Consider the following 62,674-nt stretch of genomic DNA (forward strand, 5'->3'; position numbering starts at 1 on the left):
CCTCCTCTTCCTCCTTCCTCCCCCGGCTGCCCGCATCCTGCTGCTGGGGAAGCCCAGGCTGGGAGGAGGACGGAGGTTCTGCCAGTTGTCAGCAGCTCCCGTGGGGTTGGGGATGGAGGGGATGAAGTCTGGCTCCCGGTGGGGTTTTGGGGGGTAGGGGGCAGGCAGCATCCTCTAGAGCAGTGCCATCTCTGCTCTCCCTTGGGGCCAATGGTCGGATTCTGAGTGCCAGCCACCTCAGCCCGCGTGTTTCCACCTTTCCCTTGTTGACGACCGCCTCTCTCCCCCTCCCTGCTCAGCCTCAGAGGGCCGTGAAGGCGACGCCGCGGGGTGAGGCTGAAGGCGAGGATCGGGGCCGTGCAGAAAGCGGCACCCGGAGGAGACGGGGACGGAGGCGTGACGTCAAAAGCAGAGCTTAAAATCCACCCACAGGGGCAAAATCGCACCGCAGCCGCGCGGTGGAAGCTCTGCGCTCTGCTTTGCCCACTGCCCGGCTCCCCCCGTGCCCTGGGGGTGGGGGGGGGATGGAAGGGGGGCTGTGCCAGGCTGGGGGCGGCGGGGAGGAGCGGCCGTGGGGCTGCAGGCGGGGCTGCGGGCGGTCTGCTCGCTCCCAGCTGCTCCCCATCAACCTCCGTGTCGTGTCCCGGGTGTCACTTCTGGTGGCAGCGGCTGCTGGCGGGGACCGGCTGGGTGGCACCGGGCTGCCGCTCGTTAGCTGAGCGCCGCCTGCCAAGCCGCTGGGGTTGTTTATCCAATGGGGGGATGGGGCCCAGCTGGGCGGTGTTGGCACAGGGCGATGCTTTTCCTCCCCGCCCCTCCAGGGGACGATGCTCATTGGGGTGCGGACCCTGCTGGTTTGGGCACTCGGAGCCTGGAAGGCAGGGATGAGCACAGGAGCAATGAGCCACGTCCTAATTTTTGCAGTGTGAGGCGATGCGGGAGCAAATGCCCTCCCTGCTGGGCTGTGTTCTCCTGCAGCAGCATCCTTTGGGATCTGGGGGCACATCCCCCTCCAAGGAGACACGGGGTCTGCGCTCCCCCAGGAACAACCCCCCGCCACCGGCAGCTCTGAAAGCCCTTTGAAGGGATTTGTTTCCATTTCCAAGGACAAACTGATGGAGGATCCCGTGGGGCCGGGAACTGCAGGCGCTGCTGAGGCCATCCCACACCCCCTGGACCAGATCCGGGTCTGTGCCTCAGTGATGGGCACCTACGTGTGGGGCTGCCCCACCGCAAACCCCTCACCCCAAACCCCTCACAGGGACACAGAGCTGGGAGTGTGGGGGGTGAGTGGACAAGCAGAGCTCCAGGAGGAGCCCCCCAGACCCCCCCAGCCCCAGCTGGTATCGCTCCAAGCCCCAATCCACAGTCCGACCCCCCTCCCCACAACCCCCCTCACATCGAGGGGATGGGAAACACAGCCCCGCTGCCTGCAGCCTCCTCCCATTGCACAACACAACCCCGGGTGCTTGGGATCCGATGGCAGCTCGGCATGCAGAGAAAATTAAGACCAGAAGACGGGAGCAGCAGCAGCTTTCATGCGCGTCGTCCCGCTGCTCGGAGCCCTCGCCCAGGGGCAGCAAGACATGGTTCTCATTCCTGTGCCTGTGCTGGTGTTTATTATTTTTCCTTCCATTGTGCAGGGTCCCCTTTCTTCCCTGCATGCTCGTCCCCCAGGGCTGAATGAATCAGCGCCCTTTGCTTCTGCCACTCAGACGTGGATTATTGCCGCAACCCCTCTCCGACTTTTTTGGCTATCGGTCCAACTCCGAGGCAATCTGCAGGAAAAAGGGATGGGATGGGAGCACGGAGGGGTTTTGTCCCTTTGTCCCTTTGTCCCTTCTGAAGTTCTCTGCCCTCGCGTTGCTGGGGGAGTCCCTGGAAAGGGGGAGACTGCGCTCCGTGGGGTCACCGCTGTGCTCTGGGGTTGAGGAGCACAAGGGCTGCGTGCAGGAGCTCTGGAGGTGGCCCTTGTGCTTGTGCTGGCCTTGGCCACCTCGTGTGTCCCCTCCCCTCGGGCGGGGATGTCCCTGTGAGGACGGGCAGTGCCACCTGCAGCCACTGGGATGGCGCCTGGGGCGGCGGTGGCTGTGCCTGAATTGCCTCCTCTCGTGGCTCCACGTCCCTGATTCCAGCCAGAGAGGAGTGCGCGGCTCTGCGGGAGGAGCAGCAAAGTGAAGCGGCAGGAGGACGGATCCCTCGGCCTCCAGGATGCTCGGCTGGGAAACGCAACGGCAGAGCTCAAACCCCTCTGCTCAGAGCCAGCGCGGCCGCTGCTCTCACGGGCTCCATCCCTTCCCTCTGTGTTAGCAGCTCTGGGCCGTGGATGAGCCGTGACAGCCCAAGGCTTTGCAGGGAAATGCATATTTAGAAACCAGAGGGCATTATCCCCTTAGATTATTATCACTTGAATGTAGGTCGGCACGACAGCTTAGGTGGAAAAACCGTCTTCCTCACCGCGCTTCCTCGCACCGTTTAATCCCCTCCACCCTCACCCTGCTTTGGCCAAAGGCGTCTCCCCGTGCTGCCAGCATCCTTGCAATGCTCTGCCTGCATCGGGGGGTTCTCTCACCCCCGTGCTCCCCCCACCTCTTTGCCTGCACCGCTCTGCAGGTGAGATTCAGCACCTGCATCCCCGCAGCATCACCCGCTCCCATTCAACCTCCCTCTGCGTTTTCCTTCCCTTCCATCCGCAATTTGCCATCCTTGAAATGCCTCCCCGAGCGCTGGGACCTCGGATGACTGGCGGGGGGGGGGGGGAGGGAAGATGGAGGGGTTGGTGGCCCCCGCCGTTCCATCGCTATGGTGACAGATGGCAGCCGAAAACGCGGGGATCGGGGTCAGATGAGAGCAGCAGCGGTGGATGCGGGCGGATATTTATAGGCTGCTGCCCCAACGCTGCTGGGAACGCGCTGCTCTCGGAGCACGGGATGAGCCCTCCGCCGGATCTGCGGGGCGCTGCTCCTCCACGAGAGGCATTACTCATGCACACGTTCTGCTTTAATCCAGGCTGCTCCCCGCGGAAAAGTACAGGGCTGAGAGAGCTGGGGAGGAAGGGGGGGGGGCTCAGATGGGAGGATGGATCGCTCTGCGATCGTGGGCTGCGAAGGGAAACGGCCCGGAGGGTTGGGGAGGTGAGCAGACACCGGGAGCTGGAGCTCTGCGCCTTGGGGCAGCGGGTCTGAATCCTCCGTAGGATTCCTCTTCTGAAGGTGTTTTTCCTCCTGCTGGGGTTTCTCGTGGGCACCAGGAGCTGGATAGGGGTATCAGTGCCCCCCTGCACCTCGGATACAGGTTCCAGTGCCCCCCCTGCACCAGCGATGCGTCGGCTGGAGAAGCTGCACTGCTGAAGACGGGCTGAATTTGTGTCTCTGGGACCGTTCGTGAATCACTTCCATCAGGCCCTGAACCGACCACGAACCCCTTTGAAAAGTCCTTCTTGCCCATAATCAGCCCCACGGGTCCTGGCTTTCCTGGCGAACCCAATTAGCTGCTTCCCGAGGGCAGGGCCGACCCCTTCAGGTGTGCCGGGTTTTCTGCTCGACTCCCCGCAGCATCAAAGCAGCTTAAGTGGTTGCGGTTAATTAAACCTACGACGGAAGCTGGGTGTGATGTTTGCATGCCCCGAAGAGGCGGTCGTGCCCGTATCTTTCCTTCCTCCCAATAAACCACGCGGTGCCTCCCCGTGACTCCAAAACACCAAATCCCCCCCGCGGTGGGGGCATAGGGACCACGGAAGCCCACCTGGAAAGGCAAAACGAGGAGAGGAGGGGGGCGGGAGGGCACCTTTGAGGCCGCTCCTTTCATTCAGGGCTCCTGATGCGGACACCGAGGTGGGCAGAAGGAAACCCGCCCCTTCTCTTTTATTCCGCTGTTATTTTTAATACAAGGGCCCCCTCGGAGAGCCTGGGGGGGGGGGGGGGCAGGGTAGGTTGCCCCCCCAGCTTTGACGTGCAGCCGTGACGATGAGTCAACCTGCGTCAGGGGCTGCGCGTCCGCTGTCATTTATTTATTTGAGCGAGCGTGCGGTGGTTGGGGGGAGTATTTAAATATATAGATATAGAGAGGGATTTTATTACCCGGGAGCGGAGAGAGGAGTTGCCTCCCCTCGGGCGCAGCGCCGAACCCAACGCGCATCCGCGGATCACAAGGAGGGAAGGAAGAGGGGGGGTGGAAGGACCGACAGGCGGCGGCCGCGCAGCGTCACCGCGGGGCGCGGAGGCAGCGGCGGTACCGGCGGCGGCGGTTTCCCCGGTGGCCCCGCAGGTACCCGGTTCCGCCGCCGCCCGGGGGTGTAGGGGGGGGGTGGGATCCGATCCGTTCCTCCCGGCCATTCGCTCCGTTCCACCCGCGGCGCAGAGGTAAGGCTGCTTTCTTCTCCCCCCTCCCCGCTTCGTTTTTTCCCCCTCCCCATCCATCGGAGCTTCTTCTTTTGGGGGTTGTTGGGGGGGGAAGGTGCTCGGGGGGCTGCGGCAGCGGGTGCGGCCCTGGAGCTGAGGAGTTGGGGGAAGGGGGGGGGGGGGGGTGCGATCATCCCGGGACCCCCGGGTGGGGGGGGCTGAAGTAATGGAGGGGGTTGGTTGGGGGTCCGTCCCCTCCAGCTGCTGCCTGGGGGGGGGGGGTTGAAGGGTTATAAATAGAGCCTCCAGGCTGACCTTGACAATAACATTGGGAGAGGAGAAAGCATTGGGCTGCGATGAATGTTTCACAGCCGGCCCCCGAAGTGAAGGGATTTTTCCCTTTTTCTTTTGAATCCTCGGAACGCGGCCGGCTTCTTTCGAGGCAGTAAAATGAGGGTTGGGGTTTTGGTTTCACGCCGTTCTGTGTCGAGTTGTGGGGAGTCCTTGCCCCCATCAGTGCATTTCTTGCATCGTGGCTGTGCCGGAGGTGTGTATGGGGCTGCGTTTGGGGCTGACATCTTGGCCAGGTGCAGCTTTGCATCGCTTTGGGGACGATTTGCGTCATTCCGGAGATGTGGGGCTGGAAAAAAAAACCAAAAACCACAAAAAACCACCAACCCTCTCCCAGCTCTTTGCAAAGGACCCAGAAGGTGAAATCGTTCCGCTTCTGGCGTCAGAGGCACCTGAGGTTGAGATCCATCGTGAGCTGATGCAACTATTTCTGGGCTCGGAAGGAACAAACCTGAAATGCCGCGTGTGGAGCTGAGCCATTCCGGGCAGGGTGCGCAGTTCAGTGCCAGAATCTCCCCGGAGGAGTCGGGATTGGGTCAGGAAGGGAAATAAAATGCGGGTCTGTCCGTCCTCCAGGTCGAATCGGAGGCGGTCGGGGTGACACCGATAGGGGATAAAAGAAAGGGTTTGGTTGCTATGGGGAAGCGAGGTGAGAGCCTGGAATGGCAGAGAGGTTGGGGTCAGCGCGGATGCGATGGAACCGGGTCGGTGCTGAGGTGAAATGTCCTGGGGTCGTGTTTTGGGGTCGGTTGGTTTGTGAACCACAGCGGGGTCTGCGTGCTGCTGATCGGGGCGAAGCTGGGTTCGGTGGGGCAGCAGCTCCAGCTGGAACTGAAGGTGGGGGGGTTTTGGGGGGGGAAGGATCACCCCGTGAGCAGGAACCACGTGACGGCAGCTCCGTGTCACGCCGCTGCAGATGATGGATGTCATCCGATCCCAAATGAGACGTGAAGGGAGACGGAATGCGGAGAATCAATGGGTTCCTACGCTCCCGACGGCGCCGAGGTTCCCCTCCTCCGGGGTTGTTGTGACTGCCTCGTGACCCACCCGCAAAACTGCCCTTTCTGTTTTGGTTTTTTGTGTTTTTTTCTGAATCCATTGATAAAAATTCGCTCTAAATCCTTCAGTGATACGAAAGCAGAGCTGGGGCTGCGGGAATTGCGCCCACCTCCGGGGTGGAGCAGGTGGCAAACGGCGGCAGGGCTGCCATAAGCACGCGTCTGCTCGCCCGTAGGGGGCCGGGGGCTGTTTGGACCACCTGGATGCTGGGGGGGGGGTGTAAGGCAGAAGCGGAGGCAGCTCTGATTCATCCTCGAACGCGAACTGCTCCTGTGTCACGACGCTAAAACGAGCCTGAATGAGGAGCGCAGCTCTGAGCATCTCCCCCCTCCTCCCCTCCTGCAATAAATGCCGGCTGAGCGCCGCGGAGCTGCACGCAAACTGCTTGCTAAGCTGGGAGCCCGAGGTCCAGCGCGTCTCCCTGCGGCGTTTCCCCTCGGCCTGCTCTGCTGACCCCTGGCTGCGTGTTCCCTTCGCGCTGTGTGAGTTTGGGGGTCTGGGGGGGGGGGACCTCGTGATGTGAGACCGCTGCCACCGAGTCACCGCGCGTCACCTCTGGAGGGTGGCGGAGCCTGGAGCTAATTAGCAGGGTTCGCTTAAAGAAAGGGAGCGACCCTAATGAGCTCGGATGGCAAAAGCCTTCCCCCGTGGAGCTGGAGAGGATGAGGAGGGTGAGGAAGAGCCGAGAGGGAGCTCTGAGTCTCCTGGTTTGGGAGCGAGGAGCGGCGTTAAGATGGAGGCAGGTCTGTGTGCGATGGGAGCTGTGCTTGGAGGGGGCTGTGGGAGAGCCGAGCTGCTTATCTGTGGGGCAGAAGCGTCTCCTCGGGGCTCTGCCATGCTGTCGGGATGCCGCTCCGAGCGCTCTGCCTTTGATTTGCCGGGGCTGAAGGGCTCTGTGTGCTCTCGCTGTGATGCAGAGCGATGCTGTTCCCAGCAGGTCCCCCACTGCTCTCCTCTTGGCTTTGCTGTTTGGCCTTGCTGGGTGCAAAAGGGAGATGGCAGAGGTGCCTGCTCTGTGCCTCCACCTCTCTGCGAGCTCCCCAGGTCCCGTGGGTGACCTTGGGTCTGTCCCCTCCTCGTCTGCAGCATAAAGCTCAGCCCTCGGTGTGGTGTCCCAGGATGGGGATGCTTGGATCCCTCAGATCCATCCCTGGCATCCCTCTGTGCCTGGATCCATTCCTCTCCTTTCCTGCTCTGTGACCTTGGTGGAGGGAGCAGGGTTTGAAGATTATTTTGAATTCATTGCATCCCAGCCTGGCTTTTCTTTTTGTTGTTGCCTCAATTTCCCCCAAAAACATAAGTGCAGAATTCGGATGCAGGAGCTGCTCTGTCCCTGGGAGAGGAGAGAGCTTCCCTGTGCCCGCACACCCTGGGCCCTGAGCTCCACTGCTGCTGACTGATTCCAGCCTCTCCAATCACCTTTTCAGCAAGTGGAAAAACCATGGCAGGAGCGTGGGGAGGTGGGTTATCCCAGGGCAGTGGTGCTCTTTCCTGCTCCTCGCCCTATTGCTCCCCATGGGTGCTGGCAGCTGCTCCCATCTCACAGGCACTGTTGCTGTCCCAGCCCTCCCAGTTTGTACTGGTGCCTTCCTGGCCCCCTCTATGATCGCCGTGGGGAGGCACCCAGACCCACTGGTGGGCTGTGATCTGCCTTCAGAAGAGCAAGAAAACCTCCCATGTGAGAAGGTGAAGGTCATCAACAAGCTGAATCTCCATCTGTCCGCTACAAGGGGGTTCTGTCTTTCTGCAGCCAAGAAGCTCCTGGTTGTCAGCTGACCTTCCTTGCAGCGTTGTTGTTGTTGTTGTTCTGGGAGATGAATTCCTTGATTAAATTCCCCTTCCAATCAAACACATGGGCAGAAGTACTTTTTGCAGGTGGATTTGAGCTGCACTTTGGCTGGGAGCATCGTGGCAGACCCCTCTCCATAGGCAGGGTCTCCTCCAGTGGGCACTGCTGCCATCAGGCTGGGAAGCAGCAGGATGTCCCCAAGCAAGCAGTGGGGACACAGGGACAGCAACACTGGTGAAGATTATCCTTATAGCACAGCTTTCCCATACGACTTGACACAGGGGGAGAGCTTTCAGCTCCTTACCCCTTTCTCCTCCTCCAGTGCTGCCTCAGCCCCTTATCCCAGCCCTAGCAGAGCAGCTCAGCACACTCTTTCACCCCCAAATCCTCTCATCTCTGCAGAGCCCAACCCAAACTCGGTGGGAATCTCTGTGATTTCCTGCCTTGGGATCCCCCCACCCTCCATGCTGGGGATGCTCTGGCTGTGGGCAGCCCTGTGCTGGTAATCGCTGCTGTTGAACTGCGAACGGTTCGTACGAATGGTCCTCGTTAGGAAATGAAACACTGCTGGGCCAGGCTTGAAGGAATAATTCAAACAGCTTCTTTGGAGGAGCCTGATCCAGCCAAGGCTGTGAGGCGATGCAGTTGCCTGGCAACAGATGCAGCTTTTGACTGAAAATAGCTTTTCTATTAGGAACAGGGCCTGGCACACGGGGAACTTTCTTTGGGGCGAGGTGAGGGCGAGGAGGGTGAGCTGTCCTGCTGCTTTGCCTCCCTCCAGCACTGGGATGGATGCTTGGGAATGAGAAGGGCTGCCTGGCTGAGCTCTGGAAGGGCCCAGGGTTGTGAGCTGTGCTCAGGGCTGGGGTTGATGGGTGTCTGTGTAAATGGAGAAGCTCGGGAGAAACACGGGGGGCCTTTGGGACCCTGGGCATGGCCCCAGTGCTTCTATGGGGACTGGTGGTCACACTGATGTCCCTGAAAAGGGAGGATGGAAGACAGAAGCAAACACGGCCCTTGGGGAGAGAGTCATTTTTCCATGACTTGGAGTTTCTATGGTTGTCCTCCAGCTGGGGCACAAGCCAGTGTGGCCCCAGTTCTCCCAGTATGGCCAAAGATCCCTGGTGTCAGTGCTCAGACTGCACAGATCTTGTGGCTTGGGTTCCCAGGCCAAGGCTGGGAAGGCAGCAGGGACGATGGATGACTTTGTGTCACCGTGGCTGTTTTGCAGATGTTATCTGCTATAGAGCTGCCTGCGGTGATTTAGCTGCTGGCTCTCACCCACCTTGTGCCTGATACCATCCAAGGAGGATGGAGAGCCCTCTGTCACTGTCACCTAAGTGCTTTCGAGCCCTGTAGCCCTTCAGGACTGAGCCGGGGGGCTGTGCAGGGCTGAGGGGACTGCTCTGTCGCCATCTCCCTGCACCCATGGGTGCTGCCCCCTGGGTACTCTCCCCAGCGAGGAAGCAGCAGGGTGTTTCTTCCACTTAGCATCCCCCAGCCCAACGGATGTCCCCGAAACACAGGGGGTGATGGTGACGTCTCCCCACCATCTCTGCTGCTCCCAACAGCATCGGGATGAGGCGAAACCAACCCCACCATGCTGCTGAATCCTTCTCACACAGGTCCTGCTGATGACGAGGAGGTGAGCCCCGAGCAGCTCACGTGGGACGTTCCTCTTCTCCCTTCACCCCATCCCAGCCCCTGGGGTGGCACGGAGCCGTCCCGATGCCGAAGAACAGCAAAGTGACACAGCGGGAGCACAGCAGTGAGCATGTCACCGAGTCAGTGGCCGACCTGCTGGCTCATGAGGAGCCCGTGGACTACAAACGCAGCGTCCTCAACGTGACAGGGGAGGCTTGGGATAAGCAGAAGGACGGGGAGGAGGAGCTGGATGCAGAGAACAGGCCGGCGTGGAATAGCAAGCTGCAGTACATCCTGGCCCAGATTGGCTACTCTGTGGGGCTGGGAAATGTCTGGCGATTCCCCTACCTGTGCCAAAAGAATGGAGGAGGTGAGAGATGGGATTCCAGGGGGGGTCTGTGGGCTGATCTTACCTCTGCTGGGGGTGGAGGGAGCAGTGGGGGTGGGTTGGGAGGTGAGGGGCAGCTGGGAGCTGCTGGCTGTGCTGTGGTGCAGAGCTGCAGGAACCTCCAGGGCAGCCTCTTCCTGAAGGATGCTCGCCTGCCTGCCCTGAGAACAAAGTGAAGCCTACTGGTACGTTCAGGGCTGCAATGAAACCCTGATTCCTTTGGTAGGGAGCTCTCTGCATCTGTGATTTCCTGCTCATCCCAGATAGATGGAATTAGGAGCCAGCTCTGAGCGGGAGGTCAGATGCCAGGCTTCTCTGAAGCCACCCTGCCTCAATTTCCCCATATAAGAGAATGGAACCCTCAGCAGCCACGAGACTCACTGTAATGGGGTCAAGTTGGGTTTGACAGCCCCCCAACACACAGTCATCTATCTCATCCCTGGGATGCAGGGGCACGAAGGGGCACTGCTGCGATGAGCAGATGCTGTGAGAAGCCCCTTGCTGCCATACGACAGCTTCCTGCAGCAGGTTTCCAGGTACCAAGGCACGGAGCTGGGAGCTGGCTGGCACAGCAGTAAGCTGCTCGGAGCAGGGTGGGATGGCTGCTTCCTTCCTGCTCTCCAAGCAGACATCTGTGGGGGAGAACAGCCTCGTGCTGGCAGTGAGATGGGCCTGAGCCAAATCCCCAGCACTCGGTGTGCCGGGAGCCGCGTGTGCTGGCGATGACGCATGGGCATGAGCTGGTGGCCGTCCTCCCAGGGGTCAGGGGAGGAAAATCTCTGATGCTGGAGAAGTTTGCATCCAAACGGATCCATCTGTCTCATCGTCTGGAGGTCGAGATGCCCGTGAGGGTGTTGCAGGGATGGGAAGCTCGTGGGTGTTCCCAGTTCCACCAGTGTCCAGCTGCACCCCGGCTGCCTGCATCTCCATTTTCCTGCTCCTTAATGAACCTCTTCCTTAACGAGCCTCCTCACCTCTGCTCCAAACGCATCCTCGGCCCCATCCATCCCTGGCCCAGCACTGGTGGCTGTCACTGGGCCATAAATCCCAGCTCTGCAGCCACGTGCTCCCAGTGCTGTCCGGCAGCCCCTGGCAGAGGCTGGAGCCATCCATCAGCCGGGCGCTGCAGCGTGAGTCATTGCATCTTTTACAGCCGTTTGGTTATGCTTCATGAACTGCTAATTTCTCTCTGGTCTCCCCAATTAGATGGAGATTAACCTCCTTTCTGTTCCGAGCCATTTTACCCCTAGCAGAGAGCTCGCATATCCTGCACATTCCCACACTGCCTGGGGATGCAGCAGGGTTCCCTGCCACGCACGTGTGTTTTCTGTTGCAAACCAAGTGACGAACCAGACACAGCCTGTCCCTCATCGGGATATCAGAGCAGGCGGATGGGTCCATGACAAGCTTTCTGTCCCTGCCAGGCGCCTACCTGGTCCCATACCTGGTCCTGCTCATCATCATTGGGCTCCCGCTGTTCTTCCTGGAGCTGGCAGTGGGGCAGCGGATCCGTCGGGGCAGCATTGGTGTCTGGAATTACATCTGTCCCCGCCTCGGTGGCATCGGTTATGCCAGCTGCCTGGTGAGCATGCATTGGGGTTGGTGGGATGCTCTGCAGGCTGCAAACGGGGGATGGCCTGGGGCAAACCTCACTGAGCCCAGTGTGGGAGGTTGAAGGGTTGAATGGAGTTTTTCAGCTCCATCCGTGAGCTTAGGGCTGGTTTGGGAATGAGGCCATCCACGTTTCTGGATCCCCGCTCAATGGGAACACCAGCACTGCCCCCACTGCTTCACAGCGTGTCCTCCTCAACCCCCAACACAGGTCTGCTTTTTTGTCGGTCTTTATTACAACGTCATCATCGGTTGGAGCATCTTTTACTTCTTCAAGTCCTTCCAGTACCCTCTTCCCTGGAGCGAGTGCCCCATTGTCAAGAATGGCTCCGTGGCCGGTGAGATATGGGGGTAAATGATGGGGAGTGGGGCTGTGGGACACCAGAGACCCTCAAAACCTTCAGCTATTGCAGGCTGGGGACACTGGAGATTGGGATGGGGACACGGACAGAGTGAGAAGAGGCAGCTGGTGGCTCTTCCCTGACCCCTCATTCTCTGATACCCCCATTCATCTGCAGTTGTGGAGACTGAATGTGAGAGGAGCTCGGCCACCACCTATTTCTGGTACCGGGAGGCCCTGGACATCTCCAACTCCATCTCAGAGAGTGGGGGACTCAATTGGAAGATGACCCTCTGCCTGCTGGTGGCCTGGAGTCTCGTTGGCTTGGCCATGATCAAAGGCATCCAGTCCTCGGGGAAGGTGGGTAGCAGCAATCCGTCCTCCAGATGAGTTGGTTTTCCGTGATGTTCAGATGGAACCCATCTCCAGATGTGCCAGATGTTTTACAGGGCACATCAGCGGGTAGCACAGGGTAAGGAGGCTGCTGCCCCGTGGCAGTGGGGTGGTATCACACCCCCTATGCCCAGGAGGAAGCCCCATTCACATCACTGGGACACTGGGAGGGAGCCCCATGCTGGGAACCAGTGGTGCTGGGAGGTGGTGGGGATGCAGAGCTGTCCTTCCCCAGGGCTTGTCTGGCACCAGCGTTCTGTCTCCAGTTTGTGATGTCCTGGGGATGGATGTGGGGACAGGGCTGAGCGGTAAGGGAGGTGATGCCCATCCTGCATGCATTCTTCTTGCCCTAGGTGATGTATTTCAGCTCCCTCTTCCCCTACGTGGTGCTGGTTTGCTTCTTGGTGCGGGGCCTCCTGCTGCGCGGGGCGGTGGATGGGATCATGCACATGTTCACCCCCAAGGTAAGAACTCAGCAGACTCCCAGCAGGTTTATCCTCCGGGCTGCTCACCCTCTGTGCACATCATTTCACCGAATCCTCTTTTTCTCTTGTTTCCACCCCAAAAAATCGGCCTCAAAGGTCCCAATAAACGAGGCAGGAGGTGTTACAGCCCTGAGGTGGTTATCATAGCACTGCCCGAGGCATCGCTCCTGTTCCCTTTGGGTGGGCGAGGGGAGGGGATTGACCCTCAGCAATGCATCTATAGAAGGGCTTAGGGGCTCTGTGAGATCATGCTGGCTGGTGGCGAAACCTCCGCTGGTGTTTATGCAATTAACGAGCTAATTAATTAATGATGAAGCGATGCAGATGAAACAGCTCTGCTGGCGAGGCTGTTACAAGATACTAATTAGGATCTCCCGATGAACGGCTCTCGGAGGCCCGCAGCCTGCTGCAGGGGAGGGGGGCCGAGGTCTGGGGTTAAACGATCCTGAAGGCTCTGGAGGATGGAGCGGCTCTGGCACCACCACCAGCCCTCATTCCTTTTTCTGTGTCCCCTCTCCCCAAGCTGGATAAGATGCTGGACCCCCAGGTGTGGCGGGAGGCAGCCACGCAGGTGTTCTTTGCCTTGGGATTGGGCTTTGGGGGGGTCATCGCCTTCTCCAGCTACAACAAGCAGGACAACAACTGCCACTTCGACGCCACGCTCGTCTCCTTCATCAACTTCTTCACGTCTGTCCTGGCCACCCTGGTTGTGTTCGCCGTGCTGGGCTTCAAGGCCAACATCATGAATGAGAAATGCGTGGTGGAGTAGGTGGATTTGCTTTCTGTCCATCTGGGGGTTGGGGGAAACCTGTGCTGGTGGGGCTGTGGCTCAAGGACTGGGTGACGCTGTGTTTTGGAGGACCCAGATTCATAGAATCATAGAATCATAGAATCACCAAGGTTGGAAAAGACCTTCAAGATCATCCAGTCCAACCGTTCACCTATTCCCAGTAGCTCCCACTAAACCATGTCCCTCAACACAACATCCAGCTTTTAATCAGATTTTACAGATTATCTTTAACATCCAGATTGCTTGTGATCAAGATCTGGATTTCCAGAGGTGCCCCCTTGTAGCTGAGGGCACAGTTTTTCTGGCTTTGGTTGGGAACTAAGATCTACAGGTTCTCACACTGGATGGAAGGGTACATTTCTGGGTGACCAGGTTCTGCTCCCCCTTAGGAATGCTGAGAAGATCTTGGGATACCTGAACACCAACGTGCTCAGCCACGACCTCATCCCACCCCACGTGAACTTCTCCCACTTGACAGCCAAGGACTACAACGAGATGTACAGGGTGATCATGACGGTGAAAGAGGGGCACTTCAAAGAGCTGGGCTTGGACGCGTGTCTGTTGGAGGATGAGCTGGACAAGGTACCTCACAGCATTCCCAATGGGACAGAGAAATCACTTTGCCCATTGGCAGTCCCTGCTGGGAGCTGTTTGTGTTGCTCCTGGCACACGGATCTGGAAAAACTGTTTCCAGTGACCCTCCAAGGATGGGAATTCCCTGTTCCTGGGGTCTTTCCTGGGGCGTAGGAATGGTCTGCCCATGGTAGCAAGCCTAATAGGCTCACTGCCACTTCCACACCAGGTGTTAGGGTGGATTTTTCTTTCCTTGAGGAGCTGTTCAGTGGGATGAGAGAGCTCTGAGACACGCAGCCTGACACGTTTCTTCATCCTTTTTGGTCTTTTTTTCCCCCCCTCATAAATAGTCAGTGCAAGGAACCGGCCTGGCCTTCATCGCCTTCACAGAAGCCATGACCCACTTCCCAGCCTCGCCGTTTTGGTCTGTCATGTTCTTCTTGATGCTGATAAACCTGGGGCTGGGCAGCATGATCGGGACCATGTCGGGCATCACCACTCCCATCATCGACACCTTCAAGGTGCGGAAGGAGGTGTTCACAGGTGAGGTCTTCTGCATCCTCCTGGGTTGGGGCTGAAGGGTCCCCACTGTCATTCTAGAAGAGCGGGGACATGTGGACGTGTAGTGGGATCAGACCTTATGGCAGAGGCCTCAGTTACCCTCAGGACCATGGGATCATTAGGTTTGGGAACGGCCACTAGGATCATTCAACCAGTGGCACATCAGCATCTGCGCTCTGTTAACCTACCCATCTTTCTGTTGGATTGGGTTGGGTTGGGTCTCTGTTAACCTGCCCATCTTTCTCCCCTCAGTTGGCTGCTGCATCTTCGCCTTTGTGGTGGGCCTGATCTTCGTGCAGCGCTCTGGGAACTACTTTGTCACCATGTTTGATGATTACTCAGCCACGCTGCCGCTCACCGTCGTGGTCATCCTGGAGAACATCGCTGTGGCCTGGATTTACGGCACTAAGAAGTAAGGTGTTGGCGCCACAAATGGAATTTCTTGGCTGTAACTGCTGGCTAAAACCCCCCTGCCTTCCAGCTCTGTCCTGATTTTGCAAGAGGCAAGCTCTGATGGAGCAAATACCCTGAAGGCAGGAGATCTGTTTGCCTTGATCCTCTACCCTGCCCCAGCTGTAACCCAGCACCAAGAACAAGTCCCACTAATGGGTATCTTGCTTTGGTTGTGGAGCTCTGTTGCTTGTCATTATAGTCTTATCTGAGGTTTCTGGAACATTCTGGAAGGGAGCCTCATTCCCTCTGTTCCTATTCTTGTTGTCAGGAGTTGGCCAGAGCAAGGGAGGCCCAGGTGACCTTTTCCATGGGAGGTTCCCAACCCATCCCATGGGTTTGAAAGACTGCGATGACCTCCTGGCTCAGCTGGGCTCTTCCCCAGGCTCTTTTTTGAGTCTAATCTGCAGCAGGGCTCCTGGGAGGGAGTTTCTTGCTGGAAGGTGGGGAGCGGTGTGTTTCCATCTCTCCCTCTCGGCAGGTTCATGCAGGAACTGACAGAGATGCTGGGCTTTCGGCCCTATCAGTTCTACTACTACACCTGGAAGTACGTCTCTCCCATCTGCATGGCCGTGCTCATGACTGCCAGCATCATCCAGCTGGGAGTCAGCCCCCCGGGCTACAGCGCGTGGATCAGAGAGGAGGTGAGCAGGGTTCCCATCCCAACTCTGCTTATTCCTCCAGCTGGGACGCATCCCACCCTCTTGGCCGTTGTTTTTCCCTGCTGCCCAGAAGGTTTGAGCTAGCTCGGAGCACGGGCTGAAGTGTGCCCTTGGGCTTTGACTTGGTTCCACCACAGTGCGTGCTCTTTTATCCACTTTGATTCGCCATCTGATATCTTCCTAAGATGAAGGCTGGCAGGAGCTTCTGAGCGCTTACGAGATGCTGGACCTGGTGTGCGTCGCAGCTCCCTGACACCAATCTCTCTCTCTTTTTCAGGCTGCAGAGAAGTTCCTTTTTTACCCAACCTGGGCCATGGCTATCCTCATCTCCCTGATCATCCTGGCTTCCCTCCCTCTGCCTCTGGTCTTCATCCTCCGGCAGTTCCACCTGGTGTCAGACGGCTCCAACACCCTCTCGGTCACCTACAAGAAGGGCCGGATGATGAAGGACATCTCCAACTTGGAAGACAACGACGAGACGCGCTTCATCCTGAGCAAGGTGCCGAGCGAGACCCCATCCCCGATGCCCACCCACCGTTCCTACCTGGGGCCTGGGAGCAACTCCCCTATGGAGATGAGCAGCGCGCCCAACGGACGCTATGGGAGCGGGTACCTGACGGCCGGCACCCCCGAGTCTGAACTGTGATGCTGGGCAGCTGACCACTCCCCGGGAGAGGAGAGGTCGTGGGGAGTGGATCCTGGCTGTCCAGGCAACGGGAAAACTATCAAAGAAGAAACCCCTCTTTAAGTTGTAACCAAAAGCAGCCGTTCCTACGATGATGAAGGGATTGCGGGAGGGGCAGGACTCCTCCAACAGCCCTCAGCAAAGGGCAGGACCTGGGGCTCGCCTTAGGGAAGGGAGGAGCAAGGGATGCTGCGATGCTTTTCCGAGGGTTGTCCTCTCGCAGCTCCAATCTCTCTTTTCAAGCAGCTGGTGGTTGGAAAAAGGACCTGGCGTCAGGTGGAAAGCCAGCCGTGCTTCCTCCTGCAGCCCAGCGCTCTGCCCTTCGTCTGTTGCCCTTTAGCTGGGAGGAGTCATGGCCTTATTCCAACGAGCACAATTAACCGTTGATGTTCATAGCACAAAAGGGTGCTGCCGTTGTTGCCATCGTTGTTGTTGTTGTATCTCCTGTAGTTTTTCTAGCTGTGGACACACTCAGATAACCCCAGTGTTTTGGCCAGGGTCGGCAGGGAGCGGCGTGGGGCTGAGTTATGGTGACGTGTGGGGCTGCAGCTGGTGGCTCTTTGGAGGCTGCCCCATCACCACCAGCACAGGGACGGGGTCTGCAGGGTGTTCCCAGGTGTGCTGGGGGTGATGTGTGCTCTGAGATGTCGGGATGGCACGGGCTGTGGGCAGGCAGATCTACTGGGCAGCACCTCCAAAATGAGGGGTTTCATGTGAGGTCTAGAAGGGCAGTGGGGATGGAGCAGGGAGCGCCCTGCTGGAATGGCCTTGAACCTACGGGATGCTCTACTGCACCACCATCCCTGGCGTGGTGTTCATCTCCTCTTGCTGCTTTCTTTAGGCACGTGGAGCTGTGGGGCACCAGGTCCTACAGCAGCCCTGATTCGGCTCTCAGGAAACTGCCCTGGGCTGTGGGAGGTGAGCTGGCTTTTGGGGATGGCGGATGGAAGGATATGTCTGAGCAGCCAGCACTGGGTCCCAGCATCCCCGTGAGCTGCATCCAGGCTGCTGAGCCCTCCGTGGTGCCTCTCCACGCTGCCTGGGGAGCACATGGATGCAAAGCCTGTGCGAGTGAGGAAGGTCGGTTGGGTTTTCCCAGTTCTGAGTTTCTCCCTCTGACACTGAAGGTCCCTGAATCAAACACAAAGCCAAGAATTTCTGTTGGCAGTACAGCCTGAAGCGAGCGTTCCTTCTTTTCTCCCTGTGGGCGCAGGGGAGCAGCGCCTTGTTTATGGTCTCAGAAGCTGAGTGAGCTCCTTACTCCAGTCCTGTTGGGCTGAGATCACATCTGGGGGCATTTCAAACACTTTTGCAGGCCACGTTCCTGGCTCCCATGCCCACGAGCCCCTCTAGCCTTGCTTGCCCACCCACAGGTAGAGAGAGTTTGGGAGGTTCCCACCTGTCTATCTCTGGTTTGGGATGCTGTGTTTACAGCCCTTCTCATCGTGGGCTCAGCTGGAGTGTCTTACTGGGCAATTAGCACAGGCCCTTCGTTAGCTGTTTTTCCAGAGGGGAAACGAAGATGGGGACCAAACCAAAGCAGCTCGCCCTGCTGATGGCAGAGGAAGCACCAGCTCCAGGATCAGCTGCGCTCCCACCTCTTCTCCAGCCCTCATCCAGGTTAACCTTCCCCTCCTCCTGCCCTTGCGGAGGGACACAGAGATGTCCCCACTGCGTCACCTCCAAGTGGGAGAAGCACAAAACCCCTTTTTCCCACCTCTCCTCCTCCCTGTGTCCCCAGTTTCCCCCATCGCTGCCCAGTGTCACCTTCCCAGTGGCAGTGGCTGAGCCCAGGGGCTGGATCCCCACCGCAGCTCCCATGGAGTTGGGGAGCAGGGCACCTCACCAGGTCCCATCTGCTGCCGTGCTGCCATGCTCCTCGAGCCCTTGGGGGAACACTTCAGTCCCCCCATCCCTCCCATTGCCAGCCCCAAACTGGGCAGGGAGGCGTTTGCTTCCCACCCCTCTTATTGCAGCACCAAGAAGAGGCAAAACCAATAGGAAGGTAACAAGAAAGCTATATTATATATACATATATATATAAAAAACAGAGGAGAGGAGAGGAGATGGAGTAATAACCCACAGATTCTCTATTTCTACTGTATATTTATTCTGTAAATGTCACTGTAAATGCTGTTCAATGACAAAGTGGCCCGTGACCCTGTTTTCACCCCCAGTGCTGTACAGATCAATTCTCACTGTATATCGGACCGATTTTTACCTTTTTATTTCTCGTGTGTGGTGGGTGGCTGTGTGTCGTCCCCCCCCCTCCCCCCAACCCCAGACCCCCCATCAAGGGGAGGTGGGGGTTATGGGGGGGGGGGTGAGGGCGCCTTTCTTTTTATCCGTGGAGGTTGTGTATTTCTCGTGGTGTTTGCTCGGTGTTGGGGGGTCGCTGGATGGGGTGGGGGGGTGTGAAGCTGTGGGTGCTCCGTGTCGTCGCTGTGTGCGTGTGTCTGTCTGTCAGTCACGCCGTGTGTGGGGTGTGCGCCTTGCTCTCGCCTTCGGGGTCACTTCTTGCTGTACTCGGTCACTTTGGGAGCCTATGGGGGGGTTCTTCCCCCTGGTTCTCCCCCCCGTTCACCTTCCTGGGGTCGATCCCCGGTGACTTTTAGCCTTGGCGATCACTTTTGGTTTGTTTTCTCCCCTCAGAGGCACAGGGAATAGCTGCTAGCTGTCAGCACAGGCACTTTCCAGTTTCCCTCTGGGCGGTTGGAGCAAGGGGGGGGTGGATGCTGCCAATACTCCCCCCCCTACCCCCAGCTCTCCCCTTCCTTCCCAGCCCAGATCCTACTGCTCAGAGCAGGGCTGGATCAGGAGCCCCACTACGGAGAAGGGCTTCCCCTCCTGCCCTCCCTGCAGCTCCCCCTGGCTCCTCCTGAGCTGCTCCCACTGCCTCCCTCATCCCTCCACCCCAGCTCTCACCAGCAGGAGCGGGGTGTGCAGGTGCCCAGGTGGCTCTGCCAACCCCCAGGGATGCAGCCAGGTTCAGGCAGAGCCCCTGCAGCACACGGGCTGCTCCGCTGTGGGTAAGCACAATGCTGGCCAAGCCCTCCTGTACAGGTAAAAGCACAGATCTGATAGAAACTCGTCCCATGTATCCTCATAGCCGGTGTATTTACCACTCCTGCTGTGCCGGCCGGACTCCTCAGCAGGTGAGAAAAGCCCTGTAATGGCCGTGATGGAGTCTGATTAAAAGTCTGTTCTTACCAAGCCTCTTCTCTGCCTCTGTTTCCTTCCTTGGGGTGGGCTGCGGGTCCCTGTGGGGCTGCAGAGAGCACCAGGGCTGCCAGCACCTATGGGTGTCAATGCCTCTATCCTGTCCTGTCACCTCTGTTCATCCTTCTGTCTCCTTTTCTCCTCTCTGAGCCCTTTCTGTGCCTCCATCCAGCAGTGGACCTCACTCGGGGCGATTCCTTCCATCCTGCACCAACTCAACCTGCACTGGATGGGGCACACAGACTGGTAAGACATCTGCTCCTCTTGCCGTGCCCTGCTGACGTGCTGGTGGCTCAGCCAGAGCACTGGGAGTACTGGGAAGCTGGAGGAGGATCAGGGATCTCCAGTTACTTCAGCTGTTGGGTACTGGCTCAGTATTGAGCCCCATGGGAAGCAGGGCTGCGTCTCCCCTCCTATCTTTGTAGTTCCCCTAGCTGGTTCAGCCCTGGAGAGCTGAAAGAGGGGAGGATGGGTGGGAGCAGAGGAGCCGTGCAGTGGTGTGGGTACCATGGGGGCACTTGGCTGTGATTGCACTCACACTGAGGGTGAGGTGGCATCACAGAAGGGTCGCACAGGTTTGCTGAACATCTCTGGAGATGAGGGGACGGCGCATGGGAGCAGGAGCAGAGCACATCCTGCAGGATGAGGGTTGGGACAATAGGAGCCAAAGGGCAGCTCTGTAGGAGCAGCTGCTCCCAGCTCCCCCCGCAGCCACCTCCAGTGAGGGATGTGGGGTTATGGGTGCAGCCCCCCTTAAAGCCTGGGGTGATGCTGAAGGCCCTGCATTACCACTCCTGGCTGCTGTGCTGCTGCCTCATCCCCAGCCCACCCCACAGCACTGGGGGGGAGCTTTGATTTCTTCCTCTCCCAGCAGAGCTGTCTGAAAAAACACACTCAGCAAGGAAACCCAAAGTGCAGCAGGCACTGGTGTGCCTTTGGGATGGCAGCTATGGCATGGGGTGGGAGGGCTGCTGCCATAGGAAAGAATCAGGAATGTGACTTCTTTCCCCCTGGGGGAATCCCAGTGCTGAGAATGGGGCTGGGAGGGCACTTGAACCCCCCTCCCCTCCTGCTGTAGGTGCTCTGTGCAATACAGGTGCATGGAAACAGAATCTCTGCAGGGTTGGGAGAAAAAAACCGACAGAGAAATGTTAAATTCGATAAAATGAGGGAGAATTCCCTTTGATGGTGAGGCACAGAGCGGGGTGGGATGAACAGCTGGGACGGGGGGCCGATTTTTGGGTATCCCACCTCGCGGCAGCCCTGGAGAATGAGATGCAGATGTGAAGCCGAGGCTTTACCCTGAGTCTTCCAGTTGGGAAACCGAGGCACTGCGTGCAGTCAGCAGCTCCGGATGGAGGCAACGGGAGCATCCTCACCGCTCCCCCTCCAACTCGACCTCCTGCAGCCCCCGAATTGCTTCTGCGGAGCGAAAATCTGCACCAGGTGGAGCCGCCTGCCCGGCTTTCCTGCCGGGTGGGACCCACGAGGTGGCACTGTGTGACAGCGACGCGGGCACCGCCACCGCCACGGACATCACCGGATCACAGCATGGGAAAAGACCTCACAGCCCCCCCGTCAGCCCCTGGGCTGAGCCGTCCCACCCCGAGAACGAAGGGGAGAGGGCAGGGCTCCCGCGGGTTGCTGAGGTCGATGTGCTTTTGGTCGCAGATCCATGGTGAAGGATGAGCAGGGTTGGTTTGGCTGTTGTTTCCCCCAAAGCAGGATCCGCTGTCCCCAATTTGAGATGAAGTTCACCTTCCTCCCCTGTTCCTCTGTGATCTCTGCGTGTTCCCAACCTCTTCCCCTCCTCTCCTTTGGCCCATGAGCCCTCTGAGCTCCCTCCAGCCTTTGTGCTCGTCTGTGTGTGGGGATGTGCCCTATTCATGGGGAGGCAGAGCAGAGACCACCAGGTGAACCTGGGGACCCCATTCCTCACCTTCAAACCCCTCCCAGAGGCTGCTGCCATCTGAGCTGATGCTGGTGCTCCACGTGCTCCTGCTCTTTGCTCTGTCCCTCGCCCAGACATAATCTGAGAAGCCTTCAACCCCACAGTGAGGTCGAGGGAGGTCCCTGCAGAAGCGACTCCCTGCAGTTCCAAAAAGGACCTTCTCCATCAAGCTCTTTCTATTCTCTCTCTCTTTCTTCCTCTTTCTTCCTCCCCCTCCTCCTTCTCTCTCTTTCTTTTCCCCTGGACATTAAAAATCTGAAGGCATATTTACAGAGCCGCCAGCTTTGGGCGGGTGCTGCTGGCTAAAAGCTCCATTCCTTCCCTGGATCCAACCCATCTATCTGCCTGCCCACCCCCTCCCACTCGGGAGCACTGTGATCTCTTGGGGATGAGAGTGGCCACATAAAATACAAGCATCAGGTCGCAGCATTCCTTCCTCCTGCCCAAACTCGCATTACTGCTGATGAGGAGCTGAGCAGCACTGCCTGCCCGGTGATGCAAGGCTCGATTTTTCCAGCACGGCTCTCCCTCAGGCTCCGTGCTCCCCTGCTGGTGCAGCCCTGGGTGGTTTGGGTGTGGAGCTGTGCCAACCTCCACCCGCTCAGGACCGGCCCTGGAAGCTGTGGGGTTGCAGCTACAGTTGGAGCTGGGCTTTTTGGGGGTAAGGTTTTAAGCGTGGTGTCGATGGCCATCGTGGCTTTGGGGTGGATGGAGTGTTTGTGTCCCCCCAGCCAAAGGGGTGTGCGTGGCATTGGGGGGGACAGAGCTGGACAAGGGGTGAGATGGGAGCTGGGACCCCGTTGGGACCCCCTGCAGAGTGGGGAAACGATGGTGGAGTGGGGCAGCGTCCCCCACTTGTGGTCAACTCGTTCCACACTGAGGATGCTGTTACTCGGCCACTGACCCCTATCTCAGCCCTCCACCCCCACCAGCGTGCCCATGTCAGACTCTGACCCTATCCATGACCCCGAAGCCCCCACCTGCATCCCCCGCTGCCACTGCTGGAGTAAACAGTGCAGGCAGCTCCTGGTCCCTGGGGGTCTTTGCCTTGGCGACAGGTTCGTTCCTTTCTTCTCCTCCCCAGCGCCAGGAGATGGAGCTGAGCTTCACCGGCCCCCAAGGGAGTGGAAGAGCCCCCCCAGGGAGGGGCTTTGGGGGGAGGGGGTGGTCGGTGCCCCGCGATACCCGCGGGCACAGCTTCGGGGAGGGGAGACGTTTCCCGCAGAAGGCGAAGCGGGGATGATCGGGGAGGGGTGGTCGTGGGAGGGGAGGAGGGCCGGGTCTGCCTGCGCTGCCCTGCTCCCCCCTCAGCCACCGGCCCGCACCCGGGGTCGCTCTCTCCTGACCTGAGGGACTGCGAGCCAGGGAGGGATGGGATCTGCTCGAGCCTCTGCCAAGAGCTGGCTTCAGATCCGCAGGCGGCTCCGGGCTGCATTTCCCCTCCGGAGCGAAGCGGAGCTGGGGTGCCCGGGGCTGACAGCTCGCTGACACCGAGCCCCCCCCCCTCCAAAGCGCCTCGCTGCACGCGGGGAGGTGAGCTGGGAGCCGGGGGGCTGAGGTGGGGGGAGTGGAAGGGACGGACGGATGGGCGTGATGGGGGGATGGAGGGAGGGATGCGGGGATGGAGGAGCGTGCCGGGGAGGGATGGAAGGATGGAGAGATGGAGGGCAGCGGCCGGAGATACCGGGAGGGCTGGGGCGGGGGGGTCCTCAGCCCCGCGTCGGGGCGGCGCCGGCTCCTGAAACCCCTCCGCCGGCTCCCAGCCCTATAAAACCCCCCGGGGAGGCGACGGCAGCGGAGATTCTCCGGTGAGCACCGGAGCAGCCCTCACCGCTTCCAACCCCCCCCGAACCGAGCCGGGCTGCAGCGCAACAGGGCCCTCCCGGGCCGCCTCCACCCCACCCCCCGCTACCACCGCCGCAGCCGCCTCGGGAGGGCCCGGGGGGGGGGGGGGGGTAGAGCCTCCATTCCCCCCCCCCAACCCACCGCAGCCACCGGGAAACGGGGGGGGAGGGGGGCGGAGGGAGAGCGGGGCGGGAGGGGCGGGCGGCGGGGCCCCCCCGGCAACCGGCGCTGCAGGTACCGGGTTTCGTTCCCCTCTCCCGGCCTCCTCCATCCCGGTCGGACCCCCCCGGCCCTCCACCCGCAGCCTCCCCCCGCTCCACCCGCCTCCACTTGTTGCTGCCCGCCGGGGCCGCGCTGGCTGCGGGCGGAGGGCGGATTTAATCCGGGGGGGTGGCTTGGGAGGAGGTGGAGGTTGCAGCCTCCCCTGCCGGCCCCCGGCAGCCAGCGGTGTCCGGCTCGGCTCCATCCCGCTCCCCTCGTCCGGCGCCGGGGCTGGCGGAGGCCGGAGCGAAGGCTGAGCCCTCCCCCGTTCTGCCCTCCCCAGTCCCATCGCTGCTCCCCTCGCCCGCCTCCGCCGACCCCCGGCTCCTCGCCCGGAGGAAGGGTGCGCGTAGCGCGCGTCTCCCGTCCACCGAAATCTATGATCAGCTCGGTGTGTGTCTCCTCCTACCGCGGACGCAAGTCGGGGAACAAACCACCTTCCAAAACATGCCTGAAGGAAGAGATGGGCAAAGGGGAAGACTCGGACAAGATCACCATCAACGTAGGGGGCACCCGGCACGAAACCTACAAAAGCACCTTACGGACTTTGCCGGGCACCCGCCTGGCCTGGCTCGCCGACCCCGATGCCCAGAGCAATTTTGACTTTGATGGTAAAAGCAATGAGTTCTTCTTCGATCGCCACCCCGGGATCTTCTCCTACGTCCTCAACTACTACCGAACCGGCAAGCTGCACTGCCCGGCCGACATCTGCGGGCCCCTCTTCGAGGAGGAGCTCACCTACTGGGGCATCGACGAGACCGACGTGGAGCCCTGCTGCTGGATGACGTACCGCCAGCACCGCGATGCTGAAGAGGCCCTGGATATCTTTGAGAGTCCTGAACCTGGAGGAGGGGCTGGAGGAGAGGAGCCCGAAGAGGAAGGGGGTAGGGAGATGGCCCTTCAACGCCTGGGCATGGAGGACAGGCCGCCGGGGGCAGCGGGGGCTGCCGGAGGGGGTGGCTGCTGTCGGAATTGGCAGCCCAGGATGTGGGCGCTCTTTGAGGATCCCTATTCATCCAAGGCAGCAAGGGTAAGCTCCCAAAATGTGCTGGTGAGTGGGGTTGGGGCCGTGCTACAGGTACGTCTCCGTCTCCCCATCTTCAAGAGTGGGATGGATGCGTTGCTTATCGTGCTCCTCACCACCTCCCATCCCATGGGAAGCTCCATTGCGTGCTGTGCTCCCAGTCATCTCTCATCCCTTAGGAAACCTCTTCCATCATCTCCCCATCCCTTCCTGATGCACCACATATGGGCTGAGGCTGGTGGTCCCCTTCACACCCTTGGGTGCTGCTGAGCATCTCCTGGCCTGTCACAGAGGTGTGGGACTGGCTGAGCCAGTTTCGGGATGCTCTAGGACAGACAGGACTGTTTCCTCTTGCTTGTGTGTGTGCATATACCAAAAAAACAACACTTAATGGGTCTGTGCCCTGGCATGTGTGAGTGCTGGCAGGAGATGCTGGGCAGGGAAATACCAAATCGGGTCCTGAAGTAAATGGGATCCTTACCTTTGTCTCCAGGGAGCTCGTACCCTTCTTCAAGCCCCAGAAGGTGCCCCACGCAGCCCTGCTGGTGCCCTGCACCCATGCCCCTCGCTGTCACCACACTGGTGCAGCCCACGCTCAGCATACGGTCCCTATCAGCACGTGTGAGCACAGGCTCACAGCTGCGGCTCTCACACACACACAGTCCTCTCAGAATCATAGGATCACAGCATGGTTGCCTTGGAAGGGATCTCAAAGATCTAAAAGCCCAATCTCTGCCGTGGGCCGGGTCTCCCCCAGCTCAGGCTGCCCAGGACCACCTGTGGCCTTGTGCACTGCAAGGATGGGACGCTCACAGCTCTGGGCAGCAGTGCCACGGTCTCAGCCACATTGCAGGAGGCCCCCCGACATGTCAGGCACCATTTGCCCCCAGCGAAGCCGTGTTGCCTGTTCCTGTCCTCCATGTGCCTTAGGATTGCTTCCAGAAGGATCTGCTCCATGACCTTGCAGGACACGGAGGTGAGGCTGGCTGGCAGCCCTTCCCCACGTCTTCTTTTTTTTTTGCCCTTCCCCTTTTCCAGTCAATGGGAGCTTTGCTGGACTGTCACAACTTCTGAAATGTGACAGAGTGGCTCAGCATTCATCTCCCAGTTCCCCCCCAACCCTTCCATGTACCTCATGCAGTCCCAGCGTGTGTTTGACATCCTTACACATCTGCAGCCCCATCTCCCACAGTGGGCATCTCCTCATGCTCCCAACCCCTGCCTTTGGGCTCTTTGGGCTCACAGCACAGCCTGGGCTCTGCCTTCCAAAGAGCCTCCCCTCCCCAGTGCTCTGAGATCACCCCCAAAGTGCTGCCCACTGACCCCAGACACCTTCCCACCCCATTCCAAGGCCATCTGGGCCCATCCATCCACGCTCCCCCCACTGTACCCATGCCACAGACACACACACACACAGAGACGTGGGCACTTGGGAACAAAATGAATTCTGGATGCCTTTAGAGGTGCAAAAACCCATCAATGGTAAGAAATCCCAGAGGCATTTCTCACCCACCAGCAATGCAGAGGGCAGGGGTCACTTTGTCAAGGAGGTGTTTTTGCAGCTGACACAGGAACAGCACACACACACACACAGTATTGGGGCAGCAGAGCTTTCCTTGCTGCAGAAGGGGTGCCCAATCCTCTCCCCATCTCGGGGGGCTCATTGCATCTGAGCATCGAAAGAATTAAAGATAAAGAACCACAGCACCAAAATGATGGAGCAGAGCAACTCAGGTCGGGTTTTTGTTGTTCTGTGCCGAGCTGCTACAGGAAAGGCATCCGTTAAACAGAAGCAGCAGGGGGGGAGCCAGGCTGCAAAGTCTGACTGGGAGCTGATGGGATGGATGGAGCAGCACTGGGCTGTGCTGGGAGCTCCCTGCTCCCTTCCTTCTGTGCCCTCTGAGATAAGGGCTCAGCTCAGCTTCCAGCCGTGATTCCTGCAGGGTCGTATTTTCCATGCAGAGATATCAACGTGGTCTTGCAGTATTTGGGAGAAGTGCTCCAGCAGAAGGGGCAACTGAAGTGCACCCAACCCAAGTGACAGCAGCCTGCCCAGTGCTCTCCCTTATTGCAGGGCTCTGTCACCAGGTTGGTGTCACCACTCGGCACTCGGATGCTCCTCCGGTGCGACGTTCATGGATCCCCCTCCAAATTGGGAGCGATGCTGCAGGATTTGTTTAGCATTTCCCCATTCTGGGGTGCCCCTGCTCTGTGGAAGAGGGTCAGTGCTGGCTGTTGGGGTTTGGGGATGCAGCACATCCCATGGCTGCTCTCGCCAAACCTGGCCGCAGGGGGAGGAGTGCTGCCCCTACATCCTGTGACAGCAGTGACTAAGAGTCTCAGGGGCTGAATTCCTCCGTTCTTTGCTCCTCCTCACACCTGGAGCAGCCCCTGGGGCTCTGAGTCAGTTGGTTCGTGGCTATTTCCATCTTCCTCTCCCTCCACCATCTCTCTCCCAGCATCTGGTTAGATGCCATCCAAGTTCAGCCTCGATCTCCACTGCTCCCCATTGGAAGCTGCTCTGTCTGTGGTTTTAGCTCTGCTTCCAAACCCTGCTTACGTGTATCTCCTCCTTTTTTTCCCCTTTGCAGCATTGACCTCATGCCCATTGGGACCTCCAGGCTAGAGACCCCATGGAGGGAGATGGTTTGTTTGGGATCACCCTTGCCAAGCTGCATCCAAGCACAGGGATCATCTGCAGGTTGTGGGGAACTAGTTTAGTGGGACTCGCAGTGCTGTGTTGGTGGTTGCTGTGTATAGACATGGATTTTATGTTATTTTAAAGACATTTAGGGGAAAGAAGAAAAGAAAAGAGGTTGGAGCAAAACAGAGGTTAGAGCTGGGCTATCTCAGGTCAGGTCTTCAGCTGACACAAAACTGCAGCAGCACTGCTGACTGAGAGGGGGGGAGGCACTGCTTGGCACTGGCTGTGAACCTGACTCCTATTTTTAGAGGATGCTGTTGCTCCTGGGGCTGACAGCTCTCACCTCCACGGCTCACACAGCAGTCCTATTCCATTGCCCTACCCTCAGGGCAGTGCAGGGTCTCACCATCAGGCTCTGCTGGGGGATAGGAGGCGTCTCAGCCCATCCCTGGGCCAGCACCCATCGCTGGGGGGAGAATCGTCTTCCAGAGGTTTCTCCGCCGATTTGAGTCTGTTTAAACTTCACACCTCACTTTGGGAGGGAGGGATGATGCTTTCCTCAATGCCAGACCCACGTGGGTTTGCCCTTGGGGACACCCCGTGAGGGATGCTCTCACATTACCACCGTGCTGGGGCTTTTTTTTCTCCAGCGTGACTCAGGGCTGTCTCCTCTGCTGATTCACTCCAGCCAATGACCTGGGCTGTTGCCTCCAGCAGCTCGAGGTGCAGAGTGCAGCTGGGCAGGGGGGGTCTGCAATGCCATGAGCCATGCAGTGGGAGCAGAAGATTGCATCCTGCCTGGTGCAGCCAGCTGTGTTAGCAGCAAAGGGCGCTGGAGCAAAATCTGCTCCCATGAAACCAAAGCGGCCCTGGAAGGAGGGAGATGGAGATGGAGGTGGAGATGGAGATGATGGAGATGGAGATGGAGATGATGGAGATGGAGGTGGAGGTGGAGATGGAGATGGAGATGGAGGTGGAGGTGGAGATGGAGATGGAGGTGGAGATGGAGGTGGAGATGGAGATGGAGATGGAGATGGAGGTGGAGATGGAGGTGGAGATGGAGGTGGAGATGGAGGTGGAGATGGAGGTGGAGGTGGAGGGATTTTCTGCTCTGATGCTTTTTTCAGGGGTTCTTGCCCATGTCTCAGACCTCACATTGGGTTCATGGAGTAATAGAATGGCCTGAGTTGGGGGTTTGGTTTGACTTGCTCTTTGACTTAGTCCTCTCACAGCTGCCTTCTTCCATGTGCGCCCAGTGCTCCAAACAGGCTGTGGCAGGTCTGCCTTCATTCCCATCACTGTCACCTCCAGCACATCTCCAGCCACAGCTGGAACTCAGCACACCCTCCCCAATCCATACCATTGGAGAAAGGCCCTGATGGCCTCAGGCTCTGAGGTTTGCTGGCAACTGATGGGAAATTATGAAATCATGGAGTCGTAGAAGCATAGAATATCCCAAGTTGGAAGGAACTCCCCAGGATCACTCAGTCCAACCCCTGGCTCCACACAGGAACACCCAAACAACAAAACTTCCCCATTCTCCATCCTTGGTCTCGAGGTGGGTGGCAGCAGCACAGCTCCCGGGATGTTTTGAGCCTCATTTTTATCAGATGAGGACTTCTCCCATCCCTGCTGTTCCTATATGCTTGCAGGGACGAGGAGGGATGTACTAAACTCAGGTGACACCAGCAGCTTGCCTCAGGCTGCCCTGCAGGTATCATCATGGTGCTCCACAACATCAGCGCTCTCCCCAGCCAGGTGACCCAAATCTTTCCATGCCTCCCCAGGAAATTCAGCTAACAGCTTGGGTAATTCTGCATTTGCAGGTAGTTGCTTTTGCCTCGCTCTTCTTTATCCTGGTCTCCATCACGACCTTCTGCCTGGAGACACACGAGGCCTTCAACATCAACGTCAACGTGACGGAGACCCTCGTGGTGGGCAACACCACGACGATCCTGCTGACGCACAAAGTGGAGACGGAGCCCATCCTCACCTACATCGAAGGGGTCTGCGTCCTCTGGTTCACCCTCGAGTTCCTGGTTCGTATCATCTGCTGTCCAGATAAGCTTCTCTTCGTTAAGAACATGCTCAACATCATTGACTTTGTGGCCATCTTGCCCTTCTACCTGGAGGTAGGTCTCAGTGGCCTGTCCTCCAAAGCTGCTCGGGATGTGCTGGGTTTCCTGCGAGTGGTTCGTTTCGTCCGGATCCTTCGGATCTTCAAGCTGACCCGACACTTTGTGGGTCTCCGTGTGCTGGGTCACACTCTCCGGGCCAGCACCAACGAATTCCTGCTCCTCATCATCTTCCTGGCTTTGGGGGTCTTGATTTTTGCCACCATGATCTATTACGCCGAGCGGATCGGAGCCAAGACGTCTGACTCCAGCGGGAGCGACCCGACTCACTTTAAGAACATCCCCATCGGGTTCTGGTGGGCCGTGGTCACGATGACGACGCTGGGCTATGGTGATATGTACCCCAAGACCTGGTCGGGCATGGTGGTGGGGGCTCTCTGTGCGCTGGCTGGGGTGCTCACCATCGCCATGCCTGTGCCTGTCATTGTCAATAACTTTGGGATGTATTATTCGTTGGCCATGGCCAAGCAGAAGCTGCCAAAGAAGAAGAAAAAGCATATACCCCGTCCGGCCCCGATGGACTCCCCCACCTACTGCAAATCTGAGGAGAACTCCCCCCGCAACAGCACCCAGAGCGACACTTGCCCCTTGGCAGTAGAGGAAGGGGTGGCCGAGCGGAAGCGGTCAGGTGAGACCCCAAAGGTGGGGCAGAGGGAGGGGGAGACCTCTGGGAGCCCCCAAGGCTGTGGCTCTGTTCCCATACGCTGCCATGGGCTCGCGGGTTGCTGAGGTCTTGGTTGGGACACCTGGGTACGGGGAGCAGTGTTGGTGGATCTCCCACTGGAGCTGGGCACGGGGGAAGGGCCATGTTCTGCTCTCCAAACACAGATCAAGCCACCTTGGTGTGATTCAAGGGGTCCCTGCCTGCTGTACATCCTGCTTACCCTGACAGAGGTAAGACCCAACTGCTACAGACCACAGAGTGAACTTGCAGACCATCATCCCAATCCCCGTCTCACTTCGTCAGGGTCAGTTTTGTTTTCCTTCCTCACGCTGTCAATCAGGCTGTGCTTCACCAAAACTGATAACACCTGACCTCACTTTCCCATTCATCTCCAGTGAGATGTGGTCTCCCTGCGCAATGAGCCCAGCGCTGCCCAGGCAGGAGCAAAATCAACCTCCATACGTTGGTACTTTGGTCTCATGCACTGAGCTGGAGTTTGGGGCATTGCCAGTGTGTTCTCCCAGTTAGAAGAAGAGACGTCCCTGTCTCTGCACAGCCCAGCTATGGGCAGCATCACTTGGGCTGAGATAGGGGGATGCTGGGCACCCAGCATATTTTTTCCAAGTGCCTCACAGCCCATCTGCCCCAGGAGACCCCACAGCAGGAAGCAGGAGGAGCTGTCAAAAGCCCATTCCTTCACCCCAGCACTGATTCAGGAACTCAGGATGGATCTTCAGCGTGCAGAGCATCTTCTCAGATGGCATAAGAGTCAGGTGGCATAAATCAGCACTTCCTATTGCAGATGGTGTGAATGTGGAAGAGCAAATTCCCATCAGCTGTGGAGGTGGATTTCAAAGACCCAGGGTATACAGCCCTCAGTAGCAGGAAGAGTTGTTGTTTGTTGCTTGGGGTTAAGATTTAGCGTGGTTCTGCTTCCCTGGTAGCTGTATTTTGGCTTGGATATGCGTGGATTTTTGGAAGCTGCTCTGAGCTACCTATGATCCTGTTGTAGGGGTCTGCTGAGCCCCTTCTGGCCGCCCTGAGCACGTTGCCTTGCAGGTTCCTCCTGCTAATGGATGTCTGCTGCCCTTCTTGCAGACTCCAAGCAGAATGGTGAGGCCAATGTGGTGCTGTCAGACGAGGAGCAGCCGCTGTCCCCATCTGATGAGGAGAAGCGGCCCATGCGACGCTCGAGCACCAGGGACAAGAACAAGAAATCCTCCACGTGCTTCCTCCTGGCCACGGGTGACTTCTCCTGCACAGCAGATGGAGGCATCCAAAAAGGTACAGTCAGGGCTGGTGCTGGGAGCCGTGGGTTGGGGGCAAGGCTTCCTGCATCTGTTTGAGGCTGGGATTCATCTCCATCTGCCTGCCTGGCTCTTCTCTGCTCCCTCCATTTCCAGGCCCCCAAGTCCCCCTGTCTCTCTGCCTCTCCATCTGCTTCATTTCCATCCATTGTGTCTCTCTGTGGCAGCTCTTACCTTCTTGTTTTCTCCTCCCCTGATTGCCACCGTTTGAGATCTGGGACCTGATGTTTGTCACGCTGCCTTCTGTGGGGACAGCTGTGCCTCTGCTCCCCTCACCCACCCATCAGGGTGCTGTGCCTCTCCTGAGGAGGTGATGAGATTGTGGCTGAAGCAGGTCGAAAGCTTTTCAGCAGGGAAAAAGAGTCTGTGGTCTTTTCTCTGTCCCTTCCCTCTCCTCCTCCGATGCCTTTTGGTGGCTTTGAGCGTGGGGAATCGTGCTGTGTCAACTGCTGCCTTGCCAAAAGCACGGGGTTGCCAGGAAGGCTGTCTCCTCTGGGTTTAGGAAGTGAGCTTTGGGAAGTGTTGGGAGAAAACTGTGGGGGAGACCAGCCAGGAAAACACAGAGCTCTTCTTCCAGTGACAAAGAGGCAGTCTTCTTCAGTTGGGTCCCTTTGCATCCTCTGCCCACCTGGAGCCATGGAATCCACCTGCACCCTGGATTGCTGGGTTGATCCTTAGGGCATGGCTCTGTTCTTTAGTCGTGCAGTTTTCCTGCTCTCTTGTACATCCGAGGGGGTGTGGGAGGATGCAGAGCTGCAGCACTGACCTACTTCTCTCTTCTCAGCACTGCTTAACCCCAGTTAGTCCCAGTCCCTCACCCCAGCGCATGGGAACTGGGGCCAGGCAGGGTGAAGGATGATGCTGTGCTTTGCAAGCCCTCAATTCGTTGCTTGGCAAAGAGGAAGGGTCTCATTTTGGGGGCTGTGACCCCCAGCCGTGGTGCTTTGGTCCATCCCACACCCCCCAGTGCCTTTTGCTCCCCAGGCTCCAGCAGCCCTGGAGCTGTGGGTTGGTGTTTGGGATGATGGCAGTTATTATATTAGCAGGAGCAAATTGGTTGCGTTCTCCTGGGAAATCAAGGATTCCCTTTGGTGTTCCCACACAACCTCCTCCCTTAAAAAGAAGGGGAAAAAAAATAAAAGCCACGTTCATCTTTGGGCAGCAGAGCGTTGTACAAATATGTGCTCAGAGTTCTCGGTGCTTTGCCTGGAGGTGCTGTTTCCTCTGAAGTTGGGCTCTTTCCTCGCTGCTCCCTAAAGAGAGGGGAAGGATTCTGCTTCTGCGCTGGGGAGGACAGTGGAAGGGATGGGGAGGAGGGTGGAAGCCTTCATCCTTGGGAGATGCTCAGGTCTGGCAGCTCTTCAGCTGAGGAATTGCAGCTGGGACCCCTTGAAGCCACTGGAAGATCGAACTGCTGAGGGTGCAGTGCAGCTCTTGCTGGGCTCCCAAACCGAGTGACTTGGGTTGGGATGGAAGGCACCTTAAAGACCACTTCGTTCCAAGAAATAAGGCCAGGAAATTAATACTGCTGTCATTTTCCTTGTGGGGTGGCACTGAGAGCTCTTCAGAAGGGCACCGTGGTGATCTCTGGGTGGTTCTGCTGCCCTTCCTGCAGATACCAGAGTGCTTCATTGCAATTAAAAATGCATGTCTACGTGGGTCACCCAACCTCCTGAAGGCTCTGCTGGGAGGTGGCCTGGCGTTCAGCAACGTGTGAGACCCTTTAGGAAGGGGAAACCTCAGTACTTGTGCCATTGGGGATGGGCAGGTGGGACTGGGGTTCAGGCTGACATCTTCCATGGTGACATATTCCAATGTGGGTAGGGTCAGAGGTGGGCAGAGGGCAGAGCATCTTCCCATGTTCGTGCCTGAGGGTGCTGGGAGCCGCAGAGCACCTTTTCCTGATTTATCTCCTGCTGAGGCTGTTTGTTCTGGTACTGGGATGCTGGCAGCTCTGCAAATTGAGATGAGCTTGGTTCGGAGCCCGATTTGCTGATGGCCATCTGTCAGATGCTGGGACAGGTACCCATGTCTGTACAAGCTGTGGGAATCAGGAGACGGGGCTGCTTCAGGAACAAGCTGCAGATCTTGGCGGCTGCTACTGTTGGAGCACTGATGCCAACAGTTGGTTTCTTTGGGGGCAGCTCAAAGAGAAAAGCCCCCCCTTGCCCACCACCCCTCGGATGGAACCAGAACGCGGTGTGACACCTGCGTGGTGGCATTTGTCTTGTGTCCCTTTGGCTGCTTCCAGCGGGGTCCCTTTCCTTCCTCCCTGCTGCTGGGGGTTGCTGCAGACCCCTTATCTCCCTCCAGCGATGCGTCCTGCTGGGACACAGATACTGGCATGGCTCTTGGCACCTGAGCACACATCCTCTGCTTTCATGCAGAGATATGGAGGCAGGACAAGGCCAGCAGCAAGCAAGGTGAGTTAGGATGGTCTAGGAACAGCAAGGCAAAAACCAGAGCAGCCCTTCTAGAGAGGGCATGGCGAATGGCATTAGATGGAGAGAATGGGATTTACCACCTTTAGCAGCACCCAGCATTGCAAAGCACCAAGTCTTTAGTTTGGCTGCCAGAGCTCAGTGCATCACAGCACTGATTTCGCTCTGCTTCTCGCTATTAGGGCAGAGCCATGCCTGGCATGTGGACGTGTGCTCGTGTGAGCATCTGCTGGTGATGCTCGGCTGGGGGGGTGCAGGGACAAACCCACGTTTGCCCAGGGACGTGAGTGTGTGCAAGCAGCATGCAGGCACCAGGCTGCTGGTAAACGCACACGTGTTGCTGGGCTCTGCTGCCTGCTTGCATTACCCCATCCCCATCTGCTGCTGGCTCAAAGCATGTGTGAGCATGCACGTGCACCACAAGGATTTGCATCGTGGGGTGCACGGCGCTGCTGGCTCCTGGGGTGCGCTCTGCTCCTTGGCAACAAACGTGCTTTGAAAGCAATCCCTGTGACCTCAGTTAGCATCTGCACGGCTTGCTGGGAGAGCAGCTCCTCAAACGGAGTGGGCTGGTGGCAATTAGCAAAGCTGGCCCTTGGTGGAAGCCGTGGTGGCCTTCAGGGCTGGGGCAAATGTCACAGCTCAGGGCTCACGGGTGCTCTTAACCAGGGCTGCTGTTTGGACATCAATCCCATTTTCAGTGCAAATAGTTGGGTTCTTTCCCCAAGAAGTGTTTGCTTTTGACCTGGGAGAACATCTGGCTGTTGCTTTTCCATCTGAGCCCAAGCAGTTCATGGCTTTTGGGGAGTTTGCAAAGAGCTCCCATACGTACAGAAATGGAAATGTTTGCTTTTCAGTGCGAATGCTCACGGAAAATCCTGAGTGTTTCTACCTGCTCCTCTGCATACAGAAAGGTGTCAGCAGCAGCTTGCTGCTTAACAATCCAGAGCTGGGGGAATAACTCCTTCCAAATCCCACATTTGTTTGGATTCCACTGCTTTCCCCAATCACTTCAGCCCACAAACTGCCCGGATTCATCCCTCATTCAGACGCCAGGCCCAGCAGTGGGGTGATGCAGTGCCCCACCACCGGCACGGCTCCACGTGTGGGGCACCCCCTGCAGAAGGGGTGGCTGTGGGGTGCAGGGTGGGGGGGGAGAGGGCTCAGCAGGCTCTTAGAGGCTGCAAGGAGCGGCGCTGCTCTTGCTGGATCTTTCGGGGAGGGGGCTTAGCGTTCAGGCGCGGGGCTGAATGCAGCTCTAACCTCACCTCTGTCCCTTTTCTTCACAAAGGCTATGGAAAATCCCGGAGCCTAAACAGCATAGATGGTGTGGCAGGACCTGCGGGGGGGTTGGCTCCCCTCGCCTCGCGCTACAGCTCTCCCTGCTCCCCCGTCCCCTCCATCCTCTAAATGCCGCCCGGATCCCGCTTTGTGTGTCGGCCGCGCGCTCCCCGTGTCGCTCTGTCCCCCCATCCCTGCGATGCTGTGTCCCCAGGATGTCCCCATCACCAAGAAGCGGGCCTTAACCTGCAGCCCAGCCCCGCTCCCATGCCTGCAGACAGGACCCCTGACGTCTCCATGCACTTCATCCTCTCGTGTCCGTGCGTTTGGGACAGTCCCCACGGGGGTGGGAGGGCTGCTCGGTGTTTTTCATCCCCTGGACACCTCGCTCGTCCCCAGTACTTTGGGCTGAGGGTGTGCGGTCCCTTCCTGTGGCCCGTTTGCACTTGGGCTGGGAATGCAAGAAGGATGCGTTGACTCATCAAATTACACATCGTTGTGCTGGAAATGGCTGAGTTCATCTCATTTTAGGGCTCCTTTTCAAACAGCCTCCAATTTCTGGAGGAACCGGATGAATAAATCTCTATTCCCTGCCCGGCAGCAGTTCCCCTCTTGTTTGGTGCTTTTTCTGTGCCTAACTCTGCTTCTCTGCTTGTGTCTGCTTCTCTGTTTGAGTTGGGGTGGCCTCAAGGAGGGATGGGGTTTTGCAACCTCAACAACAGCCCCTTTCAAGCAGGGGGGATAAAGGGTGGGATGGGGGATGGTCCATAAAGAGCTGGAAGGTGGGGGGAGAGAAGATGTGGGGAAAGGAGCAGCTGGGAAAGCTGCTGCTGAGAACTGGGGAGCGGGAGAGCTGGGTGTGATGGGAGAGCTGGTGGTGCCCCAAGGGGCAGGCAGTGCTCTGCTGGGATGGGTTCAGGCTGTGGGGCACAGCATCCCATGGAGTGGGAGAGGGATGGGGCTCATGGGAGGGTGAGGTCCTGGTGCATCTCAGCACATCCTTCCCCTCGGAGCACTCTCTGTGTTTGGAGCAGGAGGAGCTGAGATTTCCCCCCCCCCCTCCCGAATCCATGCAAGGCACAAGGTGACCCTCTGTGCTTTCCGTGGGCTTGGAATCATAAATGATTTACTCAAGGTCGGGTGCTGGCGTTGGGGACAAGCCAAGCAGAGCCAGCAGCCCTGCGTGGTGCAGAAAGGCTTTAGGTTTGGAGGAGCGTTGCAAGCAGAGAATTAACCCCAGCAGCCACAGGTTTGGTGTGGAAAACCCTCGGTGCACCACAACGTTGATCCCTGGTTTCCTGTTAGAGCCAACGTGGAGCCACGCTTTGCAATTTTTAGCCTCGGCGTTATGCAACTGGGTGGAAGGCATGACTAATGTGCAAAAAGCTCCTCTCAAACAACAGGGCCCCGAATGGGAGACAGAGGCATTTCTGTGGGAGGCACCAAACTGGTGAAAAACCCACAGCATCTTCGCTCTCCTTCCTCCCCCCTCCCCCCTCGCCTTCCTCTGAATAGCAGTTTGGGGGCAGTGGGGTGCTGGGATTTTCGGGTGAGGTCCCGGTGGGTTTTGGGGGTGAGAGAGCAGGGGTTAATGCCGCTGCTAAGAATATAAGAGGAGCTGCGATGGATCAGAAGAGCAGAGCGCTAAATGGCTCTGCAGCCTGGAGTCTTATCACAAACGGTGGCCAAAATTGGCTGCCTGGAGAATAGGATAAGAATAGAGCGAGTGAATACGATACTTCCCCCAAATATCCTCCCAGCCACTTGTCTATGTTTAGGGATCTGGAGAGGAGCGCGCGTTCCGGCTCAGTTGAAACGCGCCAGGAGAAAAGCAAGGTGGTTTGATTTATTCTTGACAAAGGGGATCGATTGAGAGCAGCACGGGCTGCCTCTGCCCTGCTCCAAAAACGGGGTTTAAAATCTCAGCAGTGTGCAGTGATTGAACTGCAGTGATGGCCGAGCTGCAGTGGTCGAGCTGCAACGATGGCTGTGCTGCAGTGGTGGGGTTGCAGTGATGGCTGAGCTGCAGTTTTGGTTGAGCTGCAGTGATGGGGCTGCAGTAGTTGAGCTGCAGTGGCTGAGATGCATCGGTTGAGCTGCGGAGGTTGAACTCAGAGGTTGAGCTGCAGCAGTTGAGCTGCAATGATGGTTGAACTGCAGAGGTTGAACTCGGTGGTTGAGCTGCAGTGGCTGAGATGCAGCGGCTGAGCTTGCTGCTGCCCCACCGGCCCTAAAGGCAGAGCTGTGTCCTGTCCTGCTCAGCTGCTGGGATCACCTCATCCCAGCAGGACGCTGTGCTCTGTGCGCTGCATCCCTGTGTCCAGCACAGCACCGGGGAGAACTGCACCCTGTGCTGCCCTCCCCATCGCAGCTGCAGGCGCTGCTCCGTAGCACGGATGGGCTCAGGGATGCTCTTCCCACCTGCAGAGCTCCAGGCTGTGATCTGTGTCCCTGCATCCGTCTGTCTGTCTGCTGAAGCTGGCAGCACTTTGCGAGCAGCTCATCCTCAGGAGCTGGGGGGGCTTTGGGGCAGTGCCCCCATCAACCCTCATCTGCCTGTCGCTCCGGGGGCCGTCCTGTGCTGCGGCAGGAGCCCGGGTTGCGTGCAAAGTATTAATTGTTATTGCTGCAACAACTGCTCTGTTTCTCAGGAGATGCCCCGAAAGAGCCCAGAAAATAGCAAGGTCTGTCAGGCGGTGGGGCGGGAGGTGAAGATGTCAGGAGAGTAATTGCTCTACCCAGAAGCAGCCTGTTTCTGACTTCCCCTGACTGCCAGGAAAAAATCCTCCGTGCTGATGTGATGACAATAAAATGATATAAAAAAACAAGCAGCCGTAGCCTTTGCCCGTGCTGACGAGGAATGCAGAGAAGCAGAGGCAGATGCAAAATAAGACTCAGCTGAGCTTAAAAATAGTGCCTCCTTCTCCCACCTCCCAGTCCGGCGCTCTGCTCCTCTGCTTGGGCAGTGGCTCTGATTGGAGGAGCAGGTTGAGGTTCATCCCAAGCTCTGCAGTGCTGGGTGAGGATTGGGGTCCTCTGCCCCTCTGCAAATCCCCCCCAGTTGCAGCAGAGAGAAGAAAAGCATCCTATGGAGTTGGAAAAGCATCCTGTGGGTTGGACCCAAATCCTTTCTAGGGTGGTCGGTGGCTCCAGCCCAACGCTGCCCACTGCAGCCTCTCCATGGGATCGGCTCTGATGCTTCGCCTGCACAGCCTCTTGTCCTCAAACAGACCTCCCAGAACATAAAAGAAACAGGAAAACCACCTGCAGAACTGGGATACGACCTGCCCAAACGCTGTGCTGGGGCAGGAGGTGGAGGGCAGAGGTGGGGCTGTCTGGGGAAATCCATTAGGAGGAAAGTGGGCATTTTTGGGGGTGGATCTGGCAACTCCTGCAAACTGAAGGGGTTTTGGGGCCGGATCACAGGCTGATTCGCATTGGATGGGTGCAAACAGGAGGGCAGTTTTCTGGCAGTGGCTTCATCTGGGGACGGCGATTAAACAAAACTCTCATCTGTTGTGATTTCTTTGTAGTCGCACTCATTTCTCTGGGGCTGCTGAGCTGCTTCCCAAGGAGCTCCCTGGGGGATGCGGGCAGCAGGTCTGAGCTCAGGCATGGAACGGCTCTGAGCAGGGAGGAGGAGGAGATGGGAGTTAAAAGCTGGGTTGTGTCCCTGGGAAATCGATAGAGCTGCTGGGGATGCTCCAGCTGGCCCAGGGACCCACAGAGAGCTTCCAGCTGCTCTCCAAAGTGGGAACAGCCCCGGATTGCAGCAGCTGCATCTCACCCATGTTTCTGCACGGGGATGAAGGCGGATCCCCAAAGCAGCCCATCACTGGGGACACGCTGCCCTGGGAGCTATGGGCTGTAATCCCTCAGCATTTGGCTGGGATGTGGCATCGAAAAGACGGTGGAGAACCCAACCCACAGCAACAGAGGATGGGAGATTTCTTTTGGGGAAGCCAAGTTTTGGAGCTGCGGGGTTGAAAGGAGCCACGAGAGCCCAGTGCTGGGTTCTGCAGCAATATTGCTGGGAGGAAAGGGCAGCCCCGTGCTTATCAGGAGGATCAGAGCTGTCTCCCCGCCTGACGGCCCCTGGAAACCTGGCACACGGGGATGGGCGGCGTTGTGACTCAGAGCTCCAATCAATGTTAATTAATTCAATGATAACGAATGAGAAAGAGAGAGAGAGAGAGAGAGAGAAAAATAAACCACTGCAGGATATTAATGCACTCAGCTTGGCTTTGGGACATCTGGCTGGGGGTTGGTTTGGAGACTTTGGTCACAAGCAGCTTTCCTGGAGGATGCGGTGAGGATGATTTCCTTCTTTGTTCTTTGCTCTTTAACCTCAATTCCAGTCGTGGTGGGGAACCAAGGAGGAGCTGAGGTGGAGGCATTCCTCACGTTCCCACCCCTACGTCTATTTCTCCTTGGTTCTCCACCCATTTCCCACGTCTCCACCTTGGCTGAGGGTGTCTGAGCCCATTTGAAGGCATTTAAAAAAGTAGTTTTATCAGTTTATTGATGGAACAGCAGGAGAAGGCTGCATCCCTTTGCACTACGCTTTCTGCACCGCATCGTGTTGGTCCCGTGGAGCTCAGTGTCTCTCTCCCTCTCTTTCCCCACAGACAGCTGATGGAAGCGGTGCCCAATGCTACGTTTAATACCTCTGTCTTTCGTTGCAGACACCTGCCAAGACGTCCTCTCTTCCAGTTACCCCCAGGGTGAGGTGGTCACCTTCTCCTGAGCCCCAGCTGGATGCAGGCAGCGCCCCAGCGAGGGACGTGTGCCCCGAGGGATGCTCTCCTTGAAGCTAAGGGATGTTTGCCCAGAGGGATGCGTTCCCTGAGGCCCAGGGATGCTATCCCATGGCTCAAGGATCCTCTCCCTGAGGCCGAGTGATGCATTCCCCTAAAGATGCCCTCCCCACGGTGCAGGGATGCTCTCCCCAAGGCCAAGGGATGCTCTGCCCAAGGGAGGTGCTGTCACCGGTGCCAAGGGCTGCTCTCCCCAACCCGAGGGATGCTCTGCCCCAGGCTGAGGGCTGCATTCCCCCCCGAGGCCGAGGGATGTTCTCCCGGTGAGCTTTGCCTGCCCCATGCAGCGACCCAAAGCTCTGGCTGCCATCCCCATGGCTGGAGTAATGGGTTTAGCGGCCGAGTCCCTTGCTGAAGAGGGGCAGTGAGGGGCTCCCTGCCTGCTGCCAGCCCTGCTGTGCTCTGCCACATCCTCTGCCCCTGCTTTCGGACACGTGCCCCAGCCTCTGCCATCCTGCTGATGTGACCCAGCCGGAGTCCCACCAGCTGCTCACCCCTCACTCCTGCACAGTGCCCCATCCACTCTCTGAGCACCTCCATCACCAAACTGGGGCTCTCCTCCACGCTGGGTGCCACACACGGGGTGCTGCGCCATCATGGGGTGGGCTGGGGGATGGGGATGGGAAGCAATAGGGAATGGGGACGGGTGCTGAGATGGGGTGAGCCTGGCTGGCCTGAAAGGGTCGGTGTCTTTCTAATGCTGTTCCATATCTCTGTGATGAAGGCAATACTACTCCCATTTTCTCTGTCCTGTACGCATGCCTCTCCCTGTCCAGCTGCACTAGAGTTCAAATAAAGACATCTGTGAGCTGAGTCAGCTCCCACACCCCCTGCCTTGAAGTGTCCCTCCTTGCCCATGGATCGCGGTCCTGGTGGCCGTGCCGTCCTCACATTGCATCAGAGCCCTCTTGGAAAGCTCACACTGGTTGCACCATCTTCATTTGGTGGAGGGAAGCACTGCAGAGCTGACCAGTGCATTGCCTCTCCCTGCTCTGAGCAGCAGAGCTGAGCTAATCAGCAGTAAAGCCGTAGCGGTGCCATCATTAGGTTTCAGAGTGAACAACGCATGGAGGTGAAGGGGTGCAGCTCTCCAGGCTGCAGGGGCAGAAGGCAGCAGAGCCAAGCAGGCAGCATGAGGCTGATTCACACATGGGGATCTCACACCTTTAGGATTGGAATGGCTTCTGAAGTGGTTTAGAGCCTCTAAACTCAGCACTCAAAAAGCCCTCAAAAAGCCCAAAAGCCCAGCTTGGCTGCTGCAGCGAGCAGGGGAGGCCCAGCTGAAGCCCCAATAATGTGCTGTTCTGTGTTTTCTTATTCCTCCAATGACAACCCACCCAGGGGCATGAAGCCGTCTATTCAGGGCTGCAGAGGGAGAAGGGGAAGGTTATAAACCCAGAGTGGGGGGTGGGGAGGGACGGCGACCAAAGAGCTGCCACAGAGCTGAAAGGGAAGAAAGCAGCCACAAGTGTGAGCAATCAGTGGCTGATGGCCAAGCAGCAATTACAGCAGAGCCTGCTTCCTAGCCTGGGAGAGAGCCATCGGTGAGCACAATGCTGCTGAGCAGCTGCTGTGTCCCTGAGGGTGCTGCACGCCGCGGATGGGCTGGGATCGATGCAGAGCACTCGGTTTGTCCGCCCAGGTCTGTTCATTCAGGTGATGCTGAGCAGCTGCATCCCCCCGGGCTGCACCCACCTGGCATTTGGGGAGCAGCCCTGCAATGCGCAGGGATGGGTGCCTTAGGGAGGTGGGTTTGGAAATGGGTGGCTGTGGGGTGGCTGGGGAGGAGAAGGTCCCTCCTCCATCCTGGCCAAAGCCCTTCACATCACTGGGCTGTAGCACAGCTTGCAAGCTGTTTCTCGCTGACCCCAGGGCACAAGTGAATCAGGAGGATTCCCCCTCTGGCCCTGGAGATCAGCGGTTCCTCCAGGATGGCTTCAAGTTTAGGAAGGCTCTGGATTTTTAATTTGCAATTTAATTTGCCAATACATCCCCTGCAAATCCCAGCAGAGCAATGGCGAGGGAGAGCACAACCTAGCAGCACCCCGCAGCCCTTCCCATCATAGGGACCCCAAGGAGGTTCTGGGACATGTGGGCAGGCACACAAACAGCACAGGGGGTGCAAAGTGGGAGCAAGGAGTCCAGGGCTGGGAACAAGAAGGATGATGCTGTGTCTGGAGAGCAGCCAGCGGCTGAGATGTGCACAACAGGCGAGACATCGACCAGGTGAGGGGATGCTGGGGCTGTGCAGGGATTCCTGGGCATGGCCACTGGCACTCCAGCTTCCCGATGGAGACTTTGTGAGCTGAGCTGGGAGCTGAGCATGGCTGCTCCTCACAGCAGAGCTTGGATGCAGCACCTGGCACCAGTCCCCTCCTGGCTGCTGTCCCTTGGCTCACAGCTCCTCTAGGTACAAACCCAGCACGAGCCAAGCAGGAGGAGGGTTGGGGCAAAGGGTGGGGAAGGGGGTTGCCATTTCTGTACACCCTCTGCTTTCTTTTCCCTGCAAAATCTCCCCCTCTCACGGGTGAGCGTTTTTAGTTTGTATTTAAAGCAAAGAGCAATCGGGGAGGGCAGGCAGGTGGAGCAGGAGGGGGCACCTGGGGGCACACAGCAGGCCTGGCAGGTTGGCAAAATGGGCAGGAAAACCCAATGTGGAGGGAGCTGGGGGGGAGGGAGGGATGGTGACAGCATCGCTGGCCTCGGGCTGGGATTAACTGGTGGGTGCAGTTAAAGGAATTTGAACCAGCCAAAGACGATGCTGTCAATAAACACAGCTTCATGGCAGCATGCTGAGCACCACAGGAGCATCACAAACCCACTGTGAGCACACAGCCATCCCTGTCTGTCCCCATGTGTCCCCCCCCCTCCCCGCTGGGATGCACCGGGCTCTCAGTCTGCTGGGGTTTGTGCTGAGGGTTTGGCGAGGAGGGCGAAGGGTGGTGGGGTTGGTTGTGTCCAATTCCTGCTCATTTCATGTGATGAAATCTAATAAATCAATCAAGCCTGGAATGGCTTTTCTTTACAGTCAAGGAATGCAGCCTGCACCCCATGTTTAGCTGAGCCATGCAAGCTTTGCATGGGTTTATTTTATCCCGCTGGCTGTTCGCAGCCAATGTCCTTAATGCTGCCATCCATCTGGGGGTGGGAAGTCTGGATTCAGCCCCGGCTTGCAGCCAGGTTGCTGCAGCTCTGGGTTTTGTGCCTCAGTTTCCCCCTCTGGATGCCGCTTCCAGTGAATGGTGGACAGCTGGCAGCACGCCTTTATAACAGAGAGACGCCTGTGGATTCTGCAAAAAGGCACTCGGAGGCAGCTGAGGACAGCCCTGCTAATTGCAGAGAGCAGAGCATGCTCTCGTTTGCCTATTACGGTCCCAGCACTGACGCGTGGCTCCAGCGCTGGCAGCACCCACAGCCCTAATGTCCCCTTTTGCTGGACACCCCTTTGGTTAAACCTCACCCAGCTGCTGGCACCCAGTGCTGCCTTTTTCTTTGCCTTCACCCCCAGCGAAGGGCATTTTGGAGAGGTGAAACAACACCCGAAGGGCCGCGCGATGCGCAGCATCCCATCTCACGCTGCTCCTTTCCCTCCATCCCTTGTGCAAGGCTGCCCTCCCCACCCCTCCCCAAGGGCTGAGACCCCACCATCGCATCCCCCACCCCCTTTTAAAACGATTCTTTTCCTTTTTTTTTCAGCTGATTCATGAAATCTCGGCGCTGGCAGCGCTGCGTGGCTTTAAGCTGTTTACGCGAGCTCAGGAGGCGACAGCGAGGGGTATTTTTAGCTCGCCGGGTAGCAGAGCAGGATTAAAATGCAGTCAGTGTTACAGACGCTGGGGCTGAATCAGTATTCCTGCACAAACCTCTCCGTGCCAGCATCTTCCATTGAGTGTCTGAAAAAGCCGAGTTTCCATGGAGACCCGGCTCCAGGGCAACCCGATTCCTCGTTAAAAAGCAGCAGGTAGGAGCGGTGCGAGGCACAGCCGCGCTCCAGCTGCGGGAGGAGAGAGCTGGCGCAGCCCCGTCCTCGTATGGGATGCAGAGGGGAGGGCGCCGGGCTGCAGAGCGATGTCAGATGGGGGTCGGGAGCAAATCGTCCCCTCCTGCTCCATGCCATCCATCCCTGTGGGCTGCTGGTTTTTGGGTTGCTGGAGGACGGCTGTTGGTGTGGGGAAACGAAGCGATGCGATGAATTTGGGTTTGCGCTGCTGTGATGGTGGGAATTTGCCCCCCAGCTCCAGCAGTTCGATGAGCAGATCCTATGCTGGGGTCGGTGTCCTCCCCTCGAGGGGCTTCGTCCCCTGGTTGTCTCCAGCCCTGTGTGGGAGCAGAAATGCTCTGTGAGGATGAAGGTGGATGCTTGGGGCTGCACCGCTTCTCCCCTCTGGGTTTACCTGTTGGCCACGTGGAGAAATCAGCCACAGGAGTCTCCCATAGAGATGAGACCAAACGTCACTGATTTCCTTCTCCTGCTATCTGAAGTAAAAGAAAGCGGTGAATTCTTGCTGGACATTTGCTAAGGTTATCCTGCTTGAGCTCTGTGGTCCGGGCTCAGCTCAGAGGAATGGTGACAGTGCTGGGAAAGGAGCACAGAACTGCCAGTGTGGCACTAGGGAGGGTTTGGTGAGACGCTCAGTGCTGGGCAATGAGGGCATCAGCTGCTCATCCCTGGGCCAGTTGGTCTGCAGCCTCACTGAAGGGGTTTTAATGGGTCAGGGAGATGGGTCATATGGGGAACATCAGGACCTGATTTCTTCTTTTATGACCCCAGCAGTGGGGTCCTGCCTCAGACTTGGGTTTTCCAAGCAATCCTCATTTCTGGATCTGCTGAGATCCAAGCTGGAGCTGCAGGGCTTCCTTCTGGTTGCTTTGCCTGTATTGCGATGGGACTTTTCCCTTGTGGCGTGCAGCTTCTGGGCAGGGATAGGATGGAGCATCTCCAGAGGAAACAGTGCCAGTGCATCTGACAGGGGTCCCTAAGGGCTTCCAGACCCAGAGTGAGGTCCCACAGCAGGACTTGAGGGCAGCAAGGCTGCATGGAGAGGTGGGACGTGAATGGAGGAGGGATGGAGCACCCATCAATCTCACAGCAAGGCCGCGGATCCAAGGCAGCAAACCCCAGATGCCATCAGGTGCCTCCAAGCCACCTCCTCTGCACTGTGGTTCAACATTTTCATTTTCCAAACCATTCCAGAGCAGCCGTGGTGGAACAAATCTGCTCAATTCTCAAAGCGGGGGTTTGTGATTTTCCCATCCTTCACATAAGGGGGAAAAAAATAATAATAAATAAATAAAAAATGAAAACCTGTCCGCAGGAAAAGCTTCTTTGGTTTCTCAAAGGCTTTTTCAATAAGAGAGAAATGGCTGTTTAACACCCCGTGTCCTCGGAGCAAAATCTGAGTTGAGGACCCGTGTAGAACAAAATGATTTTTGCAGCAGCTTTTCTCAGCCTGATGCATTCACACTTCAGCCCAACCAGAATGCTTTCAGTGGAAAGGTTCCTTTTGATCTAGAAACTGTTGTCTTTGGCTTTTCTTAATTGAAAACCGCTTCTATTTTCACTTAGAGCTGCTCTGCCATCCCCAGCCTGCATGGAACCACTCGCATCCCCTGCCTTGTTATCCAGGACTGGGAGCAGCCGCTGTGAGGGGCTTTGAGCACAGGGTGTTGCTGAGGCACAGCTGCAGCATTGAGACAACAGTTGGTTTGTCCTGTTCTGGGTATTAAAAGGGGGAAAAAACCACCTGTATTTCAACCCAGCTCCTTGATTTTTGGCTGTGGTGCCCGTGGGGTTGTGGGGATGCTGCTGGAGGGACTTCAGCACATGAGGTTCTCTGCTGAACTGATGATGGCTTTCTTGCAGCCACGGGTCAACACAGCACCCTGTGATGCTGCTGGGGTTGGCACCCACTGGGTGCCAGGGTTGGGTGTCCCTGGGGCTGGGGATTGAGCTGAGTGCTTCCCTAACCACGGCCTCTTTGGTGCACACATCTGCAGGAGGCTGCAGGGAACACGTGTGCGCGCCTTGCCTCTTATCACCACCGCCTGCCCCGGCTGCTCCATCATTTCCTTGTTGTTTCCTCCCAGGGTGAGCTGCTCTGCATCTTTGCTTTCTGCTCACACAAAACGATGGTTGCAGAACTGTCTGCAGCGAAATAATAAAATAATAATAATAATAATAGAACAAAGCAACAACTGCAACAACAACAAAACCCGACAAACTGCAGCACTCCAGGCATCCATTGACACAAATATCATTCAAACACCCCTAAAGTCTCCACCATGCAGAGCTTCTCTTGGTCAGGGGGGGCTTTGCTGCTCTGCTGCCAGCACTGCAGCCATGGGGGTGGGTGTATCATACCTCTGGTGGGGAATGCTGCTTGCTTGAGCACTGCAGTGCCCTCAATCTTGCGTTAGGATCCCTCATAGGAAGGAAGGAGAAGCCCAAAGAGCAGACTGTTGTAAGGATGCTCTGGTTGCTGCCTGCTGGGCTAAGCACTGCATACCACACTGGTTTGCAAGCAACTCTGCAAGGCTGTTGCAGCACGCTGCAGGGCCAGGGGAGCATCGTGCCCTGCAAACCTCACTGTGTGCTCCTCACTGCAGCCCCCTGCTCCTCTGCACTGCACTTCTAGCTGCCATTCGCAGCTCTTTGTTATTTTCTGCTGTTCGTTTTTAAAGACAAAAAGAAAAAAATAGCTGACAGCATCCCGCTGCTCATGGAAGGAAACTATTTAGGGACACAACCAGTGGGTTTTGGAAAACGTACCACAAGAGGAGAGCTGTGCTTCCTTCCAGGCTCTCTCCCTGCGATGCAGCGGCCGCTTTGCTGCCAGCTCAGCCGGGCTCCTCCAATTTCCAAGTGGAATAATTGGGAGTCAGCTGGAGCCGGGGGCTCTTTGTGCTTCCCGAGCCTTTGTCCCTCTTGGAGAAGGACGTCACCCTCCTGGAACTGGTTTGAACACGTCTTCGGAGCTGGCTGATGGGTTTGGCAGGGCTGGGTTTGGGGGAAGAAATGGGTTTTTGAGAGGTTGGGCTGGAAATCGGTGGTCTTTGAGATCACCTCCAAGCCAAACCGTTCTGTGATTCCATGAACGCCTCCAGAGCCGAGCTGGGAAGCGATCAGAGAGGAGACGAGGAGATGGGCAGCTCTTGGCCGGTGCTGTCCTGCAGGGGGTGGACAGAGAGGACCCTGCTTGGTGCCCCCCATCCTCTGCTAAAGCCTTCAGAGATGTGGGCTGAAGGTGGCTGTGGGGCTGTGCTCTGCTTGCTGGCAGTGCTGCCATCCCATGCTGGCAATTCACGGTTTGGAACTTCTAAATTTGGCTCTTTTGGGGTGAATGGTGGGGAAGGAGGAGCACAGCTCTTCTCTCTCTCTCTCGCTCCATTGTCGGATCAAAGTCATCCCGGCTTTAAAGGCTTCCCATTCAGCGCGGGGCCAACAGGGAGCAGGATCGTTAAAACGTCCGAGCACCGCCTTTCCGTGCTTTGAAATCACTCGGGATCGCTCCAGCTCTGCACAACCACCCTGAGCAGCTCCTGGGCCCGGCCACGTGTCCCAAAATGCAGCTGTCACCGGGCTGCAGCCTGCAAGCTCACCCCAGTGAGCCTTCTGGGGGCAAAGCAGCTCCCTTCGCTCCTGAGGATGCTTTGTTTATCTCTCCGTGCACAGGAAAACAGCTCTGCCTTGCCAAGGCAGCAGCACGAGCATCTGCACAACGTCCATGGGCCCAGTTTTGCACCATCTGGCAGAGCCAGGATGCTGCTGAACCACCCTGATGGCAAAGGGGGGCAGCAGCCGAGGGGCAACGGGAGCTGCTCAGGGAAGAGCCCGCACTGAGGACGCTGCTCCGGGCAGATCGATGCTAATCCCATTGTGTGCACTGCAGAGCTGGCAGCAGAGCAGGAGGGCAGCAGGGACAGCCCATCCCCAGCCCTGATTGTGCCACTGGTGAGCTCAGGATGCAGCACTTCACCCCCAGGCTCAGCTTCTCCATCCCAAATCCTCCTTTCTGTGCCACCTCCAGAAGGCAGCTCCGCTTTCCCTCCTGATTATTATTATTTTTTATGTGGCTAGGAGAGACCATTGTGTTCGACCACTCTGACTTCCTGCATTAGGCAGGCCGTGAAGCTCCACGTGGCACTGAGCCTCATCATTAGCATTTATTACTGCGGAGGGAACGAGCACAGAAAGCACAGCTCCACGGGTGGGGAGCTTTTTAAAGCAATCACCTACGGCCACGCAACCTGTTATGAAAACTCTCTGCATAACCGAGCTGGATTTGTTACGTGACACGTGGGTAATTAGAGGGAAATCAACGTCTCTTGATGAGATGAGAGCCCACCGTGTTTGTTCTGGAAACGAGGGGTGTCAGTGGTGTTGTTGGGGGTGTTTCCCCCCCCTGGGGGCTGTGCAGGAGAGGATGAGGGTGGTAGCAATGCTGCCTGATTCCCAGGTAGGAAGCAGCAGTGCTAACACTGGCTGCTCAGTGGTAGATTTGCCCAATCATCCTCCATGCTCAGTGCTTTGATTCCAGTTTTTCTCCTCCTGCATCCCAACCCCACTGAGGTCCAGCCCAGGTAGGAGCTCTCTGGACACAAAGCAGCTGTTTGATTTGGGAGGAAGAGGGATAGAAGACCCCAAATTGTTGAGGACACAGTGAAGCTTTGGGCAGCTCGGAGTGGGGTTTAAGAGGTGATCAATGGGTGTGCGATGAGACAAACCTGGGGAGCAGAGCAGGAGGGAGGGATTGAGCTTGGTGCAACGTATGAGCTGCAGTCCATCTCCTCCCCATCCCTCCCTCCCCTCAAACAAGCACCTGGCTTAGCCTTAACTCTGCCCACCTCTCCTTCTCCCTCCCCATCACTGCAGGATGGCTCCTCTCCCCATTCACCCTGCTGCACCCAAAGCCACCTGCTGACCCAGGTAAGACCTCCAGAACTTCTGCAAGCCAAACTGAGCTGCTAAAAGGTCTGGGTGAAGTTGGCATCTGGGTTCTCTTTCTCCCTTCTGCACAATGAGGGAGGATGAGAGAACTCAAGGAGCCAGCAGGGCAGGGTCCAGCCCTAATGCTGTGCCCCAGGTGGTGGCATGGGGAGAAGGAGGGAAGAGACAAGAGGCTGGACTCATCGAGGCATTCACAGCCTGGCTTCCCTCCTCTCTGATTTTGTTTAAATTAAGCCATCTGCCCACATTAAATGGTAAATTATCTCAGCTGCTGCCTGTCTCCCTGTGGGGAAAGCAGCTAGAGGAGGGAGGAAAGGGGGGCAAAGGCTGCAGAGCTGCCTCTGGCTGGGACCTACGATGCTCTCGTAGAGGTGCTGCCTCTGATGTATGCCAGAAGTCAGACCCAGGTAAACCAGATTCGCTCCTTTGTCCTTGGCACAGGGCTGAGGGCTGTCCCTGATCCACCTGATGATGAGCAGCAAGTCACAGCGAGAGTCAGCTCGTGTCCTTGGGCGTCCTCTGGGCACAGCACTCAGTGGAGCGGGGAGATGGGAGCCCATATGAATCTTCAGCTCAGAGCAATGAAGGAATCCAGTGTACCGGGACGGCAGCACCAGAGCTGCCATGAGGAATGGGCAAGGCAGGACCTGGGTTAGGTCAAGGGAGGCTTGTGCCTGATTATTATTATTATTTTTAATTATTATTTTGCAAGTGGCATCAGCAAAAGGATGGCTTGTCATCATGTTCACTGAGCAAGAGCCTTCTGGTCCTCTCTGAGCGCTGGGGGGCTCTCTGGTGGATGTCTGTCCCCAGGGAGCCCCATGCCCTGTGCAGGGTCAGACCTGGTGTGCCTCTTCTCACTTGGTATAACATCAGGTGAAGCTGTAGGGTCGCCTCTGCTGCCATCCCCAGAGGCATTTCGGGGCACCTCACCTCAGCCTCTGGGCTGTGATGTGTGGGTGCTGATGGGCTCCCAAGAGGAAGCTCCTGGATCCATCCCACACTGAAATAGGGATGCAGCAGTCAGTGGAGCATCCCCAGGGCAGGGCGAGAAACGAGGCTTTGAAATCTTGGGATTAAAAGCAAGCTGTGCATTTTCCCCTGTCCACACCTCCTCTCTCCCACCTTCCAGCCATTATTTGTGAGTTATTTTCCAATCAGCAGGCTAATATTCACAGCAGCTTGAGTCTGAGGTGTGAGAAACAACGGCAGTGCCAAAGCTCTGAATGTGCAGCAGGCACCCAGGGTGGGATGGGTGGAATGCAGCAAGAGTGTCAGCAGCAGTTGTTGCATCTCCTTGGAGTGATGGTGACCTGATTGCTGGCAGCCTTTAGCCTGGGCTCATTAAACACCAGCAACTTGGGTCTCATAAAGGTTTCTGGAGAGATCCGGAGGAAAATCTCAGCTCTGAGCATCCTTGGGCTGTGAGATGTGTGCTCTTGCATCCCTGCTTCTCCATCTGCCCTGTTGGATGGTTTGGAGGAGGCTGAATGGGAAACGCAGGCTGGATCCCAGTGGTGGAATGCAGGGGTCAGGATGGGGCTGTTCTGCTGGGGTGATGCAGATGGGGGGTTAAATCCTGCCCTGGGCTGGGGGGGCTCTGGTGCGGTGTGCCTGCCATCATAAAGGCCAGCAGAGCTCAAGCAGGGGGGAAGTGCTGGATAAAAGGTAATGGTGGGTTGCAGGTTGGGGAATTCAGGTAGGAAGAGGTAGAAAACCACAGAGAGAGAACAGAGGAGAGGGAAAGAGATTTTCCCCCCTTTTTTCCTGCTGGAAGACAGCGGGAGATGCTTCACTTTTCCAGCAAAGCCACCGAAAAGATCCAGGCAAAAACCGAAGTGCCCAAAACAAAGCAGTTGGAGGCGAGGGGAGGGAGAAAGGGATGGGATGGATGGAGCTCAGAGCCCAGCAGTTAATGGCCTGTGAGCAGGATGGATGGCGAGGGTGGGGGGCAGAGCCTGAAGGGCAAATCCAACTGCAGGAAAGATGAATGAGGGCACCCAGGATGAGCACTGCAGCTTCCCAAGGGCACAGCAGGAGGATGGGGCTGTGATGAAAGGGTTAAACAAACAAAGCGCTCTCTCCTCATTTTCCAGCAAACATTTGGGCTTTCTGCTCCTTTGTGTGCCTCTCCTGGCAGTGTTTAGGTGCAATAAACCCACATGTGTGCAGTCAGTGCCCTTCCCTGAGGGCTGCCGGGGGAAATAAACCCCCTCCATCTGCAGGGCCTCTGAGCCGCGGGATGGGTGATTATCCACAGGTGTCAGGCGGGGAAACTGAGATGCAAAGCAGTGGGATGGATTGGAGCAAGGTGGGAGGAGAGCCGGCAGCGGGGCTGCAGTGTTTGCTTTGAGGGTCGCCTCGAACCATGACGATCAGGGCAGAGTCTGTGCTGAACTGTGCTGAAGTCTCCCCTGGAGCTGCTTTCAGCCCGGGTTCTCTGTGCTCTCCATCAGCTCTGCTCTTTTTTTGGATGGCTTTTTTTTTTCTCTGCACCCAGCCGGGCATCCGTCTGCAGACAGGAGAGATGAAAATGAGCTCTCATCTTCTGCGGAGGAGAAGTTCATGGAGAGAGATGGAGGAAAAGCGAAGGGAAATTAAGCAGAAATAGCTTCGGGGTCATTTAAAAATATCCCCACGGCTCCCTGAAATATAGACTGAGCAAGAATTCATAGTCCATGGCTGAGGGAGCTCCAGGCACCGAATGTACAGAACGGTCCTTGATGAAGACCCATGGGATGGGCTGGAAGGGAGAGGTTGTGGGGATGGAGGGGGCAGGTGAGGGCTGCAGGCAGCTCCCAGCCCCCCCTCTCCCCATGCCCACCCGTGTGATGATGCACTGGGGGATGAAGCTGCCATGGGGTGATGTTCAGGGGGTGCCAAGCACTGGGATGGCAGCAGCGTGGTGCTCCTTGCATCGTCCAGCCTGTTGGTTTTGAGATCCTGCTTTCCATCTTGCTGTGCTTCAGGAGTAAGGAGCCCCCCCTTGTTTCTAACAGCATCCTGGACTGAAGGAAGGCTAAAAAGACAGGTCTGGATCAGCCAAAGCCCATGAATTATTCACTGCTTCTCCGAGTTGCAGAGGATCCCATTACAAGGTGCAGAAGGGTCTCCTTCAGCAGCACAGCCTCACCCAGAGCTGTCAGCTCAGAAACCCAAGAGCCGGAGGGATCTCAGCTCACACCTTCCTTCCCCAGGGCCAGCGCTGCTCCCATAGCGAAGGCAGGCAGGCTTTGACTTTGGGGCTCTGCCCGAAGGTTGGTGGGTGTCTCCTTACAGACCCGATTATTGATTGTCTGCTGCCTGAATTCCCACCCTGTCCAGATTGTAACTGCTGCCCTCGAGATGACGGATGGAGCTGCCAGCCTCTGATTTATTTTAATTGCCATCTTCCCTTCCCTCTGGCGATGGAGAGGCACCGTGCTGGGGTGCTTGAGCTGGAGGCTCTGGGGGCATCTGGGTGTTATTATTATTATTGTTTTGAGGTTGTCTGGGTTGGAGCATCCTCTTTTCCTGTCTGTCTGGTAAAGGAAAAAGTCCCTCTGAAAATACACGGTCTGGGCACATGGGGGCCATCTCCTCGGTCCCCATGTGAGGGTGCTGAGCTCTGCAAGCTGCTGATCAGCTCATCCCTTTGTGGTTGCTTGTGCAAAAGGCTGAGAAGCACCGTTTGCTGCAGGCTGCACCCTTGCTTCCCTCCCCACCAGGACAGTGGGGAAAGGGCCTGAGATTGTGCTGGGAGCTGGGCTGGCTTTGCACAGCATCTCTTAGCGTTGCCTCTCCCTCTCACAGCAAGCAGCACTCATCCTGCAAGCACGTCATGCTTGGCAGTGACCACAGCTTGCAGCAGAGATGGAGGCCTCCCCTGTATGTCCCCTCTGTCCCTATCCAAGGAGAGTTCTCTGCCCAGGATCCCTTGCTGGGGCTGAGCCCTATATCAGACATTTGGGGGGCTATGTGAGGTTCCCTTGTCCAGAGCTGCCACCTGTTTGCAGGTCATGCAAGGCTGCTGCAGAGCTCACTCATCACATCATGGCGCAGCAGCGTGTTGCCGTGCAGTGACATGGCAAAGCATGGAGCAGAAATTCCAGTGCTTAAAGGCACCGGGCTGAAACTCGTCTGCTGAGCGTGAGGACTTCGCCATCCTTCTGCAACGGGTACCCAAAATCTTCTGCCTCCATCCCAATAGATATCACTGGATGGGGATGGGGAATGGCAGGAGGGATCCCTGATGGATCCTGGGCTGCAGTGCAGGATGTGGCCCTGCTCTGTGCTCCTCATGCTGCCTTAATTCTTTCCCCTCTTTGGGGCTTATTCTCCCCTTTCTATTCATCTCCGAATGCTAGGTGGAAAGTGAACAATTACTGCTCTAACGGCTCCGCGAATTCCTTTGTGACTTATCAAAGCCGAGAGATATGGGCAGAGGAGGAAGGGCGATGAAACGCAGAGAGAAGCGAGAGGGAGCGATCTGCCCAGGGCTGGGATGGGGTACAGCGGAGTCGGATCCAGGTCCGGCAATTCCTGGGCTGTCGCTGCCCTCTGCCGGCTGCGGGGGCCGGGGAGCAGCGGGGTGCCGGGATGCTCACAGAGGATGCTGCCAGGTCCTTGCTGCTGTGCAGTTCGTGGGATTGGTGCTGAGCTGGGCTGGATGTTGGAGGAATGGAGGTTGGCTTCGGCTGTGCAATTAGCTGATTGACTTCAGAGCGTGGGGAGGAGAGCAAAGGGAGGAAAGGCGGGCGGTGGGGCGAGCTGTTCTCACTGGGCACGTTCAGGTGTGGAAGCACAGAGCCGACCTCAGACTCTGCTATTCGGGCTGCAGGATGCAGCCTGCTCCTCCTGGCTTTCCTCGAGGTGCTGTGAGCTGTCTCGTGGTTTGCTGCCAAGCCTCACCAGGAGCCCATGGGGTGGATGTTCTCCAGCTATTCCTTCTGCTGGCCAAGGCAGACAGCGTCACATGAATTGCAGTGAGCGTGTGGGGGAAGCTGAGGTCGGAGTGCACGCCTGCTCACTCTTGCACTGCAGAGAGGCTCCCAGGAGGGCTCTTGTGGCTTTGCCTAAGTGAAGCTAACACATTTCGACATCTCTAATGGCCAGCTGGGATGCGAGTGGATCTCCAGGAAGAATGGAGGCTCGTCTGGATGCAAACCTGCCAACGGGCCAACGCCTCCCCAGCGGAGATGCTCAGAAGCCATCAATGCAGGGGGCTCGGCACCCCTTTGCCTCTCCTCCTCTGAGACCATTTCTGCCCTGGCTTTGAGGAGAAGATGCTCAGTTAAAGCCTAGAGAAGGGTTTCTGCAGAAAACAGCACGTTTCACTGCTCCTGCAGCACCCAAGAGTCCCCCAGGATGAGTGTGGCTCTGCAGAGGGACCCGGAGGGCCGACTCCCACTGACTCCAAATGTAATTAGACATCTACATCTAGGCCAGGGGCTCAAGGGCCATCTGGCACTTTAATTATTCATGCACGTAAGTAAACACAGACAGAGCGCTCGTTATCTAGCTTGGGCCTGGGGAGCCATTCCTGCTTATGCAGAATCATTTCTCATGGTCTGACACAGCATGCGCTTCTCCAGGGCTTACTTTGGGTGCTGCATTATCTTTCCCTACCCCCAAACTCCCCCCTTCCAAAGGTACCAGTGCCTCCAAACCACCCATTACACAAATCCACATCTGCCGTTGGCTGATGAAGGGGTGGATAAACTTCAGAGGAGAAGTCCCTGCTTGGAAGGAGCGGATCTGGAGGAGGGAAATGAGCTGAAGTGCCTGCCAGGAGAGCCGTCCCTCTGGCGATGCGGCCCAGTGCTCCCCCAAGGTGTCTTTTAAGCTGTGACTCATCAGCTGTGGAATTTTAATTTCTGGGTTTCACTCCCAACCTGAGGACCTTGGCAGTTAGAAATCTCCAGCATTCGAAGCCTTTCCTCTCGAGGCCGTGGAGCTGTGCCACGTCCGACCAGATGTAGCCTCCAACGCAAAGCTGCAATGTGGCAATGGAGGATTCCCCCCCACGTTTCGATCTCACCTGGCCAAGGAGCAACTCCTCAGCCATGGGACACCCATGGAGGGCTGATGAAGGGGGTTAGGGTTATCCGTTCTAAACCAAAATGTTGGGGTTTTGTTTTCAACTCTGGAATGTTCTGCTCCCCAAAGCACGCTGTGGGTTGGATCTCCTTCCTGAAGCTCAGGGTGCAGAATCCTTCCTAGCAGCACAGGTCCTGGAAGGGAGGCATACAATGCTGACAGGGCAGTGATTTTCCTCTGGGGGAAAGAAGAGGCCAGGCTCTCTCCTCCTGTCGTGTCTCCCCAGGAGAGCAGCGATAGGAGCTCATTTTCCGAAGCCCAGCTTATTTCAAGCAATTCCCATGGCTCCTAGCCCTATATTTAGACACCAGCTATTTACCCACAGCTCAAACCCACTCAGTTTTGCGAGGCTCGCTGAACCGCGCCTGTCAGATGGAGGAGATGCGACAGGGCGACACAAACCCTAACGGGCTGCTATTAAAAACCCCGACTCACTTCTCCGTTGGACGCAAACGTCCCGGGGGAGTGATCCCGTTACTGCCCACCTCCCCGAGAAGACCAATCAAGATCAGAGCGCTCCTGACTGACGACCGCGTTAGCCAATCCGCGTGCTCCAGGCCGCATCCAATCAGATGCCTGGGGAGATTTTCTCTTCCAATGGTAAACGAAGAGCGGAGCGTGAGCAGCTGCCCGCGCTTCTTTAAGAGTGGCGTTGGCTTCAGCCAGTCAGAGCTGGGCAGGCCGGGTTAGCAGTGGCCAATGGAGAAAGGGGGCGGGTAAAGTGCTGCTCGCGAGAATTTGAGAGGGACGACGGGAACCTGCGGACCAATGGAGAGCGGTGGGGCGGCAGGGCCGCGACAACTGGCAGGTGAGAGAGCCAATCGGAAGGAGGAGAGGATTTGGCCCAATGACCAATGAGTAAAAGAGGTCCCTCGCCGCCGAGCCGCTCCTAGTGACAGGAGAGCACGACCAATCAGAAGGCCGCGCCCTTTCTAACTATCCAATGAGATAGCGGGGCGGGGCGGACGGGGGGCGGCTCTTCCCGGCGCGCGAGGCCGGCCCGTAGACGGACATCTCCCTGAGTCAATGGGAACGAGCATCGAGAGGGCGGCCGGGCGGGCCTTCCGCCCGGCGGGAGAGAGGGGGTGGGGGCGAGGCGCCAAACGGCCAATGGGCGCCGAGGGGGCGGGGCCGGCGGCCGCCGCGGCTTCCAAGATGGCGGCGGATGCGTGAGCGCGGCGGTCAGTCCGTCGGTGAGGCCGCCGGGGCGCAGGGCCGGGCGGGAGGCGGCCCCGCCGGCCGCCGCCATGAAAGGCAAGGAGCGCTCCCCGGCCAAAGCCAAGCGGTCGCGGGGCGGAGGGGGCGGCGAGGACTCGGCCTCCTCCTCCTCCTCTGCGCGCGGCGAGCGGAGCAGCAAGAAGCCGAGCGGTTCCGGCGGCGGTTCCAACGGCGGCAAAGCGGCGGCGGCGGCGGCTTCCAACGACAGCAACAGCGGCAGCGGCCGGCGCGGCCCGCACACGGACAAGGCCGCCCGCGCCGGCAGCCGGGAGTACGAGAGCGGGGCGGCGGCGGCGGCGGCGGCGGGCGGCGGGGGCGGGCGGCACAGCTACGGCGGTAAAAGCGCGGAGCCGTCGCGGAGCGGCAGCGGCCGCGGAGCTGAGTCCAGAGCGGCGGTTGCAGCCCAGTCGTCCTCCTCGTCCGAGACGGGCGGCGGCGGGGAGTACAAGACGCTGAAGATCAGCGAGCTGGGCTCGGCTTTGAGCGACGAGGCGGTGGAGGACGGGCTGTTCCACGAATTCAAACGTTTCGGCGACGTGAGCGTTAAAATCAGCCGCCTCCCGCCCGGCACCGGCGCTGCTGATGAACGCGTGGCTTTTGTCAACTTCCGCCGGCCCGAGGATGCCCGAGCTGCCAAACACGCCCGCGGCCGCCTTGTGCTGTATGACCGCCCGCTGAAAATCGAGGCCGTCTACGTTGGGAGCAGCGGTGGGAGCAGCCGGAGGCGGAGCAGCCGTTCGCCGGCACTGCTGGATAAGGAATCTCCCTATGGAACGACCGCTGTGGGGCTGGCGGCAGCGGCGGCTGCTGTAAGGCATCCTGCAGCTGGGGCGACGCAGCGGGCTTTGTCCCCCGCCGGCAGCGGTGGGGCTTTGGGTTATCGGGACTACAGGCTGCAGCAGCTCGCTTTGGGCCGCCTGCCACCTCCGCCCCCTCTGCCCAGGGAGTTGGAGAGGGAGAGGGACTATGGGGGTTTTTATGAAGCGCGAGTGCGGCCGGCCTACGGGCTGGAACGGGTGGCCAGCGTGGCGGCTGCTGGGGGATTCCGTGGAGGAGGAGGCGGTGCTGGAGCTGCTGGCGAGGAGGAGATCAGCCCTGAGGATGACCAGAGGGCCAACCGCACGTTGTTCCTGGGCAACCTGGACATCACCGTGAGCGAGACAGATTTACGCCGAGCTTTTGACCGTTTTGGGGTCATTACTGAGGTGGACATCAAAAGGCCGGGGCGCGGGCAGACCAGCACTTATGGTTTTCTTAAATTTGAAAATCTGGACATGGCGCACCGGGCCAAGCTGGCCATGTCAGGAAAGGTGCTCCTGCGCAACCCTATCAAGATCGGGTATGGTAAAGCCACTCCAACTACCAGGCTCTGGGTGGGTGGTCTCGGGCCCTGGGTGCCCCTTGCCGCCTTGGCCAGGGAATTTGATCGTTTTGGCACCATTCGTACCATTGATTACCGCAAAGGTGATTCGTGGGCTTACATCCAATACGAGAGCCTGGACGCGGCGCAGGCGGCCTGCACCCACATGCGTGGCTTTCCCTTGGGTGGGCCGGACCGCCGCCTCCGCGTAGACTTTGCGGATACCGAGCATCGGTACCAGCAGCCCTACCTGCAGCCCCTGCCTTTGCCACCTCCTGCTCATTACGAGCTCGTGGCAGAGGCGGCTGCTTTTGGGGCTCACCGGGGAGCCCCTCCCGATCCGCTTCGGGGGGCCCGGGACAGGACGCCACCGTTACTCTATAGAGACCGTGACAGAGACCTTTATCCCGAGACAGAGTGGGTGCCACCCCCACCCCCTGTACGGGACAGGAGTAACCGAGCAGCTGCCTATGACCCACTGGAAAGCCTAGAACGCCGTCGGGATGGTTGGTCCTTGGAGCGGGACCGAGGGGAGCGGGAGTTGGGCAGTAGTAGGGATCAGCCTAGGAAAAGGAGGCTGGCCGAGGACGGAGGCCGGCACTTGGACCGCTCTCCGGACAGCGAGCGCTCCTCTTCCTCTCGGAAGCGGCACTGCTTGACCACGACCACACCGCCAGACCGCAGCCCTGAGCTCGTCGGAGGGAGGGAGCGTTACAGCAGCGATCCGGAGCGCTCGTCGTCCCGTTTGCTCCTCTTGGAGCGGCCCTCTCCCATCCGGGAGTCGCGGAGGGGCAGCTTGGAGAGGGGTCAGAATGAAAAGCGTGACCGAAAGAATTCCGCTGAAAGGGAGCGGAAACATCGCACTTCTGCAGCAGCTGCTGCACAGGAGTGCAAAAGCCCGGCCAAAAAGGATGAACGTGCTGCAGAGGGAGGCGGTGGAGGCTCTCGCCTCAAACCTCCGCCTCAGAAACAGCAGCAGGACGGAGCTTCGCAGGCTGGGGGAGCCCCCAAGCTGTGCTTGGCGTGGCAGGGGATGCTTCTGCTGAAGAACAGCAATTTCCCGTCCAATATGCATCTGCTTCAGGGGGACCTCGGAGTTGCCAGCAGTCTCCTTGTGGAGGGAGCGACTGGTGGGAAAGTAGCTCAGCTCAAGATCACCCAACGTCTTCGTCTGGACCAGCCCAAGCTGGACGAGGTGAACCGGCGCATCAAGGTGGCTGGTCCCAATGGCTATGCCATCCTTTTGGCCGTGCCTGGCACATCAGACAACCGCTCCGCAGCCGGGGCTGGCGAGGCCACCACCTCCACCCAGAGGCCGCTCAGGAATCTGGTCTCTTACCTAAAGCAAAAGCAGGCTGCTGGGGTGATCAGCCTCCCTGTGGGGGGCAACAAAGACAAGGAGAACAGCGGGGTCCTGCACGCCTTTCCGCCCTGCGACTTCTCCCAGCAGTTCCTGGACTCCACGGCCAAGGCTCTGGCCAAATCAGAGGACGACTATCTGGTCATGATCATCGTCCGTGGGGCATCCTAAGGCCCTCGTGTGCTCTGTACCCAACCCTGCCTACTCCTCCACACAGCCCCTCCAGCGTGTGCCAGGTGCTATGGGATACAGCCTTAGCCAGCCCCGTCGTTCTTTTAAATTAGATCTTTGTAGGTGATTTTCCTTGCCCGTTTTTTTTGTTGTTGTTTCGTTGGTTTTTTTCTTTGTTGGTTTTTTTTTTCTTTTTTTTTTTTCTGTTACTGCATTTTTCTATAAAAGTTAGAAGCCAGAAAAGGTTGGTTAGCCATTAGCGTGAGTAGGATGTTTGGAGCATCCCTTATCCGTGGGGATAGCAGGGAGGCTCGGCCTGCTTCGGTTTATGAGAGAAAAAAAAGAAAAAAGAAAAAAAGAAACAAAAAACCCCACAGCAAAAGACTGGGGAAGGGGGTGGGGGGGGGGGGGGGGGGGGGGGGGAGGGAAGAACAAACTCCCATCTTCCTCGTTTCGATTCGTGTCCTTTTCTCATTTCATGTATTTTTAAAGCAAGTCGGACAGCTCATCCTCTATTATAGAGTTCTGAACCGAAAAAGACCAGATTTAAAGCACTCAGTAGTTTGAATGGAAAAAAAAACAACCAACCCCACATCCCTGCTAAATGCAGCCTGGTGTCAGCTGTTGTTTTGAGTCGTGGTTGTGCTGTGATGGCCTCAGGCCCACATCGTCCCCTTCCTCAGGAGCCTGAAGGGTTTCCCTTTGAGTCCTATGGCTCGAGGTCGATGTCCTTCAGGTGAGCAGCACCTGCTCTTGGGTTCACTGCAGAACATGAGTTTCCTCTATTGGGTGTTTGATTCATCCGGCCCCCACAGAATGCATGCACTGAAAAGTATGCTTTGTTTGGGTTGGTTTTCTGAAAGCAACAAAAGCAAAACAGCAGGTGTATTTCTCCTCTTGCTCTCAGTTCTGTTGTATCCCATATATGCACTTTGGGTTTGTAGCAGTGACAATGTTTGGTAAATAGCTGAGGACTTTGTTACAAACCATGAATGTCTTGTGCTTACTCTGGTATGCAAGAAAACAAGGAGGTGCTTTAAGAATATATTGTGTTTTTTTGTTTTTACTGCCTTTCTCAAAGAGTTGCAGGTACAGTGGGGTCTGCTTCCACAGTGCAAACTCTGAGCAAGTGTGCTTCTCTCCAGAGATGCTTTTAATTCTGTGATAATTTAATTACCTAAAAGTTCTCGTTATCCTTTTACCTCTTTGTTAATAGCAAGGAACTGCTGTCTGCTAGGAGCTTTTCAGGTACAGTACAGTGGGCATTACATGAGGTTTATCATTCTGTAGGCATAAAGCGTTCTTAGCATCTTGGAGAAGCGCTCCAGGGTGCTGAGGTGGGAGGAAACAGTTTGCCTTGATTTTTCCAAAGAACTTTGCTCGTTTTCTCATTGGTTTTCCCCTCACTGGGCACTTTCCTCCAGCTGCCACACTTTGCTAATGCAGCATCAATGAGGGGGGAAAAGGCATCCGAACCCCTGTTGTTTCAGTTAACAGCTGGAGGGATGTTGTCTCTGGCTTCTGAGCTGAAGGGTGACTCTGACTGTATTGATACACGGGCCCTGAAATGTAATCTTGCACTTAAACCCAGAATGTAGTCTTGCACTTAGCCCCATTTTCAGAGACGGGCAATGTAAACGCAGCACTGCTCCTCTCGGTTGCCCTCCAATGATTGGTGCAGGTTGGTCTCCCCATCGACTTCCACCACACACACACAAAAAAGCCCCATTCCAAGAGTGGGGATGGGTTGCCAGTTGTACCTGTGAAGGAGGAGATGTGTTGAATGTATTGTATGGACACGGCAGCTGTGTGGTGCACTGGGGATTCGCTGTCGCAGAGGTGCATTTCTGTAGGACCTCTTGATGGAGCAGCTTTCATTGGGGCTGGGTTTCCCATTGGTGGCCTGAAGGAGCAGTGCTGCGTCCTGAGCATCGCTGGCAGCTGAGAACTTGAATGTGGCAGCGTAACTTGAAAGCAAATTTTGGTTTTAGAGCCACTTTTCTTTCTAAAAGCCTCATTTAATGCTCTTAAGTGTTTGAGGGCGAAATCCGGGCTTCCTGGGTTCCTGTCCTTCAATGTGAATGTAACAGATGGCAGAAATCAGCCGTTCGTCTTACTATTAACAAGGAGAACTCCTCAGAATGGCACCAACAGTGCAGATAACGACGTGTTAGGAGATGATCTGGTGTGTTCACCACTTCCTGCACTGAATGTCTGTTTGAATTCTCGCAGGTGTCTGTTGTGTGTCGGCCTGCAATCAGCGCCGCTGCTGACTTGCTTTCAGTGCTCCTTGCATTTGGGCTGAGTTTTCCCCTGAATCCGAAGCGGGGAGCAGAGTTTGAAGGGAAAGAAACTTGAACTGCTGGCAATTCCAATCTGCCCAAAGCCCCAGAGAAGCACTGATGTTACTGACGTCCAACGCTGACGCTTGCTGAGCACGCTGCTTGTTCATGCTGACACCCAACGGATGGCTGCGGTCGTTTTAAAGCCTGTAAAACTTGGGGTCAACACAGCTTGTCCACGCATCAGAGCAAACTGTGGGTGAGCAGCTGGGGCAGCATGGGCTGCCTTTCTCCTTGTTCAATAGCAGTGGTTGTGCTTTTATGGGTCGAAGCCGCGCTGCGCCGGAGGGCAGCAGGGAGCGTGGCAGGCTGTGTTTGACTCCAGGTTTTCTGCTTTCTTGTGGGACGGAGTACCTGCTTCTTTAAATCTGGTTTCTTTGTGGTTGCTGCTCTGTTTTGTAAGCAAGGATTTTTAACACCCTTTGAGGGTAATTAACGTCAATTCATTGACTGGCAACATTTGTTTTGCCGGCTCTTAGTCGCGTGCTGCCATTGAGTCTGGCACGGCGTTGGCTGTGCTTTCCCTTGGGCCCCAAAGTGTGCACCATTGGAGTAACTGTCCTCTGAAAGTCATCTTGGCCAGGGCTGACCGCGTGTACAGGTCCGTATGTGACACCACTTCTGCCTAGAGCAGAACAGATGTAGCAGACTTCAGCTCTCTAATCATATTTGGCATTATGTTGCTCAGGCAGGAGCTCAGTATTCCTTCTGACGTCGCGCGCAGCCAGCGTTCCTTGTTGAATTACTGTGGAGAAAGGATGTCCTTTTTCCTGAATCATTTTGTATAGCTGTGCTTTTATGCTTTGGGGAAAGAACCTCAAATGACTCAGACTTTTGTTTAAGATTTTAGTAGGGTTGCTTTTTTTTTTTTGTTGTTGTTGTTTTTTTAATTGGAAACTTTACGCAACTTCCTTGGCTGCTGGCCAGTGGCTTTGTTTGCTCCAGCCTGGTGCTCGGTCTGCTGCTGCCTGTTACCATCAGCTCTGCGGGTGGAGGCTTCTGGGTTACAAGTCCCAGGGGATCCTTTAAAGCATTGCAGAGGGAGAAGGGATTTTTATGTGCCGGGCAAACCTTAACCTTCTCCGTTGAAGTGTATGGATGTTGAAGGAATGATTTGGTGACCCTACGGAGGAGAGCTTGGGGTGTCTCGCATCGTTGCAGAGCCATCGAGCTGATGGTAACCGAGGTGAAAGGCCTTAAGTATTAACGTGGAGGAGGAGTGAATGAAAATTGTGAAGACAGGTTCAAAAACTCTGAGGACTCAGGGAAAATGGCTTGGAAATACTCAGTTCCGGGCTTTATGTAAACAGTGGTGAGGGCAGTGCTCCTGTGGAGCCTCTTGCACGCCTGTTGAACAGAAACAAGAGTGGAGAAAATTGCTGCCATGCATAATACAGAGTTTTTGGGGTTCTTTCCCCCTTGTCTGCCCATTTTCTATGGACTTTCTGAAGATTGTGCTGAAGGACAGGTATTCCAATGAATTCTAAC

The 62,674-nt window shown here is 57.3% G+C and overlaps 3 protein-coding genes across 6 annotated transcripts; all 3 read left to right on the forward strand.

The window, feature by feature from the left end:
• Positions 1-3,722: 3,722 nt before the first annotated feature.
• On the forward strand, positions 3,723-19,346 carry SLC6A17 (solute carrier family 6 member 17). 3 transcript variants are annotated; one of them, XM_048926197.1, is made up of 12 exons: positions 3,723-3,833; positions 9,165-9,553; positions 10,996-11,153; positions 11,394-11,520; positions 11,701-11,882; positions 12,269-12,379; positions 12,924-13,165; positions 13,580-13,772; positions 14,114-14,306; positions 14,577-14,736; positions 15,256-15,418; positions 15,714-19,346. In XM_048926197.1, exons 2-12 carry the CDS (start codon positions 9,268-9,270, stop codon positions 16,080-16,082), a joined length of 2,184 nt encoding a protein of 727 aa, XP_048782154.1. In that variant the 5' UTR covers positions 3,723-3,833; positions 9,165-9,267; the 3' UTR covers positions 16,083-19,346. The 3 variants fall into 3 exon arrangements, with proteins under 3 accessions (XP_048782154.1, XP_048782152.1, XP_048782153.1); XM_048926195.1 differs by lacking the exon at positions 3,723-3,833 and adding an exon at positions 4,013-4,361; XM_048926196.1 differs by lacking the exon at positions 3,723-3,833 and adding an exon at positions 5,572-6,232.
• Positions 19,347-22,537: 3,191 nt separating this feature from the next.
• Positions 22,538-40,502, forward strand: KCNC4 (potassium voltage-gated channel subfamily C member 4). Of its 2 annotated transcripts, none has more exons than XM_048926241.1 (5): positions 22,538-22,824; positions 23,681-24,427; positions 28,892-29,828; positions 30,963-31,148; positions 34,904-35,611. In XM_048926241.1, exons 2-5 carry the CDS (start codon positions 23,777-23,779, stop codon positions 35,020-35,022), a joined length of 1,893 nt encoding a protein of 630 aa, XP_048782198.1. In that variant the 5' UTR covers positions 22,538-22,824; positions 23,681-23,776; the 3' UTR covers positions 35,023-35,611. The 2 variants fall into 2 exon arrangements, with proteins under 2 accessions (XP_048782198.1, XP_048782199.1); XM_048926242.1 differs by lacking the exon at positions 34,904-35,611 and adding an exon at positions 39,579-40,502 and having other exon boundaries at positions 22,539-22,824.
• A 15,373-nt stretch (positions 40,503-55,875) lies between these two features.
• Positions 55,876-59,231, forward strand: RBM15 (RNA binding motif protein 15). The gene has a single exon (XM_048925854.1). The coding sequence runs from the start codon at positions 55,983-55,985 to the stop codon at positions 58,842-58,844; it is 2,862 nt and encodes a 953-aa protein (XP_048781811.1). The 5' UTR covers positions 55,876-55,982; the 3' UTR covers positions 58,845-59,231.
• Positions 59,232-62,674: the final 3,443 nt, after the last annotated feature.

This window comes from Lagopus muta, chromosome 24, assembly GCF_023343835.1.
Source record: "Lagopus muta isolate bLagMut1 chromosome 24, bLagMut1 primary, whole genome shotgun sequence".
NCBI lineage: Eukaryota > Metazoa > Chordata > Aves > Galliformes > Phasianidae > Lagopus > Lagopus muta.

Coding starts and splice junctions, on each gene's coding strand:
- SLC6A17 (XM_048926197.1), top strand. CDS start 9,268: ATGCCGAAGAACAGCAAAGTGACACAGCGGGAGCACAGCAGTGAGCAT. Junction 11,883..12,268: donor GCATCCAGTCCTCGGGGAAG/GTGGGTAGCAGC, acceptor TTCTTGCCCTAG/GTGATGTATTTCAGCTCCCT. Junction 13,166..13,579: donor AATGAGAAATGCGTGGTGGA/GTAGGTGGATTT, acceptor GCTCCCCCTTAG/GAATGCTGAGAAGATCTTGG.
- KCNC4 (XM_048926241.1), top strand. CDS start 23,777: ATGATCAGCTCGGTGTGTGTCTCCTCCTACCGCGGACGCAAGTCGGGG. Junction 24,428..28,891: donor ATTCATCCAAGGCAGCAAGG/GTAAGCTCCCAA, acceptor CTGCATTTGCAG/GTAGTTGCTTTTGCCTCGCT. Junction 31,149..34,903: donor AGATGGAGGCATCCAAAAAG/GTACAGTCAGGG, acceptor TTCTTCACAAAG/GCTATGGAAAATCCCGGAGC.
- RBM15 (XM_048925854.1), top strand. CDS start 55,983: ATGAAAGGCAAGGAGCGCTCCCCGGCCAAAGCCAAGCGGTCGCGGGGC.